This window comes from Chelonoidis abingdonii, chromosome 9 (genome assembly GCF_003597395.2).
Source record: "Chelonoidis abingdonii isolate Lonesome George chromosome 9, CheloAbing_2.0, whole genome shotgun sequence".
Classification (NCBI taxonomy): Eukaryota; Metazoa; Chordata; order Testudines; family Testudinidae; genus Chelonoidis; species Chelonoidis abingdonii.
In genome coordinates this window covers 47975446-48037492 of record NC_133777.1, presented here as the reverse complement: position 1 = coordinate 48037492, position 62047 = coordinate 47975446, and the positions used below count along the sequence as shown (strand labels likewise).

The 62047-nt window shown below is 49.7% G+C and overlaps 2 protein-coding genes across 2 annotated transcripts; one reads left to right on the top strand and one right to left on the bottom strand.

Moving 5' to 3' along the window:
- Positions 1-23756: 23756 nt before the first annotated feature.
- Positions 23757-44081, bottom strand: SNX33 (sorting nexin 33). The gene is made up of 3 exons (XM_032799815.2): positions 43016-44081; positions 40622-42177; positions 23757-27245 (listed from the first exon to the last, which is right to left on the bottom strand). Exons 2-3 carry the CDS (start codon positions 42054-42056, stop codon positions 26992-26994), a joined length of 1689 nt encoding a protein of 562 aa, XP_032655706.1. The 5' UTR covers positions 42057-42177; positions 43016-44081; the 3' UTR covers positions 23757-26991.
- A 5519-nt stretch (positions 44082-49600) lies between these two features.
- Positions 49601-59876, top strand: SNUPN (snurportin 1). Its single transcript, XM_032799817.2, has 8 exons — positions 49601-50113; positions 51028-51181; positions 51775-51879; positions 52259-52355; positions 53659-53756; positions 53968-54045; positions 55459-55539; positions 58819-59876. The coding sequence occupies exons 1-8, from the start codon at positions 49956-49958 to the stop codon at positions 59146-59148; spliced, it is 1101 nt and encodes a 366-aa protein (XP_032655708.1). The 5' UTR covers positions 49601-49955; the 3' UTR covers positions 59149-59876.
- Positions 59877-62047: the final 2171 nt, after the last annotated feature.

The window sequence follows — 62047 nt, the reverse complement described above, 5'->3', positions numbered from 1 at the left end:
TCAAAGGCTTTCTGGAAATCTAAGTACACAATGTCCACTGGATCCCCCTTGTCCACATGTTTGTTGACCCGTTCAAAGAACTCTAATAGATTAGTAAGACACGATTTCCCTTTACAGAAACCATGTTGACTTTTGTCCAACAATTTATGTTCTTCTGTGTCCACCCACAGCAGATGAGAGCTTGTGTGTTTCTGGTTTCCTCTGAAAAATTAACAGCATTACTGCAGATGTTTAAGAAACCAGGGGCCCAATTCTCCATTGCACTGCGCATTGCATAGTCACTTAGGTCCAAGTGGTATCACCATGGTGATTTGGGAACGATTTTGACCTCCTTTGCACTCCTCTTGCACCAGCATGCATTTCACATGCATATAAAAGAAGAAGATGGGGGGAGGTTGTTTTTGTTAAGAAAAAAGCATTTTGGGGGGCAAGGGAAGCACCTTCAGAAAACTCTGAGCTCTGCAAATGTGGAAAGCTACTGAACAATAGCGTGTTTGTCATCTGCCTCATGTCACCCAGATGCCATGCGCTGATACCAAGATACCCGAGTTGTGGTCACCTGTCTGAAATTTGGAAAGACAGGGAGAATCACCTGAGCTAGATTCTTTACATGGAGCAAACAGGGGCTGCGTTTTTGTTCTGTTTTTGTACAGTAACTAGCGCAATGGGTCCTGGGCCAGGACTGGGGCTTCTTGGCACTATGACAATACAAATAATTAATAAGAATACTGTGACCAGCAAGCTAGACCTACTGCAGCAGAGCCTGCTGTCTTCATGAATCTAGTAGGAACAATGCATATGTGATCCCACAGCTTTCAGAGTGCTCTGGGCCTTTACCTAGCTCCTAGCCTTTGGGATAGAGGCCTGCAAACTCCTACACCATGAGGAAGCCGCAGGTGAACTCAGAATAGAAATGGGAAATGTCTCGAATTCCTCACATTAGATTTGACCTCCAGGCTAATCAGCAAGAATTAGCTGTGCTAAGTTATGGCACCTTCCACCTGAACATCTGAAAGCCTATTACAAGCAATAACAATTTAAGCCTCATAAAACCCCATGTGAGCTGGGTGCAGGGTCACTCGAAGTAGAAAAGAGACAGGACTTGGTTGTTATTTATTGAGGCTGCTGGACACAGACAAACCCTGTTGTTCTCTCTGGCCCCAGACTGACTAATGCAGCCTTGTGCTGCCCAATTTCACTCAAGAGCATCTCCCTGAGTTCTGGTCAGGGCTAAGCAGTCATGGAGGGGACTGCTGTCTATGTGACCGTATCATTATCCTCACTTCACAGATGGGGAAACTGAGGCACTGAGAGTAAGAAGTTGCCAAACATCACGGGGTAAATCCATGGTGGAAATAAGAATAGAGCCAAGGGGCCAAATTCACCCCCGTGTAACTCAGCTGTCTTCAGTGGATGAATTGGGCCTCAGATCTCCTGACTCCCAGCCCTGTGCTGTAGCCACAAAGTCATCCTTCCCCTCCTAAATTCCTTAGGATTGGTTTCCTCACAAGCTTGCCTACCAGCTCCAGTTACCGTGGGTTTTATTTAATCCCAGCAACTCTGCTAACATAGCCCATGGACTGGGAAGCATTTGGACATGGATTTCCTCAAGCCATCCATCTGCGGACTGTTTCCACTCCACTTCCTGAGTTGGGGGAAGGGGAGTCAAAATCTGATCCAGTAAAGTCAGAGGCCACATTCCCTGAATTCCAGGCAAGAAAAAAAGAAACTTGCATGTTATTCTCTTGGAACTGAGCAACAAAGGGAGAGGAGCAGTGGGTGTGGCATGGACTGGCATTGGCACTTGCCTGTCTGGACTGGCAAGGAGGCAGGGCTGCACTGAGTCTGATGTGGAGAGCTCTGTACACAAACCATTTCCTGCGCTGCTCCATATCGCAGCTGCTTTCTCCATGGGGCAGCTCAGCTCCAAGGCAGAGTCTCAGTGAGATCCTGCTGGGGTAGGGATGCGTTTCCAGTTCTTTTCCAGCTAATGCGGCCCTGACTGCATGGTGAGTTGGTGCCACAATTCAGATTAGAGCCCAGCTGGGCTCCCAGTCGTGCTTTGGATAGTACGAAGTTCGCAGCCTCCTGGAGAGCAATGCCATGGTTCGAGGCAGCATCTCCAGGCACTTCCAGGGCGTTGCTGAATATTCCAACCTGCATCTTCCTAAAATGTTGAGATGGAAGTTCAGGTCTGGACCCAGGTCCAAGCTCCCCCAAAGGATCAGGCCCAGTTTTAGCTCAGCCTGTTTTAAGAAACAGGAGCCAGATGGGAGGTTCCGATCCAGATCTCCAGGGAGGATTTGGATTTTGGGTTCAGACTCACCTCTGTTGGAATACCAGTGAACACTTCATTTATTACTTTACTGCCTGGGTTTTGGAAGTGGTTTCTAAAGTCCTGCACAATGTAGTCTGGTTTGGACAGGAACCTTGCAGCTGTCCCACCTTCGGAGCTCAGCAGAGTTAATAAACGAAGCAGGCTTGGGCTGGACAGGGCTTGAATGCAAACACTCTAGAGAAAAGAGTGCTGCAGGAAGTGGTGCGCGTGATTCAGAAGCGGTGCCCTCCCTGCAGTCAGTACAGAAGCAAAGCCCCAGCACAGAGTTAAGGGGGCACTGTGCTGGCTTCCAGAGGCACCTTGCAGATGGGATACAATTCCATCTATGCCTGGAATATGTGAGTTATTGCATATCCACTTGGCCAAGGAGTTACTTGTCAATGCAAAGAACAGAGGGGATAAAAGACAAAAATGAGGCTCTGGATTTCTATCCTCATTGTGCTTTGCCTCAGCAATCAGCCCCCTGCCTCATATGACCTGCGATAGCTCACAGATACAAGGCACAAATACAGAGGGAGAAGAGAAGAGAATTTTGCTTTATTCAGATGACATTCCGCTGTTCATCATGAAGCCAAATACCTGCAGGACAAACTGAGGGCTTTCACCTAAGACAGGGATTCAACCTAATCTCCATTTCCATAATCAACAAACCAAAGACAGAAACCACTATAGTCAGAGATTGCCCAGCCACAGGAATCTGTGATCCTGAGCCTAGCGTGGAGTGTAGAAGGCTTCCACCACACTGGAACTCACCCAAACTCACCCAAACATGAACTGCCCTGTAGCACAAAATCGACCTCCATCGAGCTGAACACATTAAAAGAGATTTAAACCAGATGGCCAGTTCCCCAGCTAACCTGAACACGGAAAGTAGGAGCAAAGCAGCACAGTGTAATAGTTAGAGCAGAGTATAGGAGCCAGGAGAATGCTGGTTCTGACATTCCCCCTGCACCACTGCACAGGGTCTTTAGAGGGGAGGGGTAGAGCATTAGGCTAGGGGGAGTCAGTTTTATTCCCATCTCAGCCACTGACCTGCTTGAGATCTTGGGCAAGTCAATTCCCCTTTCTGTGCCTTTGTTTTACCCTCTATCCCTGTGTCTGTCTGGTCTTTTTAGATCATAAGCTCTTCAGCTGACCAGACTGTCTATTACTATGTGTTTGTGCAGCACGTAGCGCAACAGGACCTGATCTTGGTTGGGGCCCCTAAGCACTACATATAAGAAATGTCATTGCTGGGGAAGACAGCAGACTCCACAGGCACTGGTTTGAACTGGTGTAGCAATTTCAATGTCCCCTTTATTCCTTGAAATGAAAATCAGCCGCAGAGTCCCATCCCTTTTCCAGCACCTACCCACAATACGCCTAACTTTGCTCTGATCTCTGGATGTGCATTTCCAGGATTATTTAGGAAGGTCTAAAGGACAAAAGCAAACACAAGCTTCTGCAGGCCAGTAAAGTAACCAGAGGAAAGGCTTTCTGAAACCTCAGCAAAATGCTAGCAGGCAGCTCACCTGCATATCAGAGACCACACGCCCATATGGGAAATCAGCTTTCCAAGTACACCAATGAAATCAATCCCCTCTGCGCATGCCACAAAGATCAAAGCTCAGATGAGCACAGGGGTCAAAAGCACCTTAACTATTTGCGAACACACAAGAAACCAATTGAGTAATAACACAAACATTTCCATCCTCTCCAGATTTTGCCTCCTGTGATACCCCAGCTACACGGGTACTGGGAATGCTGATACACCTACAGCAAGTGCCTCAGGTGTCCAGTAGTGCAACATTCAAAGAGGAGAAGGGGCAGAGATTGCAGCAGCCCATGTCCGCGTTTGAAAACAAATCACAAAACCTCAGCAAAGCAGGCGGGCCTGAAGGATGAATCAACCATTCTCCATGCTAGTCCCAACAGCACAGAACAGCACCTAAAAGAAAACCAGGATGCAACATTATTGGATTCTATGCAACATGGATGCCTCTTCTAGGTGAGGCATCTGCCACAATGCACCCATTCAATCCCATGGAGATTATTCTCACAAAAGTCTTCTCTGCCCCACCCCCCACCAAATGAATTCACAGGCAAGATGTTTTAAAGGGACTAAGGGATTTTGGAGCAGCCAACTTGAGATCCCTGATTTCCAGCAGGTGGGTGCTCAGCACTTTCTGAGATCAGGCTGTCACCAGATGGGCACTCAAAAATCACTGATCACTTTGGAAAATCTTTGGCCTCCACCCCTGCTGGTGAGGACGTGGCTAAGCAAACTGGCCCCAGCACAAAATCTGAAGCTGCCCATTTGGTCACACATACATCAAAGCCTCCAGAAAGCCACCAATATGCCCTTGGAATAAAAGAAAAGACAAGCAGACAGAAGGCCGGTATGTGCTGTCAGACAGAACCCTGACATTTGCCACACCACAGTGAAACAGTGTTCCTCAAAATAGTAACACAAGCAGCAAGGAATATCCACCACATTACAACTCGCATGAGAAAAACCTTGCCATTACAATATGGCTACCCAAAATACAGGGCAAGAAATGCCACAGAGGGACAGATCAGAGCCTGGATTACACAGTTCCAAGGCTGGGTGGAAGACCATTAGGCTTCAGCCAATGAACTACTTGTAATGTGCAAAAGAACAAAGAGACACCTGACCTTGGGCTACAACTACCATAGAATATCAAGGTTGGAAGGGACCTCAGAAGGTCATCTAGTCTAACCTGCTGCTCAAAGCAGGACCCATCCCCAGACAGATTTTCACCCTAACTGGCCCCCTCAAGGATTAAACTCACAATGCTGGGCTTAGTAGACCAATGCTCAAACCATTGAACTATCCCTCCCCTTTATAATATGCTTATAACACTATCCCTACCCCCTATAGTGTACTTGATCTAAAATGAGGCCCGTTTCTTATTTGCACACAGAGAAAACAGCATCTACATGCTTCGCCAGGTGCCAACTCACTCGTAAAGCTTCAGAATTCGGAGAATCTCAGTTTTCATTTACAAAAATTAGTACATTTCTAGCTCTCATGAAGAAAAGTTGGAAAATGTAAACCAAGGGCTCTGGAAAGACTCAGAGACCAGAAGGCAAACAACCAACCCACAATTTATTATTTTGTTCTCTTATGATTTTTAAAACAGGCTTATAATTCATTGGGGCCTGACTCCTGGGCTTTTAATGTTTGAGGTTGCTAATATTGTTCATTTAACTCTAAAAATACCCACCACTGGCTACTTGGGACCATGTCGAGGGCCCACCGGGTCCTCTGCATTTCTGTTCATCTAGAGCTGCAGATTTGCATAGCCTCCACTCTTGGTTGCACAGCTGTGCTCTAGAATCCAAAGCTGTACTACAAAACAACCTATGGCTGGGCCAGGCATGTGAGACACAGGTGCAGCACAACTGGCACTGAGCGCGGCTTAACTGCAGGTGTTGCCAAGGACTACCCACATTCAGCACTGTTTCAAAATTTACAGGTAGAACCTCCTGACACCCCAACTGTCTCTTCTTACCTAGCCACTCCAACTTCCCGGATTAGCAGCTAGAGCACTAAACCATGACTCAGGAGACTGAGGGAGGCTAGTCTTAGCTCGGCCCATGGAACTAGGATAGCAGCTTTCTGCAAACCCTTGCTTGTGCCAAATGACTGGGGGAGGGGAAGGGAGGGTCAGGGCTGTTGGGTGGCAATGAGTATTCTCTTTCTTGGGTGCTTGGCTGGCTGGTTTTTGCTCACATGCTCAAGGGCTCACTCATGGGTGGTGGGTGACCCGCCAGCTCAGGGAGGCTAGCCTCTGGCCAGCCCTGCCCATCATGCCCCTCTTTCTGTGACAGAGCCTAGAGCCATCCCCCCACAGCTGCCAGCCTCTCCTGCCCCCCCAGTGCACCAGGCTGGTGGCCCACGGCCTCCCAGGTCCCTTACCACTGGGCAGGTAGGCAGTGCGAAGCCCCCTACCCGCAAGCAGCAGATCCCCAGCACTGGGTGACTCCAACCACCCCAAGTCCTGACCACAGGCGAGTTCTGGCCCCCCCTAGCCCCAGCCCCAGCACGCTTCCCTGAAGAGGAGCAGCTAGCCTGCCTGGGCTGGGTCCAAGGGGAAAGGCCAGGCAGGAGGGGGCCTTCTTCTGGGTGGAACGTGGGCGGGGCCACACTAGGCTGTTTGGGTAGGCATAGCCTCCCCCAGCCTACGATATGTGCCACCCATGGGCTCACTAATTGCTATAGGTGGGGTCAGGAAGGAATTCCCCCCCACGTCAGATTGGCAGTGACCTTGAGGGGGGTTGACCCTCCTCTGCAGCATGCGTGTGTAGGTCACTTACCAAGATTATCTGGGTATATCTCACAATCATTTCCCTGCCATTGCAAGTGCCTCAGGCACTGGTGCACCTGTGTCCATTCTATTTTGTGCCTGTGGCACGTAACAGTCTAGTCTCCTGTGAGCTGTAATCCAGCTTTGGTTTTTGGCCATGTTGTATGGGTGGTGGGTGGGGTTGGTGGCCTGTGATCTACAGGAAGTCAGGCTAGATGATCTCGTGGGCCCTTTTGGCCTTAAACTATGACTAAATCTGGGCCCTTGGATGAGTCCGGCTTGGAGGCAGGTTATGTTTTATACCTCAAGTCACATGCAACATTGCCAAGCATTCCTTTACGTAGCACAGCTCCCTGCACAGGTATGGGCACTGCCTCTGTGCCTGAAGCAAATAGTATTCCAACCTGGCCCAGTTAATGAAGAGAAGTCTCCCCACACACCCGGTGTCTGTTAATGCACTGAACTGGCACGGAACACCCCTTCGCCATGCCGATTGTTTCCAGCAAGAATCCTGTTGAGCAGGCCCAGTGTGGGGCCTGGCTGGCTGGCTGCCTAGAATCACATACCTGCCTTTTCTCTCTTTGGCAACCGTCCTTCCTGTTTCAGACACCTCACGTTGGTTTTCCCCTTGACGCACAACCAGAGGATGCCATCGCCCTGCCTGGGAACAACATTAAGCCCCATTTGGAAAACAAGGGGATTCTCTGGGGGTTAGCTAGATCATCTGAGTCTGGGACAGAGGATGGAGTGGGAGAGAGAGGTCACCAAACTGCCAAGCCTCGGGCCTCTGGAACTGGATAATTAGCCAGCAGATTGGGGTCGGAGAGACGGCTCCCCACACCTTAAGAGGAAGCACACCCTCTGAGGCTCAATGGAAACACTGGGAAGAAAAATGGCCTCTCTCTGAGAAGGGGATTTTCTAATGCAGTGGTCCTCAACCTTTTCCAGATGGCAGGCACTGGACGACAAGCATCAGCCAAGAAACGGCAACGTCAAGAGGCATCGCCGCCAAAAATCTTGATGATGCTGCTTTTCAGCGGTATTTTGGCAGTGACACTTCTTGATGATGCCGCTTTTCAGCAGCATTTCAATGGATGCTTCTCCACCGGCCAGTACGCAGGGGCACACAGATGCCCCAGCGGGCGCCATGATGCCCACGGGCACTGCATTGGGGACCCCTGCTGTAATGTGTCTTGGGATAGTTCACCCCTCTCCACTCTTCCCCTGAGTGTGGGATGCCCTACGACTTCCCCTCCTCTGAGTGACTGTCCGGCTCTCGTACGGAATGATCTCCCAAAGCACCTCAGAGTTTGGACCATCAGATGGCCAAAGGCACATGATCAACAGCACCCCCCCTTCCCCTCCCATAACTCCACCCAGCTCCTTACAAAATGTGCACACAAACTGCTCTTTTTTTTTTTTTTTTTTAAACATCCACTGTTTAGGCACGGTGTTTGAACCAGTCGTAGTTATCAGGGAAAGCGAACGTCAGTCCCAGCCACTGGGGTTGCCTGGCTGGGCAGCTGGGTACCGGGAAAGGAGTGATGCTGCAAAAAGGCTATTTCTGGTAGAAATAGATGGCACCACAGTGGAGTGAACCCAGATCGGAGGGTCGGGGCAGGAGGTAAAGCTTTTTCATTTGAACTGATGCAGCTTCTCTTTTTGGTGACCAGGGTGGAGGTTCTGGTTCTGGACCCAGTACAGAGGTCTCCCGAGTCAGCATGGAGCACTCAGCGCAGAACTACAGGCATCCTGACTCTGGTTCTGTAATGCTCAGCTGCTTGCAGATGCAGGCACAGCTCAAACCCTCCAGCTACTGCCAGCAGGGGGTTAAGCCTTTTCTTTGCCGAGGGTGCAGCGCTCCAGGCCAGCTTCAACTCTTCTTTGTTTAGCAGAAATTGCACACAGTGCAAGTCACTCCAGGCTTGAATGCTGCAAGGCGCATTACATCAGAGGCTAGGCATGTAAGCAAGCAGGAACACAGCCACAAGCTCCTACATGCGCCACTGCAGACACCAGCACTGGCTGCAAACCTGCAACGCATTCTCCAGCCCACACAAACGACCCCTTCGCGTACACACACACAGCTTACCATACACCCAGACAGGCCTGCACATACATGACACCACCTCCAGCAGCACTAGGGTGACCAGAGAGCAAGTATGAAAAATTGAGATGGGGTTGGGGGGTAATAGGCGCCTATATAAGAAAAAGACCCAAAAATCGGGACTGTCCCTATAAAATTGGGACATCTGGTCACCCTAAGCAGCACACAGCAGTCCTAGGAAATCAGACATTGGTGGGAGGAGACCTCCAGGGAAGAAGGATCTTGGCGGGGGACGGGGGGGCGGGAAATCAGACATGCTGGTGAGAGTAAGGCATTCTGGGTATCTGAGACATCTCAGGGCATCAGGCACTGTGGAGGATGAGGCTGCCTGTGAGCACACAGTCAAGGTATGGGACATCCTGAAGGAATCCTGCACTCAGTGAGGGCAGGAGATCAGACGCTGTAGGTAGTTCTCTGGTTCAGATCCTCTGCAGAAAAGACGTCCTAGGGTGTGTGTGTGGGGGGGGTGCAAATCGAGCACTCTCCTGGGGCAGGAATGTCCTGGGACAGGGAGATGTCTCCTCCTGCCCCTGCGCCTTGCCTCCACTCCTTAGTGACCACTCCTGTCTCTGCCTCCAACCTCTAACCCTGATTCTGGCATGCACTGCTACAGGTTGGTGACTGACTGGCTAAGCAGCAGTTCCGCAGAAAAGAACCTGGGGATTACGGTGGACGAGAAGCTGGATATGAGTCAGCAGTGTGCCCTTGTTGCCAAGAAGGCCAACAGCATATTGGGCTGTCTTAGTAGGAACATTGCCAGCAGATCGAGGGAGTGATTATTCCCCTCTATTTGACACTAGTGAGGCCACATCTGGAGTATCAGTTTTGGTCCCTCCACTACAGAAAGGATGTGGAGAGAGTCCAGCGGACGACAACGAAAATGATCAGGTGGCTGGGGCACACTTATAAGGAGAGGCTGAGGGAACTGGGCTTGTTTAGTCTGCAGAAGAGAGAGGGGGGATTTGATAGCAGCTTTCAACTACCTGAAAGGGGGTTCCAAAGAGGATGGAGCTCAGCTATTCTCAGTGGTGGGAGATGACAGAACAAGAAGCAATGGTCTCAAGTTGCAGTGGGGGCAGAGGTCTAGGTTGGATATTTGGAAGAACTTTTTCACTACGAGGGTGGTGAAGCACTGGAATGGGTTACCTAAGGAGGTGGTGAAATCTCCATTCTTAGAGGCTTTTAAGGCCCAGCTTGACAAAGCCCTGGCTGCACAGCCGGCTCCAGGCACCAGCATTCCAAGCAAGTGCTTGGGGTGACAATCTGCAAGGGGCGGCAGTCTGTGTTTTTGCCTGCCCAAGCAGCGCACCGAATTGCCACCGTGGACGGCGGGGGCAGTCCATATGCCGTTAGGGCAGCATGCATGTTTCCGCGGCGGTGGCAATTCAGTGGCAGCTTCTGTTTTTAGCCGGAAGACAGAAGCTGCGCCCCTGCAGACAGCTGAAGACAGAAGCTGCTGTCGAATTGCCACTGCCGCAGAAACATGCAAGCCTCCCTAACGGCACATGGACTGCCCCCGCCGTCCACGGCAGCAATTTGGTGTGCTGCTTGGGGCAGCAAACACAGTAGAGCCGGCCCTGCCTGGCTGGGATGAATTAGTTGGGGATTGGTCCTGCTTTGAGCAGGGGTTTGGACTAGATGACCTCCTGAGATCCCTTCCAACCCTGATATTCTATGATTCTATGACCCTTGGTTCTAGGAATTGGTATCTGACCCTCGGCTCTGACCCTCAGCTTCGATTCTTGGTTCTGACTTTGGCTTGAGCCCTGGCTCTGATAACTGACCCGCAAGAACCTTCCACCACTCACAGGAGACACAACTGCCTTGCCCTGAGCCTGCAGAAATCACAGGCGGAGTGTGTGAGCTCTTGGAAAAGGGGCTTTGTAATTCAGATGCAGGTTGTAAACTCCTGGGACAGGGACAGGGCCGGCTCCAGGCACCAGCCGAGCAAGCTCGTGCTTGGGGCGGCAGATTCCAAGGGGCGGCATTCGCTGCTTTGGCCACCCCCACAGGTTTTTTTTCTGTTTGGTTCGCTGCTCCGGCCACCTTGTAGGGGGCAGCAGTGCAGAGGAGAGGAGCACCGTGCTGGGAGCAGTGCCAGGTCTGTAGCAAGCGCGGCAGGGCAGCCGGCGTCCTTCCCTGCCCGCCTGCCGGAGTGGCGCGGAGCCCTCCTGGCAGGCAGCGTGGCGAGCGCCCCGCTGAAGGAAGCCCTGGCTGCCCCTCTTCTCTCTCTCACCCCACACTGCTGCCCAGGACACATCTGCAGGGCTGGGAGTCCCCCCTGCACCCGCACTCCGTCCACCCTGCAGGTTTGTTTGTCCGCCCCCCACTTCACAGCTCCAGCTGGCCCACAGGTTTATTTGTGTCCCCCACCCACCTTCGTGGCTCTGGCCAGCCCACAGATTTGTTTGTCCTCCCCCCGCCCTTTGCTGCTCCGGCCGGCCCGCAGCTTTGTTTATCGTCCCCCCACTTTGCTGCTCCGGCTGGCCCGCAGGTTCGTTTGTTCCCCCTCCCTTTGCTGCTCCGGCCAGCCCGCAGGTTTGTTTGTTCCCCCCCTTCACCGCTCTGGCTGGCTCGCAGGTTCGTTTGTTCCCCCTCCCTTTGCTGCTCCGGCCAGCCCGCAGGTTTGTTTGTTCCCCCCCTTCACCGCTCTGGCTGGCCCGCAGGTTCGTTTGTTCCCCCTCCCTTTGCTGCTCCGGCCAGCCCGCAGGTTTGTTTGTTCCCCCCTTCGCCACTCTGGCCGGCTTGCAGGTTTGTTTGTCCCCCCCTCCCTTCACTGCTCCGGCCAGCCCGCAGGTTTGTTTGTCCCCCGCTTCGCCGCTCCGGCCGACCCGCAGGTTTGTTTGTCATCCCCCCACTGCTCCAGCCGGCCCGCAGGTTTGTTTGTTCCCCCCTTCACTGCTCCGGCTGGCCCGCAGGTTTGTTTGTGTCCCCCCTTTCACTGCTCTGGCCAGCCCACGGGTTTGTTTGTTCCTCCCCACCTTCGCTGCTCCGGCCAGCCCACAGGTGTTTTTTTGCTTGGGGCAACAAAAAAGCCAGAGCCAGCCCTGGACAGGGATCTATATCTTGCCCAAAGCCAGCCACGCAGTTGGGCCTGACCATCTAATCCCATGGATTCACTCCTGAATCAGCCCAAACGAGGTTCTCTCTGTCTCTCATACACACTCCTCTCACTCACAGACATACATGTTCAAGTGATGGAAGATAGGCCATTGTCACCAGGAAGGGCTCAGCAGGGGAGCGGGGTGGTTCCCAAACCATCTGCTCCCCAGCATCCCCCCCCAAAAAAGGCCATCAGTGCCCATCACCCAGAGACTCATATCTGGACAGTTTCAGCAGAGACCAAGGATGCCAATGGTCTATGGAAGCCTCTAACCCTGCTAAAGGAGACACTTCCCAGGCTGGACAAAGGCACATTAGTGGGGGATGAGGGGGGAGGGCTGCTACTCCCCATGCCTGTCCATGGATAATTCAAGGAGTTCAGCCTCCAAGGCTGTGTCAGCTCCTAATCTCGCTTGCTCATGTTTCAAAAATTGCCCAGGAACGAGAGCAAAGGTGACACACAGCAGTTTTCACAAGCACAACAGTCCCCCAGGACATCATAGGAAATCATTAAAAACAGAGGAAAGGCTCAGTCCTTGGGGTTACTTGGAAGAGGTCCAGCTCTGTCCACAGGCAGGCTGCAATGATGCCGTGAGCCACAGCCACGCTCTGGGCTTCAGCTGTTGTTAAAAGCCAGTGCACCTCGCACACAGCAGAGCTCTCTCTTCTCGCCTGGCTAGATGATTTGCTTCTCCTTTGCTCTAACAGGAACTGGCCATTCAGCAATCTGAAGCCAAATGTGGCCTTGGGGAATTTTGACTTCTGACATCACCTCTCCACAGTAACTAGCTGTGATGTCATAGATGCTGAGATTGTGAGGTCATACATTTACCCACATGGAAACCAAGGATAGGAAGAAATAGAGACATCCCATTAATTTCTGCATAACTGACTGGGAGGAAAAGTGATCTTCCTCCAGCAGTGCCCTCCTATCAGCTTGCCTTGGAAGTGATTCAGGCAGGATGATCCTCTTCACAGCAGAGCCTTCGTACCAGACAGTTGGGACTCCAGACTCATGAGCAGCTAACGCTACCACAGTGAGCATATCTTTAGCGCTGTCTCAGGCTTGGGTAATGGAACTTCTGCCCTGCCTCAGACAGCTGAGAATCCAGAAAGGAGAGGGCCCTCTCCTCAGGGGCCTGGCAATGGGAGTTCACGCTCCAGGACTGCAAGCTTCCTCACTGCAGTGTCCTCTCAGTGCCAACTGCCATATCAGCACTTTGATCTGCCTTACACCAGTGCCAGCTGTGTCAGACCTTGCTTGCACATGTTTCAAAAACTGCTCAGAAATGAGAGTACAGTAAAGGCAAGACACACACACACATTTCTGCTTCCTTTGCAAACCATCCCGCTGGGCAAATGTTCACAAAGCAAGTCATGTCACACAGCTGGGAAAATGAAGAAAAAGGCTCATGCAATGACTTAGACTGTTCCATCCTAGGTTCAGAATGTGAACTCCCCTTCACCCCACCTGTTACTGCTTCCTAGTAACTGTGTACAGTACACACCTGTGCCCAGGGAGCGGCTAAAGCAAATAGGATAACAACACTGTAACTTCAAACCCTGCCAGCTAACAATCCACAAAGCAAAGTTCAGCTGCTCTGGTTCCCTTGGCCCCCCCAGCACACAGTTGCCTAGCAGTATTTCTTTCAATGCAGAAAACCAGAAGCCACTGACAGTGAGAATGTGAAACTGGTGCCAGTAGACTCTCATCACCTCCACACTCACCATCACAACTGTGTGTGGCCAGGCAGGTGCTCACCAAGGCGGGGGAATGGCCGAGTTTTGCTGAAAACCAGTCACAGTTGAGGTCTCTAAGACATCTCAGCACACCCAAAGGAAATGCTAGGCTGGGGTAATCAAGTCTCATGCTTCAGGGCATCAGCTGATCACAACAAAAGTCAGGAAGGAACACTGGACAACTGACCAAATGCCTTCAGGCAGCTGGGGATATTGCCTTCCCCTGAAGCATCAGGCACTGGCCACTGCCAGAGACTGTCTGTATCTGGTGTAGCAACTCCAATGGGCCTACGAAATAATCGGAAACTGGACTTTACAGTTTAACTCAATGCTCTGCAACCTTCCACGTGCTCGAACGTCCATTTGAACATTTGCTCCAGAATCCTGATCCCTGCTATTGGACCATGTTTGGAAGGGCAGTAACGGCTTCTGGAGGGAGCCCCCGGCAACACTTCATGGCCAGACTGATGCCTAATGATGATGGGGTGGGGAAAGGCATCAACAAAAGCACTCAGAAAGCCACACCCCCATGGTGCTCAGCTGCAAAGCATCAAGCATATGACAGCCCAGATCAGGCTGGGACATGTGAGAGCTGGGTTCAATTCCCTGATCCACCACAGAGCTCCTGGTTACAATGTGCAATGAGAATAAACTGGGCTGTTTAACAGTCCATGTGTCTCTCCCCACTCTTGCCTTCCTCAAAGGGGCTTTTCTCCTGGAGGGGAAACTTTGGCAGCCCTGCTCGCCCCTTGTGGCTTCAGCCATTTCTTGTGCCATATCCTGGCTCTTTGATCTCCTTCATGGCCCAGCTGCCCCATCCCCTTTATTCATCCAGTGCTGAAGTCAAAGCCCCACTTCATCATCCCCTCTGTTCCAATCCATTAGGGGCTTCCTCCCCTCTCAGCCCAGGGGGCTACAAACTGCACTTCCCTAAGCCAGTGGTGCCCCAGCAGGGTGGATTCACCCCTGGGTGTGTCACCCAGGAGCAGGGGGATAGAGAGGCGGGTGTTTCCTCCTTTCAGCACTGATAGGTAGGGGGAAAGCCTCAGGGAACTGCTTTTGTTGCTGCTGCTGTACCTAAGTTTTATGTTGAAGAATTAAACTGTTCCTGGAAAGACAGCTGGGCCTGGCAGTGAGTGCATCAGATCAGCAGCCCATATGTGGCAGAGAATGTAGGCAAGCGATTGTCCCTGAACTAAGAGGGAAACTGAGGCAGCAGCTGGCCCAAAGCCCATCCAGGAAGATGGCACTGTTATACCCTCCTCCTTGCACACAGCAGGAGCTCTATGTTACCTCCACAGAGCCTGGAGCCCTTGATGACGCTGCCTTGATGACACAGTAGCATGGGACTATAGCTTCCCTGGGAGATCCAGCTGAGTAATAACAACAGTTAGCTCTCACGCAGTGCCAGAACTGGGAACAGAAGCTAGCCCTCCTGCCGACACATCCTTGCCCTTAACCACAAGGCCTGCCTCTCATAGAAGAAGCTGTGTGCGTGCTCGTGGTGTGGGGGGAATGTCTAATCCAAACAAAGTTCTCTGCACTAACGGGAAAGCGAAATGTACTGGCTTCCTGGCAGAGTCCATCACTTTGTGAATGAAGAATCCCTCCCTGGTGCGTGGGGGGGTCTTTGGAGACATTCATTTCCAGAATGCCTTTTGGGGGGTTACAAAAGTTTAACTGGAGAGTAAAAGCAGCTGAGCGGGGTTATTTTGGCCGGTGGGAAAGCTGAGAGCAGGAAACAAGATAACAGGACATGGGGACTGCCAGATTGGATTACACCGATGATCCTGCCAGTCTGGTCTCCTGTCTCCAGCCGTGTCCAGTGCTGGGGGCTTCACAGGAAGGATGCATCCGATGGCTGTATCCTCCCACTTCTCTCTGACCTTGCCACCCTCCCATGTGTCACTCTGGAGCATTTTGTTCCAGTGGAGAATTCTTCAAGGAGGATTTTCACAAGAGAGCAACCTTGGAAAGCTGATTTTGCTTGAAGGAAATGTACTTACCCGGCATTCCCCATACTCTCTTTGTCCTCAGTGTCATTATTTTTATTTTACTTTGTGCTTCACTCCTTCCCTCAAGGATCTCTAAGTGCTTGATAAACATTATTGACCCTCCCTGCCCACCTCCCATGGGGCAGGAGTTAGTCCTGCTTTTCAGGTGGGGGAAACTGAGGGAGAGAGAGGTTACATGAATTATTTAAGTGTGGCTAGAGCAAGGAATGAAACCAAAGTCACTTGTCTTCCAGGTCTGCTTATTAGCTCTCAAACCATCTTCCCTTCAGCCCACTCCATCTACTACTCCTCCTAGCTTGCCAGCCCACTCCCACGACCTCCCTCATGCAGACCCCCAAGGTGCATGGAATAGTCTGCACTGGGGTCCCCCTGCGTCCAGGGAATGGAATAGTGTCATGGACATGGCTGAGCCAGCCCCCTTTCACATAGGAGCATGGAGATCTACTGGTCAAGAGTCTCCATTTGCAGATCTAGGAAGCAGGTTTGAACAGGAGCTTGGTCCATCCCTCCTGACTCGCCCTGGGGTGGAATCATAATTCCATGTCTACATATCACAGTGTATAACTTTGTATCTCACAACTAATTATGTAAGTCCCCCATGCCTCAGTTTCCCTGTATGCCACATGGAGATATTTATACAGGAACTTGCAGGGAAAAGGAGTAGTTCACGCACATGCGTTAGGGCTTTCAGGTCCTGAGATGGAAAGTGCTGCAGAAGTGTTTATAATTGTTGTTATTTCTGTGGGGTCAAACAGGAGACAAGGAAGGGATTTGTTTACTCACAATCACCTTCGGTAATTAGCCAATGTGGTAAAAACAGCTGTGAAAAACTTGAGCAAGATAGCCCAGTCCCAGATGTACTGAGCTGCTTCAGCCTATCAGGTTTGCAACTCCCCTCCCACCCCAGCATCATCCCTCCATCCCCCCCAGCCCAGCATGGTTAGAGCAGGAGGGAGGTAGCCATATGCTCGGGGCTGCAACTCTCCACAGTCCAGATGATTTTGATGAAGCAAATGATCTAGCCCTGGAAGTTGGGCCTCCAGGGTTCTGTTTCTGGGTCTGCCAGTCACAGACTGTGTGAGCTTAGGCAAATCACGGGCTAACACCGCTGGGCTTCTGTTTCTCCCCTAAGTGACAAGGACATTTTCCTAACTCCCAACTGAGGTTAGGAAGTGTTGTACGGGCTTGTCTACATGATGCATTAGTGCACACCCATGGGGTGTAAATTCTAGTTTGTGCCAATGGGTCACACACTATCTGGCCTGTATGGGACCTGCTGGCACCCACTACAAGTGCCCCAGTGCGTGTTAATGGAGTGCCGGGGTCAGCAACCTCTGGCATGCAGCTCGTCAGGGTAAGCACCCTGGCAGGCCGGGCCAGTTTGTTTATCTGCCGCGGCTCCCATTGGCCAAGGTTCGCCACCCCAGGCCAATGGGGGAGGCGGGAAGGCACAGCCAGCACATCCCTCACCCGTACCACTTCCTGCCTCCCCCATTGGCCTGGGATGGCAAACTGCGGCCAGTGGGAATCACAATCAGCTGTACCTGCTGACACGGCAGATAAACAAACTGGCCCGGCCCGCCAGGGTGCTTACCCTGGCGAGCCATGTGCCAGAGGTTGCCGACCCCTGATGTAGTGACTACTACATTCACACCAGGGCTTAAATTCTCAGAGTAGAGTATTTCCCAGAGAGCTATAAAAACTCCTGAGGGGTTGAAAATATTTACTGGCGCTCTGCTCTGGACAATTCTGGCTGAATTTAAGCCCTGGTTCATGTGCATTAGGGAACTTCTGGTGCACGACAGTAGGGTGTACGGGGGCCAGCTAGCACACAACTGGCAGACTAATGCACCGTGTAGCCAAGCCCTTAATGAACGTTAGCGTTTCAAGAGCCTCAGCTGAAAGGGGCTATCACATCAGGCACAACCAGCATGTTGCATGACAGTCTCCATTCAAACGCCTTTTCCTGTGCACTAATAACTCTCTGAAACTTTCACCTTTTAGACAGAAAATGTCTAGACTTTCATCCATGCCCAAAAGTGAACTTTTTGGGAAAGTTTTGAGCCAAAATGGGGCAGGTTTTTTTAAAAACATGGAGCCTGGAAAATAAAACAACCCTTTTCCTCATTGTGAGAAAAAACTGGTTACTTGGCCTCTCCAGCACACCTTACCCATCTCCTCCACGGGCGTAAACGCCATTAAGGAAGGCCAGGCTATGCATGCATGTGTGACTAGCTGAGCTATGACTGTACATGAAGCACTTGAGGAAACTTTGCAGCCCTTGCCTCAGCCGCTGTGAGGTACCTCATCCATCCCCTGAGCAGAAGCCCCTACTGGGCTGTATTGCAAGGTCCCTTGAGGTCAATGGGAATCTTTCCAATGACTTCAGTGGGCTTTGAATCAGGCCCATACTACATCCCTTGTAAGGAAGGGCAGACAAAAAGCTTGGAAAGACCATTCTTGGGCAGCCTGGAAATTAGAGGAGCCACTGAAACTGAAAATGAACTCACACTGCAAAATGCACATGCCCTCATGTAGAGTTCCCCACACATTCAGCTTTCTGTGCAAAGCTGGATTCAGTTTCAGTGGATACCCTGGCTTTGGGGCAGCAAACTGCAAAAGTAGCTTAGCCGCAAAGCTAGGCGAGACCTACACACACCAGTATGTTTCTCCTCTTTATCCCATGAAGTTACACTCCTCTGGGAGTGGGCTGCGTACGTACAGCTTACTGTGTACTTTTCCATACGCACGTCTTAGATGGACCCTCACTGACACACAACACATAGAAGGATGATGTACCTGGGTCCAAGGCCACAGAAGCAGCATGTGATGTACCAAGAGGCAGTCTGGGATTACGTGGTGAAAGACGGTATCGTAAGATCACCTGTGCCCAAGGAGGCAGAGTTCAGTTTTGATTATCTTGGACTTCAGAGTGCTTAAAAGTGAAAGCTTAACATTCATGCAGGATGAAATTTACTCTGTGCAGGGGCTCAGCACTGTGCTTATGCGCTGCTTAAGTCCCATTTAAGCCTCGTTTGGAGGGCTCAAATGGGACTTGTGTGGCAAGATGGTCTGCTTGTTAGGGCGCTAGCCTAGGACATGAAATTCCCTGCTCCTCCACAGACTTCACATATGACCGGAGGCAGGTTATTTAATAGAATTCTGTCCTGTTAATTCTCATCTAACCGTACATAGGAGACCAAGAATCCTTTATTTTCACCAACTCCCCAATGTAAAAGACCAAACATCTCACTTTCTCATGCCATTCCTCCTTCCCCCCGCCACCAGAGCTCCCTCTAGTGTTCCAAAGTGTATACTGCAGGTACTCGTTCCTGTCCTATTCAGTAAACCTTCATTAAAACAGGAGGGGGTAGCATGGATTAGGTTGGAAAATGTGAACAAGCTGAGCTCTTGGGCTTGTTGAGTCCAACCTTCATATGGGTTTCTGAGCTGGAGTTACTGATCTTTCACATCAACAGATATTTTGCACTGTATTCTAGCCCTGCCCACCCAAACCAATGGGCATTCCCAGTTCCATTACTGTGTAGGTGCAGATAGGTGAGATTCCAGGTGGAGTGGGTAGGGGTGCTACAAAGATGCACAAGGAGAAGACATCAGATTTGTGGCAAGGATTTACTGGAGATCACTAGATGGTCTCCCTGCACTTCCTACTCAAATCCCCTGCCTGACCTCTTCCCCCCACCCCTAAGGCAGAATAGTCCTTTGCAGTGAGCTTTGAGGGTGAAGAGAAGCAGAAGTGGGTTTGTTTATCATTGAATCAATCTGTTAAAATGTGCACTCGCAGGGCAGGGAGGGGCCACAGTCCTCACCCAAAGCCAGGCCGCAGACAGGGAAAAGGCAAGAATGTTAATGGGAACCAGGTTCGCTCTTCAGTTTCCTTTTTGTGGTGGCTGCTGGCAGAGTGGGCCAGATTCCTGGAGCAATCTGGGGGATATTCTTTACTGGAAGGTGGCTCTTAGCTGATCCCTGATGGGAGCTGGCTTTAGTCTTTACCCTTGCGCACAGACTAGGGAGTTTTGCTGAGACCCGAAGGAGACATTCCTGGCACTGAGCAAATTAAGGTTTCTCTGAGTTAGCAAGAGGCTACACAGTAAGGACAAAGAGAGGGGCGGAGCCAGACTATGCAAGTGTACAGCCTTTCCTTGCCCATGGCTCCCAAAATGCTTTACAAAGTGGGTAAATATCATCTGTCTTGTGACAGCTACAGAAGAAACATAGGAACCGAGATGGCAGGGCCAAAATTATCAGATGTGGCCTAAAATTAGGGTATGTCAGTTTTTGGGTGCCCAACTTGGATTGAATCGTCAGAGGTGGTGAACTCCTGTAACTACCATTGGCTTCAACACCCACAAAGCCACTCTATTATCCTCTTTGAAATTCCTTCTTTAAACAACAGCACCCACGCACCATCCCTGAACATCTCCTTGTGGCACGGTACAGCACAGCAGGGTCACTGCCTCTGTTTCCCTACTGGTTCCTCACTGCTCCGCCCAGCTTCCAACACCTTCTGGATTGAAGGGACATAGCCAGAGAACTCGATCACAGAACAGCTCCATGCCTACCAACATGCCCAAAGTCCAAAAGCAACACAAACATGTCCCTTCTCTCCCTCCCAGCCCACAGCAGCTAAGCTGGTTTCTACCTTTTTTAACTTCTCCCTCGAAGACCCCAGCTTCAGGTGTTGCAGGGCAGTGCTGATTGGACCCCAGCAGCCCATTAACTCTACCACACTTACCTTTGCTAAGATGCCCACGAATCACTCCCAATTGGTGTTGGTCACGCTGGCAATCTCCTGTGATCCCTAAGGCCACTGGAGCCACTAACTCATTTTGTCACATCTGCCTCCACTGTTCCCTTGTCTGTTCCCCTTTGTCTTTGCTTAGTCCCCTGTTCCATACTGTCTAAATCCTAGACTGCGAGTTCTCTAGTGCAGGGGTCATCTTTTCGTTATTTGTTTATAAAGTGCCTAGCACAGGGGTGGGCAAACTTTTTGGCCTGAGGGCCACATTGGAGTTCCAAAACTATATGGAAGACTGGGTAGGGAAGGCTGTGCCTCCCCAAACAGCCTGACCCCCGCCCCCTCCCACTTCCTGCCCTCTGACTGCCCCCCTTCTCTACCCCTTCCAACCCCGCCCCCGCTCCTTGCCCCTGACTGCCACCTCCCTGGACCCTACCCCCCATCCAACGCCCCCGTTCCCTGTCCCCTGACTGCCCCATCCCCTTATTCACACCCTTGCCCCCTGACAGCCCGCCCTGGGACTCCCATACCTATCCAACACCCCTTGTTCCCCATCCCCTGACCACCTCCCCCAGAACGTCTTCCCCATCCAACCGCCCATGATCCCTGTCCTCTGACTGCCCCCCAGCACCCCTTGCCCCTTATCCAACCCCCCCACTTCCCAAAGGGGAGGGGCCGGGGGCTAGCCTCCCTGGCTAGGAGCTCAAGGGCTGGGCAGGATGGTCCCATGGGCCGGATGTGGCCCGCAGCTGTAGTTTGCCCATCTCTGGTCTAGCACAAAGGAACCTAGTTCTTCTCTGCAGTCTCCAGAGCAGGTCCTACATCAAATAAATAATAATGGGTGTTCTGCACTTCCAAAAATCCAGAGCCTGACTCTGGATTTAACAACCTAATGTTAGGCCCCCATTTTTGCAAATCTCAGCCCACATCACCTGGGAGAGTATGTGTCCATTCCGGGGAAGGGGGAGGTTGCACGTGACCAGCAGGGACTGGGAACAATTCCCAGGCAAGGTCTCATTTCCCAGAGCTGTACTAGGCCTCAGTTCCCACAGGGAGTTTTTCCCACAGCCTCTGCAGAGAGTTGGAGCTTATCCCTCCCCCTGTCTCCCATGGAAGAGACAGAAAATCTAAACCAGAGGAGTCTTTCCCAGAAAGGCTGTTTTCGAATCAGGAATTGTCGAGAATTTGTAATCTCGAAACCCCACTGGGTGGCCTGTGTATGGAAAACCGGATCTTGAGATACAGCCAGGCAAGACAAGCCAGTGAGATGAAGACCGCCTGTGTCAGGATCAGTGCTGCTCAAATTAACATCTGAAACAGACATGGCTCTAACAGCACCTCCAGCTCTCCATGGACCTGGCCCAAGTATCACTAAAGTCAGTGGAAAGTTTCTTGGAAGTTGAACCAGGTCATGAGTGGGGAGGCACGAATGATATCTGGCAGTGGCTCATTGAGAAAGAGAGATGCCACAACGCAGGTATCTCCATCTCTTTGCACTGGGGCTGTGTTGGAGGTGCTCAACCAGTCTAGAACTCATTCAGCAACACTAGCAGTCTGGCGACAGGGGCAGCGGTTCCCAGGGCAAAGGCAGTCCTGTAAAGGTGGGACTATCAGTGTGTTCTGCTTCTCCGCCAGGGACTGCACCGGAATCAACCATTCAGCAGAGAGACCCAACGAGAAGGGACTATCCGCAAGCTCTGCTAGCTGGGGGGTGCTCAGTACTTAAAGGGGGCAAAAACCTGGGGGCTCCTACTCTTTTCTACCACAGTGAAAGTGACAGCATATCTGCCTGCCCCTCTGCACCCTCACATCTCTTCTGACCCTTCATCTCACCTCTGTCCCCTCCAGCCCCCATCTGTTCCAACCCCCAGTCTCACCTCTGCTCCCTCGTGCCCCCACTTCTTCCCTCTACCTCTATTCTGACCCCCGGTCTTACCTCTGCTGCCTCATGCCCCCACCTGTTCCCCCTCATCTGTTCTGACCCCTAGTCTCACCTCTGCTCCTCCTGCAGCCACAGGAGTTCTTCACCTCCACCCCCACCTCTGGGGGTGGGGCAGCTGCTCCAGGAACCTCTTCACTCCTGGCCCAGGTTGAGTGCTGCACGGAGGGAGAGGGAAGGAGCAGACTGACCCAATGCTGGGGGGGAGGGGGAGGAGGGGATTGACCCACTGGGATGAGGGGGAGGAGGGGATTGACCCATTATTCACAAGAGTGGGGAGGAGGAAGGAAGAGGGAGCAGAGCCACTCTGAGCTGCCTGGCTTATTCTGCTCCCTCCTGTTGAGAATGGTGTCAGCTCCTGAGGGGAGGGAGAGAGCTCTGTCCAGTTCCTGCCAGCAGCTCTGATTGGCTGCTCTGCCCCAGGGGGCAGAGCAGTGGGGAAAGCAGAGAATCAGAGGGGTTTCCCCTGGCAGGGCAGGGCTAAGGGCTGACCTCCAGGGCACCGCAGGACCAGGCTTGCCCAGCAGAGAGCCCTCATGAAGGGGCAGCGTCCCACCCTGCGGTCTCTGGGCTGGGCGACGGGGAGAGCAGTGCCTGGCTTCCCGCTCAGGGTTGAGGGGCGGAGACAGGGGACCGTCGTGCCAGTGCCCCGGGCCCCCCAAACCACTTGCAACGTCTTCGTGAACAGAGTAAAATGGGAGGGGAGGGGCCCCGGCAGCCATGACATGCCAGGGTCCCACGTTTCTCTGGATGGGCCAGTTCACACTCCTCTTCCATTGTTGCACTGTCTGTGCTGTATCGGGGAGTTGCAGGCTCTGTGCTGTGGCCTCTGCTCTGAATCAAAGGGAGAGAGAGAGCAGCCCATTGTCCATTGTGTGCCCGCAAGGATGAAGAATGTGATTCAATAGGAGGCTCGATACATGGTCTCGGGACATCTGGTTTCAACATGTGGCAAAGACAAAGCTTTCAGCCGGCCCTTGCGGAGTAACTACCTCACACAACTCTGCAGCCAACTGGGAGGGTAAACAAGTTGTTAACCCTCCTACCGCATTAACAGCACAAGGCCAGTACACAAAGCAAAGGGCAGCCTGCTGGATCCAGGGGTGAAAAACGGAGCTGCTATGGAATTATGTCACAGCTGCTCCAGGCCCAGCCTCTCCCTCAGGAAATGCTGTCAGAGCAGGGGCAGGAGGGGGTTCAGAGCTACAGTAGTGCAATCTAGTCCCTGGAATGGTGTGGGAGTACCAGCTCTAGGGAGGGATCCAGTAACTCCATCCCAGCCTCTCCCAGTAGGAGTGCTAGGCCCTATACTCCAGTACTAGGCTGCTGTTGCAGGAGTCAGGAAGGGTGTCAACCCGTAGTGGAGAACGTAAGTGCCAGGGATCACTGGATGTGAGGACGCAGCAGGAATGAGGGCATGTTCACTGCATAGTATACAGCACTCACCAAGACGTTCATTTTTATTGAAAATTACGGATCAATCCTAACTGTCAAGAGGATGCAAAAACATGAACCAGCAGAACTCAGTTCAAATGGGGACCAGATGCAGCCCCTCTGGATTCCCAGGGATGTTATTGTTTTAACAATACGCTGCTGGACCACATGACCAGAGTACTATTTTTAACCCAGGGATAACTCCAAGCAGGCCCAACTTTCCTTCGTTGCTGTAATTTATTCTTGACATTTCCCTTTAAAAACAAGGGCCTCGTGCCAGGCCTGTCTGCCTCCCAGTGCAGCATCATGGTAACTGCTCTCTCCTGTCTCCTCCTAAGCCACACACTATTCTGGAGTGGCGCATGGTCCATGGATTCTCCCTGGAAGTAATAGGTACCAGAGCTCTACTCATAGCCCCTGCTTCCTGGAATTCTGCTGCTCAGACAAGAAAATTAAAAACTATCCCCTGCCCCCCCATGGGACATTTCTTTGCTGGTCTGAAGTTCCCCTTTCCTTCTGTTTGGCCCCAAGCTCCGCCTCTCCAGCAAAAGGTTAGCTCCACACCGATGCTCCACCCCTCCAGCAAAAGGATAACTCCGCCCCCAACCAGGGTATTTCAAAGACAAGGGAAACTCAGAGGGAAAAAAATTGTAAGAAGTGGGGGAGGGGGAAAACCTGTGACAGCTGCTAGTGGAAGCTCCTCAGCTGCAAATGTTGCCACTGTTCAGAGCCAAACTGCACCACCTCTTTGGCCATGGAAAAATGCAGCTTTCCAGGAAGGTGACAGAGAACAGGCCAGTTCTGCTCTGCATGTCCTTGTGGGGTCCATATTACCACAATGAATGTGGGGAGGGAAGGTGGAAGCTGGCATCACTGTAGCAGCTTCTCCACAGAGAGTGGTTTCGACACTCTTGGTGCCTTATAAAGTGGACCCCGCTGACTGGGAGATGAGGTGCTTGTACCCCTGTGCTCTGCTACATGGGAAAATGGCTTCACAGCAAAATGTATATGGTCTCAAGGCCTGATTGCCCAAAGAGCTAGGCAGCTGGAGCTCCAGTTGAAATCAGCGAGAGCTGCAGACACTCAGCACCTCTGCAAATGAAGCCTTTAGTGAGGCCTGTACAGACTAAGCTCTCCAGCATCAGCTGAATTCAGGGGGATGTAGAAACTGCAGCCTCAGAGCTATCGGGCCTCATGGAGTCTAGACACGCTCTCAGTGCTCCAAGCCAAGCACCGGTGAACCCAGCCCATGAGCTACTCATATCCCTCGCTCAGGGAAGATATCAGTGCAGGCAAACATGATGGTTGTTTGCATTTATTGTCGATACAAAGGGAGCATGTGGAAAATGAGACGAGATGCAGGCCTAGGGCTCCAGGCAAGTCCCCAGCGTGGCCCTTGGCACCAAAACATTTGAGCACCTCGGCTTCCAGCACTCATCTAACAGGGTTAGTGTTGCTGCTCTTAAGTGGGAATGAGGCCTGTTGCAAGTGTGAGGCCAGCAGGACTCGTCTTCTGGCAGGAGTGTCGCAGCCCAGTGCTGGGGGGAAGTGGCCATCACCTGCTGGCATCTCTGGAAAGGAGCTGCAAAGTTCCCCTGGGGAAAGGAAAGCTAAGGCATCTTGAGTCACCAGGGACTGATGCGTTTCATACAACCAAGAGGGACTTGTGGAGCCATCTTGATGCCATAAGGGTATGTCCCAGACCTTAGTGCTGAGGAAGAGGTAAGAAACAGGCAGGGAGGATGGTGTCATGGCCAGTCTGACTTCGGGAAGCTTTATCCTTGCATGAATGGCTGGGAAGGCAACTGCAGCTGGGGATGAAGGGCTCAGAGGAGGTGCAGGAGCAGAAGATAATAGGGATACAGGTCTAAATTCAGCTCTCAGTTACATCAGTTTAAATCCAGTGACTACAATTAAATTACTCCAAATTTATGCTGGTGCAACCAAGGGCAGAATTTGGCCCAGACTCTCTTACCGAGGCCGATAAAGAATTCTTTGCTTTTGGTGCTTTAAATCTGACTCAATAACATAAAATGCAGCAACGTAGAGATAGTGGGCTTGATTCTGCTCTCCCCAGTGTAAACCAGGGGTGACTCCATTGAAGGCATGTCAGAGTAAAGCCTGTGTGAGATGAGTCTCAGTCTGGGTGGATTCTGGAGTGGGAAACTGTAGTGACAGGATTGGGGAGGGGACATTATTTTGTACCATATGTGCAGTCCTACCCCAACATTCACCTGTTCTCTCTTGGGACTGAGCCATGTAGAAACAACACTGAGATGGCTCCATAACCTTCCTCGTTCTGGAAGCAGAATGATCTTTCCTGGGACATTTGCTATGTTGCTTTCTTATTCTGAGAGCAGGTCAGTCCAGGGTTATTACACTCCTAAGGTTGAAAATGACTGTAGGGCGACCAAGCTACAGCCCATGTGGAATTTCCAGGAGTCAGTCTGAACATTAGCACTCCAATGCCAACTACCTTGTTGCTAGAGCTGGTCAAAAAGCTGGAAAAACAGTTGTGCAGGAAATTTCACAACTGGTTCCATTTCAGGGAGGTTGAAATGGGCCCATTTTCCACAAAAGTTTTGCCGATGTTTGTTTATTCAACCTTTTATTGAAAGCACTATGGAACGTTTTTGGTAAACAGACATAGTCAATAAAGATTTCAGTCCCAATTTCCAGATTGGTTCCTAGTAAAAAATTATTGGTAAAAAATCTCACAGAAACTTTTGTGAAAAAATGGAAAATTATGACAATTTAAAAAAAAAGTTCCTGTTTTGAATAAAGGCCTTTTTTCCCCATCAAAAAGCTTTCTGTGTGTAAACTTTTGACCAACTCTACTTCAGATGTAGTGTATTAACCTCCCTGCTCTATGAAAACATGTTTCCAGAAGCTAAAGCTTATTGCAAAGAAAGTGAGCATCATAGAGAGTCAGTGTCCATTTTGCTTGTGAAAAGTACCTATGTCCTGCCTGTAAACTCTGGGAGACGGAAGGGGAGTGGGGCGTCCATCTATCAGAAAAAGAAGTGGAATGGTCAGCCGGAAGACACGAGTGTAACAATTTCCTGCATATCTCTGCAAATTAGTTCCAGGAAAATTGGGAAAAGCCAAATGGAATTTGGTCACTAGCGTCATGAGTTTCCATTTGTTTTCAGTCCACTTAAAACAGGAAGGTCTGCAGGGCTTCAAGGAGCGAACCACGTGAGTCCAGATGGACAGTGGAAAGCAGATGCATCAGGTGTGGAAGGCATTAGAGGTTGTCATACATGCGTAAAGTCTTTTCCAGCTGCTGGCTGACTCTCTGGTAGAAGATGATCTGTTGTTTCAGGTAGGACTGCATCATTTTCTTAAAGTCTGCCATGCGCCGCTCATGGAAGTGGTTCATCTCTGCCTGGAGGGAAAAGCCAATCACTCGGCAGCGTTTCCGAATCCCATCTGCCTCCTCCTGATCCATCTTCCCCTCGTCACTCATCCGCTGGCTCTCCTTCACCTTGGCAAAGGCTCCTGAGAGGGGGACAGAAATGAGACACCAAGGGTTAGTAAGATGTAAATAGCGTGTCCCAGCCCTCCCTCTCTCCAAGCTATACCATGTCCTCCTCTTCCACCCCAGCATCCCAAGAGAGAGAAGAATGCTCATTGTGAGCACCAGGAGAGCTACAGATGCACGCCTGGCCTGGTTCTGTTCCCCCTTAGCTGTAGAACCAGGTCTTTCCCTTCAGGTTCACGTACCTACTAATGCCTACACATTCCTATGATCCTGGAAAAATCCAGCACTCCCTCTGCCAAGCCACATGAATGATGCCCTCCCTCTTCATCCTTAGTCCTTTCCAGTCTCCCAAACATCTGACTACACGGGACTGAATGAAAACAGGCAGCTGGAAAAACTGCATCAATCCAAGGCCCTGAGTGTCGCTTCACTATACAGCCAAGGCACTGGGAAGGCACCAGCGCACTCAAACGTTCCACAGACAGCTCTGGACAACAATGCTGGGAATCACATCCCAGGGGGCAATCTCTGAGTAAGCTTTGCTCCCTGCATAAGAGAAGGAATGGATCCACCGAAGGCCCTATGTACTTCAGAGAAGCACAATACTCTAGCACCGTTTGCTCTGGCTTTTGTGGATCAGACAGAGTTTATATTTTCATCAGGATATGACACAGTTTGGCCCTGCCACATGGCTAGATCGATGTGTGTTAGAACGTGGCTGGGTCACTACCAGGTTTAACAGCCCACTGTTTTCAGAACATACATGGGGCTTTAGTGTATCCGGCACCATCCAGTACATAGTGCATCAAGTTGATTATCAAAAGACCTGTGCTCTGTCTCCAGTTTTCCCACTGTCTTGCTATGTAACCTTCAGCAAATCACCTAAACTCTATATACTGTGCCTACATGTGAAGACGGGATAATCATTCTTACTCATCTTTGTAAAAAGTGCTTGGAAAACTACTGATGAAGTGAGCTACTTAAGGGCCTATTATTCAATTATTATAGTCTAGGAATAAATCTACATTGTAGCGACCCAGAACATCAAAGCCGCTAGAAGAGGCAATACATTAACAGAAGGAAGGAGCACAAGGTTTTATACAGTGTCTTAGAGATCTCAAGACACCCAACAAAGCAAAGGGTTCAGTTCTAGTAGTGCAGTGACCACAAAGGTGAGATCTGCACATAGCAATAGCTTATGCACCTTTGGATCTGTGGCAGGAGGGATGGGAAAGAAGGATACTCCTGCTGCTTCTTCCTCTTATTGCAAAATGACATGGGGTACTAATCTTCCTCCTGGACAGCTACCACAGAAGGATAGAACAGACCCCAGTTCATAGAGTCATGGATTTTAAGGCCAGAAGGAACCATTATGATCATCTCATCTGATCTCCTGCATAGCACAGGCCAGAGACTCTCACCCAGTAATTCCAGCATCAAGCCAAATTCTCCTCTGAAGGACAATCTCTATAGCACTGCAGCATCTGCCGCATATGCAGTGTGATCAATGGGTACAGCAGGCCCAAAGTCTGCAACAACCTTTCATCTCCCAAGTGCCACGTTCAAACATAGATTAGGTTGCCTACTCTAAATACAGTGGATTCACCATTGTCCACAGCGGAAGTTTGTCCATGTCACAACAGGCTTTTCCGCTAGACCCCATCATTCGGGTGAGCCTCTCAGGACTGTTTAAACCTATTCCCAATCATATTAAACTCTGCTGATATAAAGTCACCCGTAAACCAAAATAAGATCATGCACACAGCAAAGAGTTTGCATCACTTTAATGTAACTGGTTTAAAAACCTGTTTAAGTTAAACTAGTGCAACTTTCTCATGTGGACAACCGCTCGTACCAATTTTACACCAGGTTAACTCCATTGATTTCAGTGGAGTTACTGCTGATCTACACCAGTGAAAATCAAAGGACATTCAAGTCCTGTGTGTTGTGTATTCTGCTGTGTTGTACCTGCTGTGTCTTTATTATTATGTATTCCCATAAACATGCACATGTGACTATGATACTCAAGGCAGGAACCAGTCTTATGTTTTGACACACTTCACCTGTGTACACCAATGGCACTATATAAATAACAATTACCATAAAAACACCAAACGGTTTGTTATAATAAATAGAACACAGCAGGAGAGGCCAGAAGAAGATCAGCACAGGCTGCTTAGTCAATACCGAGGTGCATTAGCAGAGCTATGGCAAGAACTGCATGTCAGAATGAAGATGCACTGGCGGAGTTCTGTGGGGTCCCGGAGCAGGAGGACTGAAAGGTCAGGATTCAGACGTATTGGCAGAGCTGTGTGAAGACAGCTTGCACAGCACCTGTGTGTCCTATGCTTGGCTCTAGCAATTGCTATCATGAACTTCCACAGGTATTCTATTTGCCTACGCAAAAAAAATTAAAACCTCTACTGCCCAAAGAGCAAGGATTGCTGAGAATTAAAGACTAAGCAGCTTAGGAGGACCAAGCATGGCTTTTTGAGACCCTGCTTGAAATCTAACTTGTGTAAGATGTCAGGGAAATCACATCAGCTCCTAACAGCATTTGATACAGTTGTGAAAAATGCTGTGTTTGTCTTTGCACTGCTCCTCCAGTACTGCTGAGGAGCATTGTTCTCAGGGGATAAGCAATGTTTTCCCATATCTTATGTCCTATGTCACGCTTGTTCTTCGTCTCCTGTGCAACCCCATGTGCTCCCTAGTGTCAAAACTTGCCAAAGGACCCACTCGTGCTCCAGAATTTCATATTTCATTAAAAGGGGAGGGGGGAGGTGAGATTTTCAAAGCCACGAGAGGGGGAATTGGATGGGTGCCCAATTCCATTAATTTTAATTGGGTGTCCAAATCCCTTAAGCAGCTTTGAAAACCTCATTCCGAGTCTCTGGCCCTTACAGTCGTGAAGAAAATCTTCCAAATGTGAACAGAGCGTAGCATAGCCCATGCAGTGTAGTCTGCTGACTCTGCACAGAGCCTGAAGCAGTAGCTCAGAGAAGTGTGAACTGGCTTATTTAAATGTTAACATTGTTAACTATTTCACTGCTGATGACTTTAGCAGAAACAAACAGTTAGAGTGCTGATCCTGTATTCAAAAACCCTTCAACCCTTCCTCAACTGCCAAAGCTCTCAGATTCTTCCCCGATGAGTGTTGAAATTTACCTGAGGCTGCCATGGCATTTCCAGCCTGCTACATTAAACCGCCACAGAATCAGGGCCGTTGGTACAGAAGTTAGGGCAAGTTTGCCACAGACTACACGGGGCCTGGCTTACATTCCCCCTCAGATGAGCAGTTAAAACACTTCACTCACCCTGCCCCATCACCAGAGTCCAGCCATACTGCAGAGAGGCCATCGGCACTTAGATACCAAGTGCAAGGAGGGAGGGATTAGGCTGTGCCTTTACTCAGTGCATTTTTACGTACAGATAGCTATCTCCATGTAAAATGGTAATGGAGACAAGGCACTATGGTCTTTACCCCAGTGGAGCTAGTTGCAGTATACTCCAGCTGGAGGAGGAGGACTTAGTGTTGATCCCAGATATGGTTCACCAAGGTACAGATCCCTGTGCCTTTGTCTCCACTAGGATTTTACACCCAGAAAGTGATCCTGAGGTAGCAATCTCGAAGTAAAAACACACCTGTTTCTGCAGTGCACACATAGCACTAAACAGATCAGGCCTGTCCAGGAATCAGAGGTTAATTTAATCCAAAGATTCACAGCACCTCCCCACCCTTTCCCAAAAATGGCCTCAACCCAACCCTGGAGGGAAGGCATCTAACTACAGCCAGAGTCAGGTTCACTAAGTCACCTCAAACCAGATCCAACACCATCCAGCTCCTCCAGACACTCTCCAGACAGGATCCCTGCCCAGCTGGTACTGGAAAGATGGACTAGATAACCAGATTACTCATTTCCTTTCCAACATCTAGGATTGCATTATCCAGAGCTCCTGCTACTAGGAACACGACTGAGCCAGAGGCTTTGCCCACCACGTCTCCCGGAATGATGTTGGACTACCTTTGTGTTCACCTTCAGAAACCAGTGACAATGGGGGAATGTGACATGGCCTAATTCCTTAGGCAACTGCAGTGGTACACTCAGTATAAGACTGCAATGGGGTATACAAGCCTCTCACAGGCTGGAAAAGGTTAACGAATTGACGTGAGCACAACCAGCACCACCTGCTACCCCTGCAGTGGGTGTCAGACCTATAGGAAGAGGGTGAAAGGGGACAGCTTGCTGAGGTATAGCTACCTAGGAAGGAGAGCAGAAAACCAAGTGTTCTCACTTGGGGAGTGTAGGGGGGCCAGGCAGTTACCTCACTCCGGCCCTGAAGGGGTTAAAACAGCCCTGGGAAAGGGCTGCTCTGGGGGAGCCAATACAGTAGGTCGATTGGAGAAGCAGCCACAGCTGGGGCCATGCCCCAATCAGGCCACAGCTGGCCCTATAAAAGGGCTGTGAGGCAGCTGCTAACAAAGTTTCTCTCTAGTGATGGAGAGAGAATAGGGTGACCAGATGTCCTGATTTTATAGGGACAGCCCCATTTTGGGGTCCTTTTCTTATATAGACTCCTATTACACCCCACTCCCTGTCCCAATTTTTCACACTTGCTGTCTGGTTACCCTAAGAGAGAAGGACTTGGCTGCCTGGGAGCTGAATAGGGTACCTGAGGTGGAGCAGGGCTGGGGGAAGGCCAAAGGAGCTGAGGAGCTCCAGCCTGGGAAACCCCCAGGCTGTAGACCTTGCTGAAGGCCCAGAGCAGGTACTAGGGTTGCAGAGGTACAGCCCAGGGTTAGGCAAAGGCAGCAGCTCCAAACCCCCCTTGCCGTCTGCCCCAGTGAGCGGGGGCTAGATGATGATTGGCAGTAGCCACTGAGGCAAGATGGGGATAGAGGGTTGGAGGTTCCCTAGAGACTGTGGGGGGTACTGCAGAGGTCAGAACCCTGAGGGAAGGGGCACTGAGGTCCAGGAGGGACATGGGGGGCCTGAGGGAAGCGGGACATTAGTCAGCAGAGGGTGCTCTGGAGCTGGAGACCTAATTCCCAGGACGACCAGCAGGAGGCGCCGTGCCAGTCGTCAACTTGCTACAGGGAGAGAAACCAGGAACCGGGCAGGACTGTGGCTGGTCACAGCCTCCCTGGAGGGAAGGCAGGCTGGACACTGGATTGTTTAGGTTTATCAGAGACCTGATGCCTCACCTGAGGGGAAGGGTGGTATCTGAGAGCTCAGCCAAGGGGCAGGTGGTCCATTAACCTCAGAGGGACTGAGAACTAGGACAAAGCCTCCTTTATCCTGTGATTATTTGGGGACTGTGACTTTAGACTCTGCTACTCCAGGAGCAAGGGAGCATGGGGCAGGGATGCCAGTGTTTGAACTTTTATAGTGAAATGGACAGAGAGCTGAGCCACTACAATGGGCTGAAAACCCCATTGGGGAAACTGAGGTGAAGCGAGTGCAGCACAGGGGACAGTGACCCGATAATAAAGACAATCCCCCAAAACTCCTCAGACTTTGAGATATGTTAGATTCCCTAAAGATCATTTCCACCTTGTCCCCAACCAAGAGCAAGAATTATCTGGAAGATCCTAGTCTCCTCAGACACGTAGGGAAATCCTTCTCAAGCAGCAATGCACACACAGAATCACCACCATTTCCCACTGTATCCTTTGTTTCCAATGAACCTGGAGGAACACTGCAAAGGAGAATGCACGAACCTCCACTGGCCTGCCCAATGTGGTTTGACCTTGTCTGCCTTTATTATTCAGTATTTGTAAACGCTCTGTGAATGAGATTCCGTTTGCATGAATGTTAACAAATTGGGTCCTTGTCCTGTAAATACAGTTATTTGCATGGGAGCGGGGTCATTAGTAATTCACTGATAGTTATGCACTGTACAGGGGTCAGCATCACCATGTTGCACGATGAACACTTGACAAAATTACCTGACTTAGTGATGGACATTGGCGGGGGATGGAAGGGGGCTCTCAGCAGAGGCAGGGGGTTAGGGTGTGGGTTCTGGGGTGGGGCCAGAAATAAGGGGTTCAGGGTGTGGGAGGGGGCTCCAGGCTGAAGCAGGGGGTTGGGATGTGGTGGGGTGTGAGGGCTCCAGCTGGGGGTGTGCAGGCTCTAGAGTGGGGCTGTGGATGAGGGGTTTAGGGTATAGGGGGGTGCTCTGGGATGGGACCAAGGGGTTCGGAGGGTGGGAGGGATAGCAGGGCTGGGGCAGGGGGGTGGGGCGCAGGTGGGTGTGTGCAGGCTTCATGCAGCGCTTACCTCTAGCAGCTCCTGGAAGCAGCAGCATGTCCCCCCTCTGGCTCCTACGTGGAGGTGCAGCCAGGCAGTCCTGCGTGCTGCCCTGTCTGCAGGTGCTCCCCTCACAGCTCCCATTGGCCGCGGTTCCTGGCCAATGGGCTGGGAGTCTCAGAGTTAGTGCTCGGGGAATGGGGATGGAGGCAGCATGCCTGCAGAGCCACATGGCTCCTGGCCATGCAACAGCAGGGACAGGGAGCCACTTGCCAGGAGCTGCCCGAGGTGAGCACCCCCATAGACCTCAAAATTTTTACCACTGACACGTTGCCGACCCCTGGGGCTGTACTCCTGTTTAAGAAGTTTCAGTCCTTCTGATCAATGGAGCAGAAATAATCCCATGTGACCAAACACCATGATTAGTCAAAGGGAACAACTTACAAACAAGCCACATGTTTGCACAGCCTGTTCAAAGAATCCCCACTTGCAAATGGATTCGAAAAATCTAAGTCTGTTTAGGAAAAGAATAAAAGGGTAAATTTTCAATGAACTCTGGGCCTTACTCTCCGCTGGCTTATTGTGCAAAGTGGGTATAATGCAGAGCTCAGCAGGAACCAGAATTTGTCTTTTGTAGGTATCAGAGGGGTAGCCGTGTTAGTCTGGATCTGTAAAAGCAGCAAAGAGTCTTGTCGCACCTTATAGACTAACAGACGTTTTGGAGCATGAGCTTTCGTGGGTGAATACCCACTTCGTTGAATGCATGTAGTGGAAATTTCCAGGGGCAGGTATATATAAGCAAGCAAGAAGCAGGCTAGAGATAACGAGATTAGTTCAATCAGGGACAGGGCTGGCTCTAGCAATTTCGCTGCCCCAAGCACGGCGGCACGCCGCGGGGGGCGCTCTGCCACTCGCCGGTCCCGCGGCTCCGGATGAGCTGACGCAGGCGTGTCTCGGGAGCTCCCAGAGCGCGCGGGACCAGCGACCGTCCGCAAGCCACGCCTGTGGCAGGTCCACAGAGCTGCTGCCGCCTCCCAGCAACCGCACAGACCCCCGTGCGTGCCCCCAAGCACGTGCTTGGCGTGCTATGGCCTGCGAGCCGGCCCTGATCAGGGAGGATGAGGCCCTCTTCTAGCAGGTGAGGTGTGAAAACTAAGAGAGGAGAAACTGGTTTTTGTAGTTGGCAAGCCATTCACAGTCTTGTTGAATCCTGAGCTGATGGTGTCAAATTTGCAGATGAACTGAAAGTATTCTTTGAGTCAGAGATGGCGAAAGTAGGCTTCCAGATCGCCGCAGAACTGTATCATGTTAGTGGGGTGCAGGCAGAAAGAGAGTCCCAAGATAGGACAGCTTGTCTAAAACTCTGCCTGCACATGGGCACAAACCGTGTACCCCTAACCACCCAGCAATATCATCAATCTATCCAACCACACATCAGCCCAGAAGAAAAGTCTGTCCTATCTCAGGGACTCTCTTCTACCCTGTCACCCCACTAACATGATATAGTTCTGCGCGATCTGAAACCTCTTTCGCCGTCTCCGACTCAAGATATCTTTCAGGATAACACTGAACAGCCCACTGATACACAAGTACCCTCCCACCAACAGCACAAGAAGAAGAACTCCACATGGACTCCTCCTGAGGTCGAAATGACAGTCTGACCTATACACAGAATGCTTCCGCGACGTGCACAGGCAGAAATTGTGAAAACAACATCGCTTGCCTCATAACCTAAGTCGTGCAGAACGCAATGCCATCACAGCCTTCAGAAACCACCCTGACATTATCATCAAAGAGGCTGATAAAGGAGGTGCTGTTGTCATCATGAACAGGTCTGACTACCAGAAGGAGGCCGCCAGACAACTCTCCAATACCAAATTCTACAGGCCACTTCCCTCAGATCCCACTGAGGAATACACTAAGAAACTGGATCATCTACTCAGGACACTCCCTACACTAACACCAGAACAAATCAACATACCCTTAGAGCCCCGACCAGGGTTATTCTATCTACTACCCAAGATCCACAAACCCGGAAATCCTGGACACCCCATCATCTCAGGCATTGGCACTCTCACTGAAGAACTGTCTGGATATGTGGACTCTCTACTCAGACCCTCGTTATCTCTAGCCTGCTTCTTGCTTGCTTATATATATTTGCCCCTGGAAATTTCCACTACATGCATCCAACAAAGTGGGTATTCACCCACGAAAGCTCATGTTCCAAAACTTCTGTTAGTCTATAAGGTGCCACAAGACTTTTTGCTGTTTTGTAGGAAATTTCACAACTTCAATTTTCTCCCCCATTCTAAAATGGACAACAAACTAAATATTTCCTCTGAAACAAAATCCCCCTCAAAAAATTATTTAGAAATGTTTCCTTTCGATACAATCAAAATATTTTCTTCCAATTTCAACCATTAATTTTTTTTTATTTTTGTTTTTTTATGAAAAACAATGAATTTTGTTTCAAAATGAACAACTGAAATGGACCATTCCGGATATGTCAAAACGAGACATTTCAAGAACCTTCATTTCATTTCTTTCTAAAGAAAATTTTGTCAAAATGACACATTTTCCAAAACATGTTAATTTCATCCAAAATGGCAATTTTTGGTCAAAAAAAGACATTATGATTTAAAATTCCCAACCAGCTCTAGTGTAAAGTGCTGCCAAATCAAGATGATAGTGTATCACCCTCACTTTGCAGTGGGGTAACTTACTGCAAATCAGAAGAATCAGACTCATTCTTAGCAATGTACAAGCCTTGATTTTAAAATGCAGTGATGGCAAAGGAAATTGCTCTGTGTCTGAGGTAAGTCAAGATGGGCTTCACAAGGCACTTCATTATTTATATCACAAGAGTACCTTGATGCCCTGTGCTAGGCACTGTACATGCATATAACAAAATGTCAGTCCCTGCCCCAAAGAGATGACAGTCAACTAGCTGCTTCACAGCAGATACAACAGTCCTCTTTCAATTTCGCTTTAGTTTCTGAGAGTTGAACTAATAGGCAGAGTTTTTCTTGCTCTGATTTCTGACTTTTAGGCCTTGCCTAGCTTAGGGTACGTCTATACTACTTGCCGGATTGGCAGGTAGTAATCTATCTATCGGGGACCGATTTATTGCGTCTCGTCTAGATGCGATAAATTGATCTGCAGATCGACGCCTGTATCCACCTTGGCAGGAGGAATAAACAGCGTCAACAGGGGAGCCGCGGCAGTCGACTCGCCACCGTGAGGACGGCCAGGTAAGTCAAACTAAGATACTTTGACTTCAGCTACGCAAATAACGTAGCTGAAGTTGCGTATCTTAGTTCGATCCCCCCCGTGTAGACCAGCGCTTAGAATGTCAGAATGTAGCTCTGTTTAACTGATCACCAATTCACTTGAGCTAAATAAGGTCTTGTCCATACACAGAAGTTATACCAGTTTAACGGAGGCCTTGTCCACATGCCGAAGTTGCAATAGTTTCACTGAAATCAGTTTTCGGACTGATTTAAATTAGTGCAAACCCCTGCGTGAACCCTCTAATTTTGGTTTAAGGTGGCTTATTTCAGTTTAGCTTAAAGCTGTTCCTAACTGACTTGAGTTAAATCAAAATAACCCTTGTTTAAGCCAAAATAAGAGCATCCACATAGCCTTTTGCACCAGTTTTAACTAAATCCACCATAAATTCAATTGCTGCAACTTTCTCCTCTAGGCAAGCTCTAACATGAGTGTAAATGCAAATGATGGCGCTCCACCTATGTTTAATCTTGGACATGATTCACCCTAAGGCTCAGGGAGGGTCAAAGGAAAAACGATGCAGATAGAGAAACAGGTCTGAAAGTCAGAATGAGCCGTAAAGTGAGCCACAACCAGGAACACTTTTTGTGAAATAACTAATTTAGCATTTACACTCAAGTTCACTGGAAATTAACTAGCTCACCTGACACCATGAACAAAAGTCACCATCTAGACAAGGCTTTGGAGGGGTAGCTGATGCTTGTGGGAAAGACTGATTCTATTTTTTTTTAATTTTTGTGAGGAGGAATTCTGCTCGGCTGTTTGCTACATTCCTCTCCCCCATTCTTGAGCTCGAAGTCCATTTGCATGAAAATAGAATTTCTCCTTCCTAAGAGTTTCTATCAAGGCCAGCTGCGTGCGCCTGACCTGAGGTTAGAGTCCTCTGTTTGTGACAGCACAGTAGGCTGCCAGTGGAAGTTAATGTGATGTCACAGTATTATAACTCCTGATCAGGATGTAGCAGGAACAGAAGCTCTGTTTAGAAACAAGGGTTCTAATCTAAGCCAAACCCTGCCCTTGGTTACAGACACAAGCCTCACTCAGGGCAGATTCTGGACCCTACTTTCATATAAAAATCCTTAGTAATAAGGAATGAGTGGAAAGAAATATAGAAAATCTTGAAGGTTAAATTCCATCTTGGGGTAAGTGCAGGGAAGGCAGCTGAGTGGCACCCGAGAGGAATTTGGCTCCCAAGGTTTAAGAATTGTTTCTAGCTGAAATCTATTATCCAGGTTTTCTGGGTGGTGGCAGCTGCTCTCCCAGGAGTAGATTCTGCCATCCTCACACACACAGAGTAGCACTTTACTCCATTAGTTGTGCCATTCATTCGTATGGAGCTACTTCTGAGGCCAGGTCTACACTACAAAATGTTGTCAACCTTACTTACGTCGGCATACAGCCACTGCAGTTATTAAATCACTTGTGTGTGGACTTGGCTGCTTGTGTTGGCCATGCACGTCCGCACCATGAGAGCTTGTGTTGATTGTATTGTCAATGTGGGGCATTGTGGGACAGCTCCTGAAAGCCACTAACAGTCAGTGTAAGAAAGCCAGCATCTACACTGACACTGCATCGACCTAATTACGTTGATCGTGCCTCCATGCCGCTCAGGAAGGTGGTGTTACTAAATCGGCACAACTAGGTCGATGCAAGGCAACTTACATTGACCTAACCCTGTAGTGTAGACCAGGCCTCAGTTAAAGGGTGGCTCTAAGTATTGAGCAGGACAGTTCCACATGAACACAGAAGCATTTTTTTTTTTTACCTGCAAGCCAGGTGTGATTCACCGTTCTGGTAAGATAAACCAGATCCCACCCATAAACCACAGCCCTTCTGTCCGTGCTATAGCTTCCTGGATACATATAATGGCATTGTAAAAAAGCACTTAACAGCCCAGTCTTCCTGCCTGTACTTTTCACTTGCAAAATATTTGCCGGGGAGTGAAATCAGAGCTGGATCCTCTTGCCAGCTTCCTCCTCTTGGATAGAAATGCAAGTCAGGGGAGATGGCAACCCCGAAGGAAGACAGAGAGTCTATGGGTAGATTTTTCTCCAGTAGGAGTCAGGTGCCTGTGCTTTTGGAAATCTAGCCCTCTGTGAAAGACAAGGCTGTTTTCTCCTGGGAAGGCATTTTGTTCCTGCAGCACCTCCAACCTGGGCCTCCTGGACTGGTTTACAATGCAGTACCTCTTGTTTTGCCACATGTCCCCAAAACACCCAAATGTCTCACTTTTGCCAGGCCACATATGAATAGAGGAGGGAGCCTGGCACAAGCAGTAGGACTTCTGAGATTGAAAGGGACTGCCTTTCCTCAAGTGCACTACTTTCTATAGTGAGTCTCACAACTCTGCTGCTAGCCAAACACAGACACAAACAGTGTGTTCCAGAATCCAGGCCTCACCAAGACTCTGATGCTAGCTACTCTGACAAGCAGCATGCCAATACTTCGTGCTGGCCTTGCTGCTCCCACCTCGCCAATGATCGTCTCCTGTTTCCTGGACACTCTGTCCTCTTCTGGGATAAGACAAGATTCTCCAGCTCTCTGGCCCAACGGTGCAGCCTGGCTCTGCACTGGCAGACATGGGACAATGAATTTCCAAGAGGTCTTGCTCTCTGGTGCTCTGAGGCTCTTTAAGAGGAGCTAACAGAGGCCTTGGGCTTCCCTAGAAGCAAAAGATGTGTAGGCTCAGAGCAAACATGATCCTAGCCACCTGCAGAAGGTGCCCTAGGCTGCTCCCTGCAAGCAGCGTTGCAAATACGAATGCATCACAGTCAGCTCTGCCAGTATGGGGAAACAGGGATTTATCTGTCACTAGATTTCCTTTCCACACATTAGTGGAGAGACTGGGGATACTTAATCAAGGTCTCATTATCTCAATGGAGGAGATGAGAAACGAGGAGGAGGAGGAGCTGGCTGGTCCTGGTCATGAGGTGATTCCTAAGCAGGATTCATTCAAGAAAGTCTCTATCATGGTTGGACTCCCCAGCGAGGAACCAATCATAGGGCTGCCAAAATGCATTCCGCTTCCCCTTCTAAGTGTGAGTCAGTGGAAATTAGGCCTGGTACCACAGCCAGAGTCAGGTAAAATGTCAAGTGGTCACATGGAATGCCAAGAAATATAGGGCATTAAGCAGCAGCACATCTGACTTCTGCATAGGGCAGATCCTGGCCCATATCCCGGTCCCAGAGATTCAAACAACCCTTTCCAGAGGCAGGATGGTCTAAGAGACTGAATATGAGGCTGAGAGAAACAACACTTGAGCTCTGCCACTGACTCACTCTGTGCCTTGGGGAAGTCATTTAAGCGCAAATTTCCTAAAGTGGCCTCTAATATTAGCTGTTCCAGTTTAGACACCTCAGCGACTTGCAGAGTATGGAGCATCCACGACTCCAGCTGAAGTGCCCAGGGGCAGAGGATACTAAGCTCCTCTGAAAACCAGGCTCTGGAGCTTTCCAAACTTTGCGCCCAGAAAAATGAAGCACCTACAATTCCAGGTTCCTGTTGAAACCTAGGACCCTAATTTCATTGTTCTCAGATTCCCCGGCTGCAAAATGAGAGTAATTATGGGCACCTGCCTCCCAGGACTAACAGGAGGTTGAATTAGTTAATGGGGGCACAGCACTTTGAAAGACAAAATACTGTGAAACTTCTATAAGAGGCTGCCTACCTCCTGTCTTGAGAGACCACCCCAGATTATCCCCAAGGAAATTCAGTCCAGTCCTGCTCCACCTTCAGGAGAAGGCCACCTCCATTAAACAGTCAAATGTTGCCTGTCCCTAGGGCGGTCTCCTGAGACAGGCTTATCATGGCAGCAACTGAGGCCCAGAGAAAGCTGCGCGTGGGCATAGCTTACCTTTCTGAAGGTGAATGATGTCTGGGAAGTTGGAGAGGAGCCCTTGGTACAAGGAGAGAGTGTCCAGCATGAGGAAAAGGTCGTTCTTGGGCTGCTCAGCAAACATCTCCCCAACGGTCTCATACGTCTTGCCTGTGTGCGAGATGGCATTGTTGAGCGTGTCCGAACTGTAGGGCGGGTCCATCTGGAAGGAGTAGCTGATGGCTTGGAAAGCGTTGCCCAGCTTCTGGAACTCCTTCCGGAACCCCCCCACGTGCTTGCGCACCAGCTCCGAGGCCACGTTGGTCAGTTGCAAGACGCTGTCATCCATCTTCTTGCTGAAGGCCTTGAACGAATCCACCCGGTCTTCCACGTCCTGCAGATCCTGGTGCTCTGTGGGGATCTGGAAGGTCAGCAGGAAGCTGGCCCCCACCATCTCATCCTTCTCTGCCCGCCGCTTGCCCATCTTCCACTGTTTGTCATCGCGGCAAGTGAGGAAGTGCTGGAAGCCCTCATACTGGGACAGCACAGGGTGGCTGGTCATGTGGTCCATCCACAAGATCAGCCTCCGCTTGCGCTTCTCGATGAAGTCCTCCTCGAAGCGCCCAGTGGCCTGCTTCTCGGGCAGGTGGGGAACCGAGATCACTGTGAACTTATTCAGTAGGCGGTTGTACAGCCAGTCAAAGTGTTTGTACCGCCGATAGACAGGTGCATTGATGCCGCTAGGGGTCAGCTTGTAGGAGATGTAGCTCTTGATGCCCTTGAATTTTGTTTGCTTGGTGGGCTCCTCCACAGAGCAGATGAAAGGGTGCGGGTTGGCCCTCCACTGGGGGCCCTTGGGACCCATCTCAATGGAGTAGGTCTCAGCAATCTTGGACATCATGGGCACATCTCCCAGGATAAAGGCCTCCACCCCAGAGCGGACGAAACAGGAGAAGCGGTTGAGGTTCCGCCCCACCACGCTGCCCCTCTTGGAGGAACTGATGCTGTCCTGCCTCTCCAAGGCTGGCTTGGGACGATAGCCAGCATTCTGGTTGGGGTATGCTGCAGGGTACTGCAGGTTAGGGGAGGGGTGCCCATTGGTGCCAGGGCTCCCCCGCGGCTCTTCTACCACTGTGCAGCCATCGTCCCAGTCGTCCCAGTCATCATCATCATCATCCTCAAAGCTGCCCTGGTGGGAGGTGTTGGTGTTGGAAGGGCGCACGTAGAAGGACTCATTCCCAGGGGAGCTGGCTGGACTATTTGAATAGTCTGTATAACCAGAGCTCGATCGGGACCTGAGGATCTCAACGTAAGAGGCAGGGAAGATGCCAGTTTCTCCTCGGCTGTTCTTGCCCTGCAGCCACCCGTCCAGGGAGTTTTCGCTGAAGATCACCAGCTCCTCATTCTCCTGGATGCTGATCTCTTCTTTGTTTTCACTCTGGAAGTTGTAAAGTGCTCTGGCTTTCAACGCCATGACTGCTCCCTGGAGGACTGTATAACTTGACACCCCCCCAGCACCACCACTAAACTAACACCTCAGATGTTTCAACAGCCAGAGACACCCGTTTATAATCTGTAAAACACTGGTTTATAATCTGTAATAGTGATATGGAAAAAAAGTTTAGTTGAATTCACCTCAAAGTAACAAAAATATATATGTTTATATTTTTTCTGTTTTTTTTTTTTAACTTCAAGGCCTATACATTCACATTGCAGTCTAAATTCATCGGTTAAAAATGGCATTCCTAGGGCAATCAAACATGTTTTGCACCCTCCATTTAGGTGATATAGGCCTCAGTCAGATGGACACATATCCATAAAGTTGTCAGCTCCATGTAGATTTTACCTAGCTGTCAGTCTGTCCCTGCGCTGTCCACCTTTCCTGTTTGAATTTACATTAAAAATATTCCCCAAATAATCTTGATCAAACGCAAGAAATCAAAAATCCCTTCTTCTTTTTTTTTTCTGGAATTCTTTTTTTTTTTTTTTTTTAAAGGATTAAGAACAAAATTCTAAATCTTGGCCCATCTTCCAAAAAGCATATCCAGTGCAATTCAGAATCACAGTGCTTGAAAAATACCTTTAAAAAAAGGCAAAACAAAACAAACGCACAACCTTAAATGATCCCAACACAAATATTTTGCAATTCCTTATGGGGATGATTTTTGGAAATCCTCAAACCTCCAAGGGGGTGGAGGAAACGAAAGAGCTAAAAAGCAATCCAAGATTGAATGTGTCACGCCTCTCACACAGCAATAACACAGTCGCCTAAAAAAAACCCACCCTCTTCAAGATGTTAAAAGTTCACGCGAAGTTTAAAAACGGAGACCAAAAGAGAAGTAACTGACCTCTTCAGGGATAGGGAATATTTAAATCACTTTTACAACCCAAATTGGCAAGTGCCAAGTGAAAAGCGAAGGATTTGCCACTCACCCACCGACACAAAGTTAGACAAGCCCCTGATGAGGGCTGAAAGATTTGAGAGTCAGATCCACTGATTCCGTCTGAAAACTGTTTGGCAAAGGGGTTTCTTTTGCTGGAATTATTTCCTGGCCAGCTCCTCTCTGCGCCCTGAAATTCATACAGTCAGAGCAAATAATGATCCAGCCCTTTGGAGAGGAAACAAAAACCATCAAAAATGTGGCAAATTCCCTTCTCTTCAAACAAGCTGCACACAAAACCCACCGAAGTTCCTTCCAAACGCTGCAGTGTTTCCAGGATGAAAAGCCAAAGCGTCAGGCAAGGGAAGCAGCGATCCACTGGATCCCTCCTTCGGAGCACTCCCTGCAGATTTTGGGGTGCAACAATGAAGTTTCCCAATTCCCAGTGATTGCAGGGGAGTGGGGTGGGGATACGATTCCGTTTTCTTGTGTCCGGGGGTGAAGCGAGGAGGGGGGGAAAGCTGCCCGAAGAATTCAGCAAAACAGAGGCACTTCCGTTTGGCGAGAGGGATGAAGCCAGCAGACACACTTCTCCAGGCTGTGCTGGGCGAAAAGATCTGTGCTCTGGCCCCAGTCCTAGCTGCTGCGGCTTGCAGGGAGACCTGGAGGCCCAGATACCTACACGTGCCCCTTCAGACCCCCTTCTCTGGGGGCAAGGACCGGTCACCTCCAGCAGAGCTCGCCTCCCTTCACTCCATCTTGCCGAGCCGCCGGCCAGGATCTGCTCCAGCCAGAGCTCTGCGCGTAAAGATGATCCCGGCCTCCGCCGTTCTTGCGCAGGGCGCTTATGCAGGAGAAGCCCCAGTCTCTGGGCTCCTCCTCCCGGCTCTGCGCTCCAAGGGCCCGCTCAGTTTTCCTTGTTGATTCCTTCCTGCGCCTGCTGTTTTGGGGTGCCTCTAGTAAGTTTTGGGGAGTTGCGTGTTGTAGCCTGGGGGCTCACCATTTCCCTGTTTCCTCTGCCTCCCACGTACCCCTGGATGCCTCTCCCCCGCTCCACAGCTGGGTTTCTCTCACACTCCAGCCTTTTCCATGACGCAAGGGAGGGAGGCGAAGCTCGAAAGTTTAAAAAGCCTTCAGGCGAACACAGAGCCAGGCAGCGGGGAGCCTAGCTAGGTCACAGGCTGCCCTCTACAGGCAGTCAGCACAGCTGGCCCCAGGAGCTGGGTTTATTATCAATGGGGGGCATTTATCTTCCTGAACATCAGAGGGCCTCATGGGTAGCTGGATCTGAGCACTTCCAAGAATTCAGGGGTGTTCAGAGCTGAGGCATGTAATATCTAACTTTTCATCAGTAGATAGCAAGCCACTTTACAATGGTGGTCAGGATCATCATGCCCATTTTACAGATGAGGAAACTGAGGCACAGATGGTGACGTGACTTGGGTAAGGTCTCCTAGCAGGCCAGTAGCAGAGATGGAATAGAACCAGGTCTCCTGAGTCCCAGCCCAGTGCACCAGCCACAGGGACACACTGGCAATTCCCTTACTATAAGTCAATTATTTTAATGATTATTGTTATAATGAAAACCTACAGACCTAGAGCTTGATTTTCCTGTCCTTTGCACAGGTATAAACAAGGAAAAACTCCATTAAAATCAGTGGAGTCACACCAATGTAAACCTGGAATGAGTGGAAAATTTGGCCCCTGGTGTGTCATACCTCCTCTGCCTGTCTAATTGAGACCCCAGTCCTGCAAGTTGCTTACCATAAATGAACATGTGGCCCCACATGGAGCACCACTGGAACAGCTTGCAGGATCAGGGCCTTAAGATTACATCTCACTGGTGCAGGGAGTATCTGTATTTGAAGGCTTGTATCATGCCTGGCACATTATCAGTGCTTAAAAATAGTAATTAATTAATGTCTACATTTTCCCAAATAGGTATTGGACCCTAGGGCATCACTACAAATAACTGCAGGATACACTGATATTTCCATGTGTCCTGTGATCACAGGAACAGAACATCACAACTGAAGGCTGAGCATCTTTCTATTTAGTTTTTGTTTACACCTTTATCATTTTTGTGGAATGCAAAAGCTGGTGCATTCAGTTAGACACATGGAGTTTCTCAATTTCCGCAGCTCATCCACTCATCCTACTTTATAGGAAGTAAACAAAAGTGAAGTCTGTGAGGGCCTAGCCAAGAGAAACAGTGTGATCTCTTTTAATCAGTCCAATGCCTATGTTTTAATACGCACATTTACTGGCTTTATACATCCTAGCTTCAGGCATTAATTGTTTTTTATCACCTTCAAAAAGCTTAATTTCTATAGGGTAGCCTGTGCCAGTCGGTTTGCTATGATTTGCATAGGCAGATTCTACATGAGATATTTTCATACAGTATCATGGCAGGGTGGTTAGCAGCTGATTTTTAGATCTCTGCTCCCAAACTTCAATCCTGTCTGCTTTAAAGGGCCAGATTCAGCATTACCCAGCACCTTGTTTAGTCATTTGCACCCTATGCAAATTTTACACCCACTCTGAGGAGGTGTAAATCAGTGCTTTTCAAGCTATCTGATTTGGGGGACCGGCAATTTTTTTTTCCAATGTGCCAGGGACTGGTGCCATATTATTATCCTATTCCATGCTCTTATGAGGAAACTCGCTGCGGACCAGCAGCCAATGGTTCGCTGACCCACCACTTTGAGAAGCACTGGTGTAAATGACTACAGATGGCCATTTGTCTCCTTCACCCACTCCCAACTTCATACCGTCATCACTGGACCAATCAACTTTCACTCAGGGCCCAATCTCACAAGGTGCTGAGCACCTTCAACTCCTATGGAAGGTAGTGTGAGTGGTAGCATCCAGCATCTCCCAAGAGGAGCTCAGCACCTTACAGAATCAGGCCATTTCTTTTATCATTCAAATCACTTCTAAACAAGAGCTGGCCAAAAATTTTTGGTTGAAAATTTTTGCTGAAAAATGCAAATTCAGCTACACCAAAACATTTTGCAAATTCATACCAGTTTTGAAGTTTGTTTCTAAGAAAAACAATTCTGAAAAAAATCAAAATGTTTTGATTTTTTTGGTATGAAATTACTTGTTTCAAAATTTCCTTTATTTTTTTCAAAGTTCAAAAGTGTTAAAACATGGCTGAAATCTAAACAAAACATTTTGCTTGATTTGAAATGAAATTGGTTTTCACATAAGAATGGCCATACTGGGTCAGACCAAAGGTCCATCCAGCCCAGTATCCTGTCTTCTGACAGTGGCCAATGCCAACTGCCCCAGAGGGAATGAACAGAACAGGTAATCACCAAGTGATCCATCCCCGTCACCCATTCCCAGCTTCTGGCAAACAGAGGCTAGGGACACCATCCCTGCTCATCCTTGCTAATAGCCATTGATGGACATAACTTCCATGAATTTTTCTAGTTCTTTTTTTAACCCTGTGAGACAAGCAAAGCTACCCAGGTGATTAAGCATTTGCAGGATGTGGCCCTATAAAATGAACCAGAGATGGGACACATTAAGGATGCCATAGTAAGTATTATTTAGGTCTTGCTCCTACAAATGCTTTAAGCACAGGTGTAGCAGAATTCTATTTTTTCTTTATAATTTCAACAGGTCATATGTTTATTTTTAAGCATATTTTTTTTCAGATTTGTATCGATTTAAATTTTCACAGTTGCATTTTATGGGATGATAGGCTGGGGGTGGGGTCAGACAATTATCTGTAAATGTTGAGATTCAACAAGAATGCCCTAGAACCCTTAAGAGACAAACTGTCAACCTCACATGTGAAAATACACAAATTAAAGATGCTTAAACCCATGTTCTCAAGCGCCATTCCCCTCACTTTGCCTAGCTGCAAATGTCCATGATTGTTGATGGAACTATTGTGTTGGCAGTTTGCGGGTGTGCGATGAACCGGACATTTAGTGATCACACTCCACCCCTTTCCCAGCCTAGTTAAGCTGCACCCTTGGCCTACTCAGGCGCTCTAAAGCCGAGCCCCCAAAGGGATTTAGGTGCTGGAACCATTGGGCGTAAGGCGCCTGAGCACCGAGACGGGTTTGCGGGATCGGGGCCCGACACGGCAAGCGCCGCGGGGGCAGGTCCCAGCAGCAGCCGGCCCGATTTGCTGCTGACATCCGAGGCGGTTCTTTGCGAGCTCTCCCCGCTGCCACCGCCGGGCCGGCGAGAGCAGGGTGCGGGGGGGCTCCGGCTTGTCCCCTCGGCTAGGCTCGTGCAGCGCCCCGCGCACAGCAGCCCGCGGGGGGCCGACGACACGGGCACCCGCGATTCAGCCCCCTCCCCCGAGTAATTAGCTGCGGACAGCCCGGGGCGGGGGCTCCGCGCTGGGCCTAAGCCGGGCCGCCGAGGCAATACCGCCAGCGCCTCCCCCCGGCCTCAAGGCGGCCGCGAACTAAAGGCCCGCGCAGCATCTAGCAGCCGCACACCAGCGGCACCGCGCCACGGAGGACCTCCCAGCCCGGCGCCGCGGCCAAGCCCGGGCCAGCGGAGAGCCGCCTCAGGATAACCGAGACGAGACCCGCCTCGGATGGCCTCGGACTGCAGCCGACTTGGCTTGGCTGAGAGCGACGGGCCGGAGATAGCGCCACGGAAAGGCCGCTCAGGACGGGGGCGCGGTGCCGTGGCATCCTGACTCGCTCTGTCGTTCGCCCCGGCCGCGCCCTGCCTCGTTCCAGCCAGCTCCCGTTTGCCACACCCACTGATCCCATCCCACCTCCCCTCTCCTTCTCCTGTCCCTCCATTCCCCGCTACCCACCGGCCTCCTCTGTCCCCTGGTCCCATCCCACCTCCCCTCTCCTTCTCCTGTCCCTCCATTCCCCGCTACCCACCGGCCTCCTCTGTCCCCTGATCCCATCCCACCTCCCCTCTCCTTCTCCTGTCCCTCCATTCCCCGCTACCCACCGGCCTCCTCTGTCCCCTGGTCCCATCCCACCTCCCCTCTCCTTCTCCTGTCCCTCCATTCCCCGCTACCCACCGGCCTCCTCTGTCCCCTGATCCCATCCCACCTCCCCTCTCCTGTCCCTCCATTCGCTGCTGCCCACCGCCCTCCTCTGATCCCATTCTGCCTTCCCCACCTGCTGCCGTTCCCCACTACCCACTGCCCGCCTCTGTTTTCTGATCCCATCCCGCCTTCCCCACCTCCCTTCTCCTCCCGTCCCTCTATTCCCTGCTACCCACCGCCCTCCGATCCCATCCCGCCTTCCCCACCTCCCCTCTCCTTCTCCCATTCCTCCATTCTCCGCTACCCTCCGCCCTCCTCTGATCCCATCCCTCCATTCCCCTCTACCCACCGCCCTCCTCTGTCCCCTGATCCCATCCTGACTTTCCCACTTCCCCTCTCCTTCTCCCGTCCCTCCATTCCCTGCTACCTACTGCTGTCCTCCAATCCCATTCCTCCTTCCCTACCTCCCCCGCGTCCCTCCATTCCCTGCTACCCACCACCCTCCTGTGTCCTCTGGTCCCATCCTGCCTTCCCCACCTCCTCCCATCCCTCCATTCCCCACTACCTACCGCCCTCCTCTGATCCCATCCCGCCTTCCCCACCTCCCGCCGTTCCCCGCTACGCACCGCCCTCCTCTGTCCTCTGATCCCATTTCCTCTCCTCCTCCCGTCCCTCATTCCTTGCTACCCTCCTCTGATCCCATTCCTCCTCTGCTATCTTCATCCCATCTCCCATTCTCCTTCTCCCATCCCTCCATTCCTTGCTACCCATCGCCCTACCCCCATCCCACCTCCTCTGATCCCATCCCTCCCCTGCTGGCCCCCATCCCATTCCCCTATTCTCCTCTCATCCCTCCATTTCCCACTATCCACCCCACTCTGCTCTCCTCCCCTCTCATCTCTCCACCCCATCCCATTTCCCCCTCCTCCCATCTCACCCCAGTGCTCTCACCTCCCCTTTCCTCCAATTTCTTCCTCCACTCTCCCTGGCCTGATCCCATCCCATTCCCCTGCGCTCCTCTGTCCCATCCTTCCATCCCCCTTCTCTCCACCCCCCGTCTATCTCCTCCCATCCCGCCAATCCCCTCATCCCGCCTTCTCTCCATCTCTCCCCTCCCCTTGCTCCCATCCCTCCGTTCCCTTACTCTTCTCCATCCCCCGTTCCCATTTCCCCAACTGCCCCACTTTCCTCCCAGCTCCAATACCCCTTTCCATTCCCTACCCCTGTTCCCATTTCCCCTGTCCTGCTCTCCTCCACTCCCACTCCCTGTTCCCCTGTTCCCCTCTCCCCCTCCATTCCCCCGCTCCACTTCTCCCATCATCCCTCCATCCCTCTCCCGCATAGAGGCACAGCATGGTCCAGCTTAGTGGGCTGGGCATGAGGACTCCTAGATTCTGTTCCCAGCTGCACCTCCTGAGCCCACATTTCCAGACTTTCATTGTCCTCCATATTGAAGCACCTAATTAAATGGCCTGGTGTCCTGAGGGGCTGAGTACCAAGCATTGACTCCCGCCAAGCTCCATGAGAGTGGCAGGTACTCAGCACCTCAAAACTCTGCTCACCTTTATGTAGGTGCCTGACAGTGTTGGCTTTAACCTCTGTCCCCACAATTTCCTGTGACATGAGGATGCTATTTCCTAACCTGCTGGGACTGGCTGGGAGGATTAATTAATATTTGCACACTGCTTTGACAATGTGAAGAGTTAGGTTTTATCCTGCCATCTCTCCTGGGCCCCATTGCCAGCTCTCCTCTTCCGTCTGCTGCACCTCTCCATCTGTGTGTTGGGCTCCCCTTCGCTCTGTCCATCCACCTCCACCTCTGAACCCATCCTGTAATCTTTTCGGCTGGGCTGTAAAACACCATGTTCTTTCCCTCCTCTCCAGCCACCTGGTCTCCCTGTTTCCTTTGGTTGCTGAGGGCCTGGGGAGCCGTCCCAAGCTGCTCAGGCAGGAGGAAATGAACTCTACCTAACGTTCCACTCAGTTCGCTTTTTCTCTCCCAGACAGTAAAATGGAGGAGTTGAACCAAGCACTGGCTTCCAGCTTTGCTGTGTCTCAGGACCTGAACAGCACAGCAGCCCCTCACCCCCGACTGGCACAGTACAAGTCCAAGTACAGTTCCTTGGAGCAGGCAGAGAGGAGACGTCGGCTCCTGGAACTTCAGAAATCGTAAGGGTTCCATAATTGATGGCTTTTTCCCCTTGGCAGCTGATCCTTTTAGAGCTACTCTACGGGCTTGTCTCTGTCTGCCTCATATCTTGTGGGCCAGGCATTTTATCAATGGTGTTTTGATATGTGGCGTCTACTCACGGTAGGGTCGTGTGAGTGTGAAGTACTCTGGCCTTGGTGCACCTCCAGCACGTACCCATGGGTTGGCATGTTGGAAGGCTGGCACTAGTGCTACCACTGTAGCTGCTAGGCTGGGAGACGGGGGAAGGCTGATACCAGTGAGTCAGGAACGGTCCCTTGGTACCACTATGAGAATATATAGTAACTTAGAATCCACAGAGCTAGAGGAATAACTCAACATGGAGTGTCCGAGCGTGTAGCCTATATGGCAGTGTGCGTGGAGCAGAGGGGAGAGCATGCATGGGAATCAGAGCAGAAATGGAGAGTGGGGCATTCCTGTGCTGCCTGGGAGCGTGTTCTGCGATGCAGCTTTCAGGATGACCCACTTGGGTTCCTTATAACTGTGTCTTTCCAGAATAAGAATGCTCTGACAGGATGTGCGATTACAGTGTGTTCTACTCATGCTTTGGGTATGTTAAGGCAGAGGCCAAGTGCCTCCAACACTGAGCTGGGGGAGTGGGGGAGATAGACGCCAGAGCTCCACAACCCACAATCTGTTGTTAAAGTTAGAGAACAGTTGTTGTTCTGGTATTCTGGCTGGCTCGTGTGCGGATGGTCTCAAAGGGCACAGCTGAGAATCCTCATTGGCTACATGGCCCATTCCCTTAACAAGCGCATGTATTCAGTGCCTTGCTCACTGGATCCAGACGCAGCATTCCAAGGTGCGTGGGAGGGCGGAAATGGCCATGTCTCCTTTCAAAGAGGGAAATGGGTTTCTCTGTTCTCTCCTGCAGTAAGAGATTGGACTATGTGAACCATGCCAGGAGACTGGCAGAGGATGACTGGACTGGAGCTGAGAGGGAGGAGGAGGAGGAAGGTGAAGATGCGGGCAATGAGGATATGGACGTTGACATGGGCAAGAAGTTGCCAAAGCGTTATGCTAACCAAGTGAGCAGGGATATATAGCACAGGGAAATGATGGGCTGGCTCCTGGGAATGAGCATGTGCATGTGTCTGTGCGGGAAAGTGCATGTGTGGGGTGAGTGCTCACGCCTGCATGCAGACCACACTGTGTACATGCATGCACAGTGCTTATAGGCAACAGTTGAAAGCTCATCTGCATTCAGGGCAGAATTGCAGGGTGGGGGAGGTGTGTGTGGGTGGATGCCCAATTCAATGGTGAAATCATAGCAGGGATAGTACGTAAGACAGAGTGAAAGTGTTTCCCAAAGTAGCAACACATTTCCTTACCTCTGTTATAAATCCACTGTTATAAATATTTTAACTGACTCACACCCACGGCTTTTAATTCATTGTGAGACCTTCTGTCATTCCCTATGGGGCTGTTCAGTGCTATTAAAAAGAGGTTGGATATTCACGTAAGTGTCCATTTAGATGCATGGGGCTGTGAATTATAAGTCACCGATGCAGATCTAGGCCTCGTTGGAGAAAGCAGGGCCATTATTTGTGTTTCTTGACCTGTAAGTATTTGTTCCGTTCCCAAGTGTCGTCATTAACATTGTTGCTATGTAACCCTACAGCTAATGCTTTCTGAGTGGCTGATTGATGTCCCCCCAGATCTGGAGCAAGAATGGATCCTGGTGATGTGTCCCATGGGGAAAAGGGCACTGATTGTGGCATCCAGGGTAAGAGATCGTAGTGTGGGTCAACCAAACAAAGCACAGTAGTGGAACTCTGTATGTGCGCCCATCCGTCCATCCTAATAAAATCAGATGTTAGTCCAGGAATTCTGGTTGCGGTCTTCCTGCCAATGCTGCAAAAAACCTGCTCCTGCTCCTTGGGGAGTTTTGCTACTGATGTCAATGGGGGTATATCTAAAATCAGCTATGCTGGGGGGCCTGGTTTCAATACAGTGATCCCCAGATGCTGTTAAAATACAGCCCCATCTTGTAAGGTACATGGGACAGGTCTGGGATTGTAACTGGATCTGTGTTTTAAAGCCTTGAGTACGGTCACATTGCAAGCCACAGGTCTAACAGCAGCACTTTCTCCATTTCCCTGCAGGGCTCCACTGCAGCTTACACCAAGAGTGGATTTTGTGTCAACAGATTCCCCTCCCTCTTGCCAGGAGGAAACAGGCGCAATTCGGCAACTGGGAAAGGTAATGATCTGAAGAGACCTTCAAAATCGGTACAAGTGACCTGGCCTGCTTCTCTTTGTATTTAGTCATGGCCTGCCCAGCAGGACTAGGTTCTCCTTGTGGCTAAAGGGTAACCTAACTTCTGTGTCTATCTATTTACATTGTGGTGTGAGATGTTTGGGGAATATTGGGGGTATTTTTTTACTATTGTAATATCAGTTTCTCTTGGAGAAGAGTGATATTGGTTGAACTCAGGCTCACAACCTCCATATCCTTTTCCCACTTAAAAGCCAGAGCTGTCTCTGTGTTAACACAAGTCTACACTGGTAGACTATCCAGTATTCCTATAGGTAAAGTGTGTGTGAGAGCAGGGGTGGGCAAACTGCAGGCTGCATTTGGCCTGCCAGCAGTTTAAATCCGGCCTTTGAGCTCCTGCTGGTGAACGTGGTCTGGGGCCTGTCATGTTCTGGCACTCCAGCTGCGGAGCAGGGTCAGGGGCTGCTCCACGCAGCTCCTGGAAGCAGCAGTATGTCCCCCCTCTGGCTCCTATGCATAGGGGCAGTCGGGGTCCGCTCTGCATGCTGCCCCCATTCGAAGTCCCGCCCCTGCAGCCGGAAGGGGACATGCTTCTGCTTCCCAGAGCCACTTGAGGTAAGCGCTGCCTGGAGCCTGCACCTCTGAGCTTCTCCTTATGCCCCAACCTTTGCCACAGCCCTGATCCCCCTCCTGCCCTCTGAACCCCTCAGTCCCAGCCCTGAGCACCCTCCTATACCCCAAGCTCCTTGTCCTCAGCCCAGAGCCCCTCCTGCACCCTGAACTTTCTGGACCCATCCCGGAGCCCGCACCCCCAACCAGAGCCCTCACCCCATCCCACACCCCAACCACAATTTTATGAGCATTCATGGCCCGCCATACAATTTCTATTCCAAGATGTGGCCCTCGGGCCAAACAGCTTGCTCACCCCAGTGTAGAGCCTTCACTTGCTCTTTGTAATATTACACAAAGCTGCACTGAGTCTGTTGTTTAAGAGGGTTGTGAATGCATGGAAGACTTTTTTTTTTTTTTTTTCAGTGGATCCATAACTTCCTCTTCACGGTTTGGGTCCTCCATCTAGGAGTCTGCCCTGAATGTTCACTGACTCCATCAGCAGATGGTGTCTTTCCTGTGCCCCTCCGAGCTAGGTTGGATTCTACTGCAGTAGCTTCCAAAGCTGGAATGGGAGCGAAGATTGTGTTTGGGCAAAGTCCTGGTAGTGTCAGAGCTGTAGTATGTAGTTTGGGTCTGTAGCACTCCATGCCTGGATCACCTGTGTTTCTATGTACAGACTACACGATCTTGGACTGTATCTACAGCGAAGTGAACCAGACGTACTACATCCTTGATGTGATGTGTTGGAGGGGGCATCCCGTTTATGACTGTCAGGTACTGGACCTTTCTTCACCCTAGCCAGTGCATTCAAACCCCGCCCCCCCGTACTGGAGGGAGCCTCATTGTGTCACTTGTTCTCTGAACTGCATCAGATATCAGGGATTCAGTGGAATCTGCAGTAGGTGGATGCCATGAGGCACCACAGTAGACTCCCCAGTGTTTGGGATGGATGATCACTACCCTGTGTGTCTTCTGCCTTCTCCAGACAGATTTCCGATTCTACTGGCTTCATTCTAAGATACAAGAAGAGGAAGGACTGGCAGAGAAAAGCAGGATTAATCCAGTAAGTTCTTTGTATCCAGAGCACAAGGAGAGTGGGTTTAACTCTCCCATTCAGAATGGGTTATGTTTTGGCGTGTTCATTGGTTTGATCTTCCACATGTCACCACTTGGTCACTGAAATGTTCTTCTGATGAAATGAGATCCCACATTCAGGATGTAAACAAAACATTTAAAAATAATAAACCTGCACTTTCCATCCTAAATGCTGGAGGAGATCTGGGCTACAGGGTATTTAACTGGCTGCAGTGCCACTTTTTTAGTCTCCCTGACTGAAATGCAGATGTAAAGGAAAACCAGCAAGGTTTCCCTAGGGACAGCATTAGTGTGCATTTGCTCTCCGACAGGAATCCTCTTTTGATATTAGGAGAGAGCCTCACCTGCTCTCAAGAACTTGCTGTCTGTCTGAGGGGTTGAGTTTGAGGCAGAACCAGAGATTCATAAAGCACCAGCCCTTCCTCTACTGAGCTGTGCTGAATGCATGAAGTTGAAGAGACTGAGGCTGTGATGAGGCCAGTTTCTGTGCAGTACAGAGCCCCTCAGCTTCCACTGACTCCAGTGAGAGAACACATCAGAGGCCCCTGATCACTGAGCTGTTATTTTGAACAGTTGTTCCTGAATACTCTCACTCTTGAAATCCAGGGGGCTACTCATCAGTTTAAAGTTAGCAAGTGCTTAAGCACCTTGTTGAAGGAGGATCTTTTCCCTGTTCCATTAAACTGGTTACTGCGGCATATGTGAGCCATGGTCTCAAGGGGTTTTTAAAAAAAAACAAAAACAACCATCTCTGCCAGCTCAGGTCTCTGCTGAGCAAACGGAAACATGGAGCTTGTTCCTACAAACACTCGCTACGAGGTGGTTTGCTCACTGCCACGAGTAATTCACTTCAGTGGGGTTTCTCAGTGGCAAGTCTTGTACTCAGTAGTAAGTCTTCTTTCTAGGACTGAACCTATAGATTGTAAGCTCTTCAGAGCCTGGACTCTGATTTATATGGTGCCATGCTCATGCGCCCCTGTGGGGCTATGAAACTCGTAACCGTCAACCAGGCAGAGCTGGTTGTGCGCTCAGTGATATGCTCAGAGAGAGCGATTTGGGCCTAAATTCATTGCAGGCGCAAGTGGTCACATCTCTGATTTCAGTGAATATGCATCTTATGTCAGTGGCGAATTTGTTCATCGACATTCAACAGATGCTACTTGTGCTCATGCTGAAACAGGAGTAACAGAAAGATCATTGGGCTGGTTTTCAGAAGTGGTTGGCACCTGCATCTGCCATTGACTTGAACTGCAGGTGATTGGCACCTCTGAACAATTAAGTCCTCTTGCTTTATCTCCAGAACCCAAAGCTTTGCAACATTTGGTATAATTGGCCCGTGAGAGAGAATGCACTAACTGCTCTAATTCTCTTACCCTTTCAGTTTAAATTTGTGGGCTTGCAGAGTTTCCCCTGCACCCCAGAGAGCCTCTGCGAGGTGCTGGCCATGGACTTCCCCTTTGAGGTAAGATGGCTTTCTGCCTTCAGTGGAGGGACTGGGGACTTGGGACCATGCTGCGGCTCAGTGACAACAGAGCTGTGTGTTGTACAGGGGCTGGGGGTGGGTAGGAGGTGGGTTTTAAGGATGTACTGTAAGAAGAGTAGCTGCATTTGGGGTAATATGTCTGATTTTACTTGGGAATTGTGGCTTCTGCAGACATACTGGAAGCCAACTCAGCTGCAACCCGACTCCCATACAATGGACCAACAGTAAAAGAAGGTTTTGTGGTTAAAGCACTAGACTGAGATACAGGCGACTGCAGTCATTTCCCACCTCTGCCACAGAGACCATGTATGGCCTTGGACAAGTCACTTCATCCATCTGCAGCTTTTCTCCATCTGTAATCTTGGATAACCATACTTCCTTGCCTCATGTGATGAGGACAGATTCACCTGTGTCTGAGGTGTTTAGATCCTACAGTGATGGGGGGGGGGGCATATATAAACCTAGACGGAAAGGGAGACCACCACTCCTTCTCAATTACCCCAAGCCAAGTGCCTCTCTGACTCTCAACTGCATCTCTTGAGCTCTCTAGGCCCATGTAAGCAATTACAACAAATGCAGACTGAAACATACTGACAAGCAAACGCTAGATTTGCTGGTAACAGTTGATTGTCTGATGCCTTCTTGTTAAGGCAAAGATAGTCATCAGATTTGGCCAGCAAGTCTGAGTCCTCTGAATGGCAGTGCTGGAATTGTACTAAGCAAAGAGCAGAATGCACAGAATGTCTATAAAGCCTTTATGATTCTTTAGCCAATAGGCTCTCTTGCCTGCCAAAACTTGAAGAATCTGGCAGCCTTAGTGACATCTTTGGCCTGAAAGCTTAGTTCTGCCTCTAGACATCTCCCTCTGGAAAAGAGGTGTAGAACGTAACCCCACTGAAGGAGGAGTAGAAAGTTCCAGGAAGACACTGAAATTCTCAGTAGACTCAATTTTCCTCTCTGGATTTATCAAACTCTCTCATGTATCCCAGTCACAATTTGCCCCCATGTGTCCAGCTGTGGAAGGCTAGTGGATCAACATGCTGGGTCATCACGCTGACTCTTGTCTAATTTGGCGCTAGCTGTAGCTCTGAGTTCTCTTCCTAACCAGTACTGACACAGAAATAGGTTGCCAAGGATTCACTAAAGAAAACTGAGTGCATGATCATGTTAAATTTGCCACCAGAGGGAGCTCATGAAGTCCCTGTAATGTAGCATGGACAAAAAGAATTAAAACTTGCTGGCTGCAGGTGAACCAAGTCTTGCTTACGGACTGCATCCTATGAAAACTAAATGAATTTGCTATGTTGGCTCCTTCAGGAAAGCAAAGGTGAATTTTCCCCATTTGTTAATTATGGAGGGACGTATAGTGCTCATGCTGTTCAAATGATCTCTTGCAGGTGATGGCAGTGAGTTTAGCCAAATTTTTCAAACCTCGGTCCCTAAAATGAAGTTTCTGACTCCAAATTTAAGACCTGATTGAAAGCCCAGTGAGGTCAATGGGAGTCTTTCTGTTGATTTCAGTGGGCTTTTGATCAGTCCACTGGCCTTTTTAAATAAAAGTGATTTTATGAATCTGTTTTTCAGAGATGCACAAATCTGATGGAAGTAATTGAAAATCTTATTGAAGTCAATTGGAGCTGTAGGTGCTTGCCTCTTTGGAAAATCACAAGCCTCTTTTACTTAGGTATCAAAGAGTGAGCTTAACTTGAGGCACTCAAGTTTGAAAGTGTTGGCCACAAAAAAATAAAATCCCTCCATACCAATTTCCCATCAAGTTTAGTCTTGTGCAAACAGTAACATTAACCCTCTTTCTGAATTGGCTGGCGTCAGGACAGTGATTCAGTGTAGAGACAGACAGCAAATTAAATTGGCTGGAATGAAAATAGAAACTGAAGTAATTTACAGAAAAAACCTCTTGAGAGGACGTGACTTATCTCGATCTAGCTGATTCTTGGCCCAGGTTCTTGGGACTCTCCCCATGTGCTGAAATCTTGAAATAAAAGGAATGCAATTGAAGGAGCTTCCCTGGGTCTGTACCTACCAGAATCCCAAAGTTACTTAAAGACTCTCTCCTGCTTTGTGTGGCTAGTATGGCCTCTTATTGACAGCATGCTGTGCGTTACCTGGAACATATTACATGTGTCTGCATGGCAGAGTGTGGTCACGTCAGGAGCTCTCTTTTCCTGAGTCATCCCTTACTTCCCCCATGTGTGGGTTTGCATGCAGAATATTCAAGGATCTTGCACAAGCAGGATATGAATCTCATTGCTTTGGTTCATGTTCGCAAGTCCTCTGTCCATGGGATTTTTCTGCCAGAGCCCCACAGTGATCGATAACCAAGTAACCCTCTCTCTTTCCCAGTTACTCTGCACAGTCAGCCTCTTTGCTCATACGTAAATTGCTTTTTAGAGTTCAGCTGGCTTTGCTAAAAGGAGCCTCCGCCCCCACCTCGACATTAAGAAATCCCAAGGTAAGGTGTAATCTGACCAAGTGCACCTATGGGAATCAGTGGAAGGGATAATCAAAAATCCTTAGTGTGCTGTGTAAATTTAAATGGAAAAAAAGCTAATAGGTAACATCATCCAGCTTCAGTGCTTGAATTGCAGTGGTAGCAAAAGGCTAAGGGCCTGATCCTTCAAGTACAGAGGGCCCTTAACTGCCATTGATTTGGAGTGGGAGATAAGGACACCCATTACCTCCTGAGATTCATTAAGAATTTATTGAGCATGAGGAAGCTGACGGAACAGGAACAGTAGACTGATCAGGGCTGCTTGGCATCACTGCCTCTGACTAATCACTTCCAAGATGTCCTATTCTTTTAATAATAATAATAAAAAAAAAGACCCTGAGATGTTCTTTCTGTAAGGCTGCCTTATTAAAAATCAGCCTGAGTTTCTTCAGTGCAGGAGCACAGCAACCAAACCCAAAACACTGATATTTGCTGATCAACTGACATTAGCCTAACCGTTTGTGTTTCTTTAATGATCCGATGGACGTGACCCATTCAGCATTTAATTGTATTCTCACTGAAAGAGGTGCTAATCTGATAGTATTGGAACTCTTGGCTTTCCACTTTACTCTTCCTTGGTTTATCGCATTGTCTGAAGTAATCAAATAAAATGTCTGTTTTAGCTTGAAAGTGAAAAGAGATCAGTAAAGCTGGGAAGCGTCAAAGTCAAATGTATTTGCTTTCAGATACCTCCGTCCCCTGATGTAAATGCTGCCCGTTCCATCTCTCTGTCTCTCTGCCTCTTACAGATAGATGGGCTCCTCTTCTACCATAAACAAACCCACTACAGCCCTGGCAGCACCCCACTAGTGGGCTGGCTCCGACCCTACATGGTCTCAGACATCCTTGGGATGACTGTGCCAGCTAATCCGCTAACTACCAAACCAGACTACGCCGGCCACCAGCTCCAGCAGATCATTGAGCATAAGAAGAGTAAAAAGCTGGCAGGAGAGGAGGGATGCTTGAACTCCAAGGAGGTGGCTGAGAATGGACGTTATGAGTTGGAACACTTGTCTACACCTCGTCCGGCAGAATCTCTCAACAGCCAAGTTGAGACAGCAAGCCAGATGGAGAGCTAGACTACTGTAATGGGATGGTTTTATTGAGAGGGTGAGGGGCCACAGCGCAGCCTTCTCGTTTTCCATTGCTGCTCATACTGGCTGAGAGAAGGATAATAATGATGACTGGATGGCTCTGTTTTAAGTGGCTTTAAGGGAAATAGGTCAGCTTTAACAGTTGTTGCAAGGACTGTCACTTCTGTGGAGATGCTAAGGATTAGTCCTACCTGCTGAAGAAATCTGCTCTTGGGATTGGTCCCTGTGCCAAACTGCATGGTTACTCATTTAGAACCTGATCTGTTCCTATTGGAGTCCATGGCCAAAACTCCATTCTCAGAGCAGGATTCACACACCTCTTTGTAAACTGAACACCAAATATCAGGCCTCAGACAAACCTTATTAGGCTGAAAATCTGGGGCATTTCCACCTCCAAACCAGTGGTTTGTACTTACGACCCTTTCGATGAAAGTTTTGTGGTCATCTGATTCTAGTTTAAGGCTTGCACTCTTAAGTCTAAAATCTGAAGGCTGTGTTTGACACCCACATGTTAGTGAGAAGCAGACTTTCATTGCATCAGAAGAAGCCTCTGTATTGAAAAATGGCCGTGTGCAAAAAGAGCTCAGCATAATTTTATTCTCTGACCCTTTTTGCAGTAGGGGAAATGGCTGTCATGTTGAATTTTTATTTTTTTTATTTTTTTTTGTGTGTGTGTTGAATGTGCAGAATAAAATGTTTCACGGAAATATTAACTCTTCAGTCTCTCTTACCAGTTAACCAATTTTGTATTATCATTTAGATATCTTTGGATCAGGCACTTTATAGCACTAACTGAAAATATTATGTATGATAGAGTTTCACAGCTCTATCAATGCACCTTAATCCTTATCTCATGCTGTTCCAATCCTAGCCCTCTCTTGTATACAGATCTTCAGCTGCATTTATATGTACCAAGGATGTGTCTACACAGTACAGCGGTGCCTGTGTTGTGTGGGCACATGGTACTGCAACAGGAGGGTGTTGTCTGTTGCTATATTAAACCAATCTGGAGAAGCAGCCGCTAGGTTATTGGAAGATTTCTTCCATCAACCCAGCTGCTCTATGGTAAGGGTTAAGTCAACATAACTATGTCACGCTGGTATGAAATTTTTCACAGCCCTGAGCCATGGAGCTAGGTGACCTAATTTTTAGGTAGAGCAGGCCCTAGTTTTATGATTAAAATGAGTATCTGCTAGGGTGAGACCACCAAACTCAACTGACTGGTTACCCAAACTAGGTTTTCACTGGCGATTAAAAGGCCAGTATGTTAACTCCCAGGTTTGAACTCTTTAAAATGTTTTATAGACAGCAAATGAGTTATGGTTCCAACCAACCCACTTAAGTTAAGAGGTGGATGAAATTTCATACTGTAAATACTACTGTAGGTGATGTACCTGATTCTCCATGAAGCTCTGCTTGGTTATTACGAAGAGAAATCACATTATGTATGGTAGGTGATGAGCACCCTGATACCAGGAATGATTCTTTATGTGTAGACAGTAGATCCATTTATATACTCCCCCACCCACCCCCATTTTCCCCAGAAAATGCTGGTTTCTATGCCAAGAGTGTGGGTGGCTTGTAGTGGTTTGATTGTACAGCTGATATTGATAATACAAGTGGGTGGCAGGAACTGTAATAACTATACTGAAAACTCAGCATGGAAGAGAATGTTGGCCTATTACCCCCTTCATTCACACACACGTGGGAAATCACGCCCTGGATGTGTGAATGAATTTGGTTGTTAACACTTGGCTTGAATATGCTACAGACTTCTTCAAACTGCTGTTTATTGTTAGTATGAAACAACTTTTGGGGTGGGAGGTCTGTACTACCCTCCCCTTCTCTGCACAGTGAGGGATGGAGAACGTATGTGAGGTACCCCTCTACCCTGATAGAACGCAACCTAATATAACACGAATTCTGATGTAACGCAGTAAAGTGGCGCTCCAGGGGGTGGGGCTGCGCACTCTGGTGGATCAAAGCAAGTTCAGTAAAACACGGTAAGATTTTTTGGCTCCTGAGGACGGCGTTATATCAAGGTAGAGATGTAATAAGTGTCCTAAGAACTGCCGTAGCCTAAACCAGTAACAGGCTCTGCTTGTAAAAAATGAATAATACTGCTGTTGCTCTCTGTAAATCTCAGATTCTGATGGCAAAATTCAACTGGTTGGAGGAAATTGGTGCAAGAGGCACGCTGGAAGCATGGGCCCCTAATCAGGGTGCTTTTCAGATGTAATAAAGTGCTAATTTATTTAATCCTCCAGGAATCCAAATCTAAGGCCGCTTGCTCTGGGAAAGGGAAAGCGGCAGCTCTGGTTACTACCTTGTATGCTGTCCTTCACAGAGCTTTCCAAGGTCCTCCAGCAAAGGGGAGTCATCAGTATAAAATACAGTAGGAGGAAAAAGGCTTTTTCTCTGATAGAAGGGGAAACTGAAGCTATCTTCATATGTTGTAAAGGATCCCTTGCAGACAGTGCTGCATAGTTCTGCTTTAAAAATATTAGCAGGCTCCAGGAGTAAATCTTTACATTTCAATTAATGCTGAAACTGAAAGGTTGTGTTTGGGGAGAAGATGTTAAACAAAAGTTACTGGCTGCCTGCAAAGCATTCTGTTTCCATAACTCATAGCTGTTGGGTGTGATGCTGATACTGGAGCACTCTCCACCCTGCTCCAGGTGGAACAAGCAGCTGCCTCTGCTCCTTGTACCTGCACCTGGCAGTAACTTACATTGCCATACACGACAGGAACCTGCTGACACGGCAACGAGGAGATAGTTGGGCAAGTGGGGAGAGCTCAGTATAGCAGAGCTAGCCAAAGTGTGGCCTGTGGGTTTCTAGAGGGGTGCTCATCTTTATTGTGGAGATGTGGCCTACAATGAAG

Bases quoted from the DNA above. Each gene is read 5' to 3' on its own strand.
- SNX33 (XM_032799815.2), bottom strand. From the start codon at position 42,056: ATGGCGTTGAAAGCCAGAGCACTTTACAACTTCCAGAGTGAAAACAAA. The intron at 27,246-40,621 runs GTAAGCTATGCC...TCCCCCTCTCAG, and splicing joins CATCATTCACCTTCAGAAAG to GAGCCTTTGCCAAGGTGAAG.
- SNUPN (XM_032799817.2), top strand. From the start codon at position 49,956: ATGGAGGAGTTGAACCAAGCACTGGCTTCCAGCTTTGCTGTGTCTCAG. The intron at 50,114-51,027 runs GTAAGGGTTCCA...TCTCTCCTGCAG, and splicing joins CTCCTGGAACTTCAGAAATC to TAAGAGATTGGACTATGTGA. The intron at 54,046-55,458 runs GTAAGTTCTTTG...TTACCCTTTCAG, and splicing joins AGAAAAGCAGGATTAATCCA to TTTAAATTTGTGGGCTTGCA.